We start from the raw sequence: 72,089 nt of genomic DNA on the forward strand, positions 1-72,089 counted from the left end.
GCTTTGCTCCAACTCGCTTCTCCCGCGCTCCTCGAGTCACGCTACCCCGTCGCATACCGATGTGCCTTTCCCGCTCGACATGCGGTCTATGTCCCTCCCCATCTTTTTTATGTTGGCGTTTATTTGCTCCCGATATCCCTCCGGGTTGTCCCTTGCTTCGTTCCTCCTTTTTTTCATGTCGATCCCCTGGGTAGCCATCATTGCATCCAATCCCTTACTGTCACCCTTCATAGATGCACTGAAATGCATCATAAAAAGGCCCCAGTCCATTGGCACTGCGGGTCCGGCTATCGCCGTCACCTACGGGAGGCCGCCATTTCGTGTGCCTGCAACCCCTGCTACCACACCTTCTTTGCCCTCCTCCCACATTACTCCCACTGCCTCCCTTGGGTCCTAGGTTGCCTCTACCCCCTCTTCTATCTCCCCCACCGGCATCCGACCGCCTTGACCATCCATGGCACGATTTAAGTTTTGGATCTTAATACTAGATTTCGGCCGCTCCAAAATTTTGACCAAATTTTTAGATGTTTTAAAAATTTGGTTCGGGTCCAAATCCCAACTCCTCGACACCAATTGTTTCGGATCTCAGAGACGGCACTCCCCTTAGCAAGGGGGGGTTAATCCCCTTGGCCTGTTAAGCTGGCCGTCTCTAGTCCTGGTACTTATAACGCTCCTTTGCGGGGTGACATTGGTCAGGGTTATTGGTCAAGGTGTTCTCCCGAATACCTTTACCAATCCCTCCGCAAAGCAGGGAGACAAGTACCGCTCGAACCACGGACAAGATGGTATTTGCCGAGCGGTTTAGCAATCCGCGATTTGAGCCATTAGCAATCGACTAACCCGATTCTGAGTGTTGGCCAAATCATGCCACAGGTACCAATGGGGAAAAGACTAAAGCGACCGGATGAGAGGAAGCCAAAGAACCAAAAAGGGTAAAGGAAGAACACAGGTTTATTTCTATACCAAAAGAGGAAACGATAGAAGGGCATTTACAAGTAGGAAAAAGCAGATACACAGGGCAAACCTTAAAACAGTCTTAATTATCAACGCCCAGGACAAACACACAGACTTACACGAAAGGGGAATAGCAGGCAGGAATGACTGGAAGGCATGAGAAGGCCCAGGCAGACGGTAGGCGTCGAGGTCCGGCTCCAGGAGTCGACTCGCGTCATGGTGGGAAAACCCTGACAGGCAGCGAGCGCGTATCGTTGACCGCGAGCGGATGTTGCATATAGCGGTGGGACTGGGATGCTCCGTATGTAATAAATGGGTCGTGCCAACGCTCTCTCTCTTGAACAAGATGGGGGAGATGCCAGTTCATAGCGCACTCCAGCTCCTTCTCTGCTCATCTGTACCTTCTCACTCGTCTCCCTCAAGCAGTCCCTCGCAGCCGCTTTTATTGCCCGTGTAGGAATCAAGCCGCCGGCTCTGATGACACGCCTACCGGTTCGCTCACCGCGGCGCTGGTTGGCCGGCAAAGGGCTCGCTGACTCCACCTCTGATGATGCGTCGACGTGCCACACGCTGTTCTTGTAGCTCCGCCCCCTTCTTCCTCCGCTTGACCGCATGGCTTATGGCGGCGTGGTGGCAACAAAAATAGCCCAATGCAACGGCGGCGAACGCGCTGGCAAGCGAAGTATCACAATTTGGAGAGGGAGAGCAAAATGGACGGAATGGGGCCTATCTTATTTGATTAATGCAACACAGATTCAACTATTGGGAACAGATCCTTAACTGAACCACACAACAATGAAATAACTACGGAGAGGTCCTATGGTTCGCTACGTGTTGTACATGGAATAAATAGGGTGCGATCTTTAACAAGCCAATTGATGGGGATATTTACAGGGGAACATTTATAAGGGAAACATTCACTAAAATTTACTAGTGAAGGTTCTAAAAACCGTAACAATATATATATATCTTGGAGATCGGTTTCTGAGATTTGGGACATGGAATGTAGGGACAATAACAGGGAGATCAGGAGAAGTGGTGGAAGTATTGGTCAGAAGAAGAGTGGACATATGTTGTGTGCAAGAGACGAGATGGAAGAGAAGTGTTGTGAGAATGGTGAAGGGTAGGCAGGGACAGAAATACAAGTCTGTGTGGCAAGGGTGCCCGGAGGGCATGAATGGTGTTGGTGTCCTGTTTTCTGAGGAGTTTGTAGACAGTGTGGTGAGTGTGACCAGAGTTAGGGATAGGTTGATGATGGTGAAATTGATGATTGGAAAGCTCTTGGTGAACGTCATCTCGGGATATGCTCCGCAGGTTGGTCGGAGCGATGAAGAGAAGGACAAGTTCTGGTGTGCGATAGAGAAGCTGATGGCAAACGTGAAAGATGAGGAAGTTGTTGTGGTAGGAGGAGACCTAAATGGACATGTGGGAAGGAGTATGGACGGTTTTGAGGGTGTTCATTGGGGTTACGGATATGGTGTGAGAAATGTAGAAGGTGAAAGGATTTTGGAGTTTGCTGATGGAGCTGAGTTGTTGATTTGTAACACTCAGTTCCAGAAAGGGGATAATAAGCTTGTTACATTCACGTCAGGTGGGTCGACGACAACCGTTGACAACCTGATGATGCGTAGGCAAGATAGGGGGCACCTCCGGGACACAAAGGTGATCCCGGGGGAGGAGGCTGTTTCACAGCACCACTTGGTTGTCTGCGATATAAGGGTGAAAGGTGCGAGGAGAGCTCGGCGGGTGAAGTACCAACCGAGAATGAAGGTGTGGAGGTTGAAAGAGGTGACCGTAAGGGAGGCAATAAAAGAGAGTCTGAGTAGGGTAGAGGCTGATGTGGTTGAGCTTGAACGTGGTTGGATGTCAATGAAAGATAGTCTGTTGGGAGCCGTTGGTGAGGTATGTGGATGGACAAAAGGACTACCGAGGCACTCAGAAACATGGTGTTGGGATGATGAAGTTGGAAAGAGGATTGACGAGAGGAGGAAGAAGTTCAAGGAGTGGCAGAAGGCGAGGGTACGGGAGCAGAAAAAGCAGAGCATGAAAGTTGTAAGGCAGCCAAGAACGCTGCACAGAAAGAGGTAGCAAAGGCGCAGGAGGCATGTAGGAAAATGTTCGGAGAACGCTTGGATTAGGAAGACGGTCAGAGAGCGGTATTCAGGATTGCAAAGCAGATAGCGAAAGAGAGGTGTGATGTGATGGGGGTGAGTTGCTTGAAGGATGAAGTGGGACAAATCGTTGTGGACCCAGATGGAATTAAAGGAAGATGGAAAATATATTTGGAAATGCTGTTGAATACAGAGAATGAATGGGATGGCAACATAGAGAGTAACCCAGTTTTAGGACCGGCAGAGAAGATAACTGAGGAGGAAGTTGAGGAAGCGATAAAATCAATGAAGAGTAGAAAAGCGGGAGGGCCGACGGGAGTTGTGGGAGATATGTTGAAGGCAGCAGGAAGTTGGGGTGTGAAGAGAATGACAGAGATCTGTAATCTGGTGGTGAAAGAAGGCCGCATTCCGGTGGTTTGGGAACTGAGTACCCTCGTCCCTCTATACAAGGGGAAAGATGACCCTCTGGAGAGTGGCTCGTACCGAGCGATAAAGTTATTGGAGCATGGATTGAAGGTATTGGAAAGGGTGTTGGAGAGGAGGATAAGGAAGAAGGTGAAGATCGACGAAATGCAGTGTGGATTTATGCCAGGAAGAGGAACGACAGACGCGTTCTTTATTGTGAGGCAGTTGCAGGAGAAGTACATGGAGAAGAGGAAGAAATTGTTTCTTGGTTTGTTGATCTGGAGAAAGCATTCGATAAGGTTCCACGCGAAGTATTGACATGGGCATTGAGGAAGTTATAAGTGGAGGAATGGTTAATCAGAGTGGTGAAGGCAATGTAAAAAAGAGCGTGCACAGCTGTAAGGACGAAGGACGGGAACAGTGGTGAGTTTGAGGTGAAGGTGGGAGTGCATCAGGGGTCGGTACTAAGTCCACTACTATTTGTAGCTGTGATGGAGGTGCTGGCTCAGAACGCAAAGGAGGGTTTACCATGGGAGTTGTTGTATGCAGATGATCTGGTGTTGATTGCGGAAAGTATGGATGGACTGAAGGAAAAGATGAACAAGTGGAAGGAATGTATGGAGACAAAAGGTCTGAAGATTAATATAGGAAAGACGAAGGTGATGGCAAGTGGTAAAGCATGTGGTGAGGTGGAAAGAACTGGGAAGTGGCCATGTGCTGTGTGCAGGAAGGGTGTCGGAGTGTACTCCATTCAATGTACAATGTGCGCTGAGTGGGTTCATCAAAAATGTAGTGGTCTGAGAGGGTCAATAACCAGTGTGGCAGATACATTCAAATGTAAGGTGTGCACAGAGGGAGCTGCAGATGGAGGAAATGTTGAGTTGGATCTTGGAGACGACGTGAAGCTGGAAGGTGTGAAAACATTTTGCTACCTCGGAGACATGCTGAATGGAGAAGGTGGATCAGACATGGCAACGGTTGCTCGAGTGAGATGTGCATGGAAGAAGTTTCGGGAACTGAGTGGCGTGCTGATGCGGAGGGGAGTGTCGTTGAAGTTGAAGGGAAAGGTGTATGCTGCATGTGTGAGAAGTGTTATGATTTATGGGAGCGAGACATGGGTCATGAATGTAGAGCTGCAACGAAGGCTGGAAAGGGTGGAAATGCGAATTGTTCGGTGGATGTGCGGAGTATCGTTGAGAGAGAGAGGAAGACAAATGATGAATTGCGAAAGATGATGGGAATAGAGCCTGTTAATTGATGCTGTGAAGAGGAACAGGTTGAGATGGTTTGGTCATGTGTTGAGGAAGGATGAAAGTGACTGGTTGAGAAGAGTGATGGAAATGAATGTAGAAGGAAGTAGAGGACGGGGAAGACCGAGAAAGACTTGGCTAAAGATGGTGGAAGAAGAAATGCGGGCAAGGGGGTTAACAAGGAGAGATGCAGAATATAGGGCAAAATCGAGAAGATTGTCATGGGGACCGCAAGGCTAACCCCCGCTCTAGCAGGGAAAATGGCCTTAAAATGCATGTTGTTGTTGTTGTATATGTATATATATATATATATATATATATTTTTGGTGACTAAATCAGACAGAGAATAATATTTGTTACAATGCACCAACCAAATGTCTACATGCATGCTCTAATTATATGTTCTAATTACAACAAAGAACAAGAAAGACCAATCAGAGATTGCAGACCCTCACGACTACGTGTTTTAGTGGTTTTTGAGGCTTTTGTGTTAAAACAGTTATGGCAGCCAAACCACTTAACCAATGACGTCATTATTATTATTTTCTCCACCAATTTATCCATAGATGACGCAATAAATTTCATCTTGATCGGATGAAGTTTTGTAGCTGTCGATTATGATGTCATAATGGAGGAACCTATGACATCATAATTAACATATATTATTCCCTATGGAGAGTTCTTTACAATGAGCCATGTCTCTATTTTTCCTACAGAGCACTTTCGGAGATATAGAGGTGCAAATGTCTTCGGGTTTTCCAAGATGGCGCCAGTACCACGTGACCTATGACGTCATAATTATCTTACTATAATTCACCAAATGTCCGTCCATCTGTCTGTCTGTCCATCCGTTTGAAGGTACCGCAGAAATGGCTGAACCGATTGCAAAAATATTTTGGGTGGGTAATTCTGGGATCTCCTGGAGTAAAATGAGCTGTATTGTTTTTCCAATTTCAGCTTTGGCCTCCAGCATTTTCAGGTTTGGACTCCCGCATAATGTTATTTTCCCGGGTGCCACACAAACGGCTGCACTGATCGCTGCACGGCTGCGCCGATCGGCTGCACCGATCAGACTCTGTGACCTCAGACAAAGACCTTTTATAAAGACTTAGGTTGAATCCCTGCTTGAGAGAATGCCAACCCCCTCCCCGCCATCACGGTCGTCTCTCCAACTCACATTCCCACGAGATATGCGGAAAGGACGACCCAAAATCAATTATCTTCTTTTTGATTTGTATATAAACATCGTTAAAATTAAATAACGACCTCGGCCAAAGTTTAAACGACGTGGGTTTAATCTCTACATGAGAGATATAGCTATTTGGTATCTCACTAGTCATTAAAAATTATACAGGACCTGTGTTGAAAATTTCCTGTCAATCGGACCAACGGTTGCAATAGCATGATGCTATTGAAGACCTTCCATGCACTGCAAATATGTTTGGGTGGATTTCAATTATTGCCACAAATCGAACAGTTAATCTTGAGTTCCTGCTTACATATCCATACGCTAACAGTATACGCTAACAGATCGCTGTCTCCATCGATCTTGCCAAAGCCGTAACACCTATCGGCTCAAAATTCTTTTAACTGTTGACTTGGTAGTTTTTACAATGAAGGAAACATTAACAATGTTCTTAAAAGTTTATTTTGTGATTAATTTGTGATTGGAGTTATGTTGTTTGGAATGAAAAAAGAGATATCGAGTTCAAGTGAATGACGACATGCCGTGATGGTTTCTACTTTCTAAACGTGAACTTCACGGATCGCCATATGCAGATTTGCCACGAACCCACAGATGTTTCTATATGTGATAAACAAACGGGTACGTTTTTCATGGAAGTCCTTCACGAACCTGCTGTCCATGTCTGACGTGCGACTGGGGGTGCTACAGGAATGTGGAATTTATTGGTTTCATGCTTTAGTACTTGCCGTATCTGCATTGCCTGTTTGCTTCTGTCCTCCAACCCGTGCGTAGCACGGGTATCTCACTAGTCATTAAAAATTCTACAGGAGGAGGTGCACCTGTGTTGAAAATTTCCTGTCAATCGGACCAACGGTTGCAATAGCATGATGCTATTGAAGACCTTCCATGCACTGCAAATATGTTTGGGCAGATTTCAATTATTGCCACAAATCGAACTTGATCTTGAGTTCCTGCTTACATATCCATTGACATCTGTGCTATCGACAATGTGTCAAACCGATGGTGCAAGCAGACAAAAGTGTGTTCTTCCTGCTTGAAGAAAAGGGGAAAAAGCACAGGAAACCGAAGGAAATCGGCACGCATCTGATTGATGGGAATTTCCTGCCACCAAGTCTGCCACCAAAACGGGTAGACATTGTTTTTGACACCTACCAGGAACCTTTGATAAAAGACTGTGAGCGAGAGCGTCTTGGAGCTGAAGAAACAATCTACTTGATATCTGGTCCTGAGCAAGCGCGACCAAAAGGCATTGCAAAAGTGCTCAAATCGTCATCCTTCAAACAGCAGCTACCTGGTTTTCTCATGAAGCACTGGTCTGCATAACATCATGCATCAGTCTTATCTGGCAAGGACGTTTACCTCGGTGTTGATGGAGAACGTGCTAAGTTCGCTGTGGTGAATGGTAGAGGGGAGAGACGAGCCATTGCACACTTGGATTTTAACCATCCTGAAGTGGATACAAGATTGTGTATTCATATGAACGATGTAGATCATGGCATGCCCTTTGGAGACATTGTTGTGAGGGCGACTGTCACGAACATTCTTTTGGTACTGTTATATCACTTGCATCGAGTCACATCGAATATCTGGATGGACGTGGGCACATTGGGATGTGAAAATAGACATTATGTGAATGTCTCTGCCATCGCTTCCAAGATTGGGCCTCAATACTGTTCAGCACTACCTGAATTGCATGCATACACCGGGTGTGACTACACTGCTGCCTTCGTTCGAAACGGCAAAAAACGTCCATGCGCTACAGTATACTCGAGCGAGATGACACGTTCCTTCACGCATTCTCTGCGATAGCATAAGAACCAGTGGATGTCACTTGCAAAGCGATTGAGGATTACTAGTGTCTGCTGTATGGTGTTCGTAAAACGATTCCCATCAACAAACATCGATTCAGAGTATTCGAGAAGGCACACGGACCAAAAGATGACGCAAAGCCTCTTGCAAGATTAAAGGAGGTAGGTGCAAGTGGCATCCCACCTTGTGAAGCTGTTGTGAGACAAAAAAAATTGCAAGAACCTACTTTGTTGGATGGATGACTTGTGACAAAACTTGGTGGATGAGTTGGTTAGGCGAGAACAAGCCGATTAGGTTTTGGTTAAGGTCTGAATCCAGATCTGGGCTATAAGTGGCATACAAAACATAACCTGTTCAGCCTAGCAGAGGTATGCTCTCTATCAAGTGCCCTTCTAGTTAATTATGCACTTGTTAAGTAAACAATAAGTGTTTGATATTGTTACATTTGTAGGGGGTAGGCAGTAATTACCTTAGTCCAGGTAGAATTGCATCTAGGTAGTGTGCTCCGACGGTCGTGAAGAAGAAGAAACCCCATGTATCATAAGTAGGGATCCGGTAGACAGTATGTCGTGTAAGCGTGTATCTTCGTTCCCATCACGAGGGGTGGGGTTATGTTAATTAGTTAGGGAGTATGGGTAATTAATCCCCCGCATATAATGGCCTCTGTTATCTTTCCTCTGTTCCTTATGACAAAGCAGCACACACACATAGCAAGAAATCGCGCAATTATAACACTAAATAAAAGCGACCGGAACAAGACATTGAACAATACCGCTGGCACTGCCAGACGCGACATCGCCACATCAAGCAGGCAGGGCCGTAAGGCCACGCCCGAAGAAGAGTGATTGGTCCGGGATTGATTGGAGCAAGGACTGCTAAGATGGGACTATGGGATTGGTTGAGCAGGCACGGATAACGTCAGAGCATTGAGTATAAAATAACGCTCTCCTCGACATTTTCTCTTCTCGCCTCTTGGCTGTCCCTCTTGACTTCCTCGCATCTTCTTGCTTTGACGGTGAACGGTCACGATTTGATATCTCGCTCTGCTTTGGGAGTTCACGGCGAGTGGTCAGAGTTCATCGCGCTCCTGCGCGAGGGGAATTCATTGACAAGCGGGGGCGAGTGGAACGGGCGTGGCCTGCTGACTTCGTTCTCGGTGGCGAGAGACGCGGACTCCACAGGAGGCCGCCTGGTTCCCGCTCGCGGCAGTGCAGCGTGTGGTTCCCGCGCAAGGATGTGGGGGCCTGGACGATTCCTGACGAGGTTCAAGAGCCACTTGGAGCTAAGTGCCCACAAACTAACGCATTTATTTTCACAGTTATTTTTTCCCTTTGTCTGTATTTGAGTATGTATGGGGATGTCCCGTTTAGGATCTTATTTTGCCGTGTTTTATTTTGTTTCCGGCATTCTTCAATAAAGCCGGTATTTTTGTACATTTTAATTCCATGTCAGTTTGAGTTGATCATCGCAGGTTCGAAGACGTCGGGTGGAAGCCGTCCAGGTAAGTTCATCATTCTCCTTTCCCTCGCGTGTAAAGAATACCATCCCCTTTGGATTGAACGAACGCCTTGGAGTTAAAGCTCGTTTGGTCATCCGTGTTGCCCTACGGTGTTCACTACAGGGCAGAAACACAACAATATGTATGGTTGATGGGACATCAGCCCACAAGCAGGGAAGCATGTGACAGAGCAGTGTTTACTGCTGCATTGAGTCAATGGTAGTTGCAGTTTGTTTTCCCTAAACTTGGACCAGTAAATCCCTCCTCTCCCCGCACACTAAGTGGAATGGAAGAGTCCATAAGAGAGAATTAATAGTTTTGGTGTGAAAGTTTGACCGGATGCTCCTGCATAATCCTCTTCCGTGAACAGGACGTCACAGAGCAAATCTCACAACATAAGTTTTAGTCTTGAGGCTGTGGTGTGTGATATACTTGGCTGAGGGGGGGGGGGGGGGGGGGGAGTCTGGTCTGAGGCCTAGTCCTCCGTGCTTGGTGGCTGGGGTTTTCTTTGATGTTGCAACTGGAAATAAAAAGAATGGACTGCATTTCCACCATGTGCTGAGGTCCTTTTTCTCTGTGTAGCACTAGAGACAGACTTAACAAAGGTACCACCAGTTTTTAGAGGAGGACAAGTTTGAAAGTTCAATCTTGAGGTTGGTTAGATGTTCTTTTATTGCACTCGTGAGAGGTAACACTTTTTGTGGGCTTTGTGGAGTGATGTGAGATTGCCTTCGATCAGGTTTGCCTTCCAGGAAGATAAGGCAAGTTGTTTCAGAGCAACGACCTCACCATAGGATTCAGTGTACCAAACCATGGGCGGGAAGAAGGGTATGATAAATTAATTGAAGACGAGATGGGATGAATCTGTGCATGAGAAAGAGCAGGCTTCTGTGGAGGAATTCTCAGGCTCAGTTACCATCAGGAAAGGTAGATACGAGAGACCAGCCCTGAAGTGAGATAGCTGGTTACAGTCTATAACAATCTTCTTCAGTGAAATGCCAGACTCGCCTGCATTGAGGCAGCTCCCTGAGAATAGCCAGAGAGTTGTTAACTTTCACAAGCACATAATCAGATTAACCAATAGGAGCAGAGGAGAGCAGGAGACATTTATGGGGGAATTTGTCTTCACCAGGTCCAGAAGGGAGGATTTGCCATTGGGAGAAATCAGGATCAGAAAGTTCACATATTGAGCCAGTCCAATGGAGTCACAAAAGTATTTTACTGAAGTGCCAGGACTGGTGAGAGAGGTCCCACAGCCAATTATATTATTGGCATTGTGACAATATTGTACACAATTGCTTGATGGAGGCAAGTGACTGTAGACCCCTCCTGCCGTGATTTTGTGTTTCACCACAAACAATTAAATCCAAAATGTTTTTATGCGGTGAAGCCACTTCAATCTTTGGCTGTGTCTGTCCATCAGGATAAAATAAAGAAGAAGAATCTTTCTACCCCACCATGTTAAATTCAAGATGGTTGTAAAGGGTAATTGTGAAGGGTTATGAAGAGAAACTCTAAAGTTTAATTCTAATGGTTTTGAAAGATTAATTTTGATGGGTTCTAAAGGGTATTTCTAATGGGTTCTAAAGGGTATTTGTAAAGGGTTCAAAGTGTATTTCTAATGGGTTCTAAACGATCATTATAATGGCTTATAAAGGGTGATTCTAAATGGTAATTCTAATGGGTTCTGAAGAGTAATTCTAAAGGGTAATTGTAATGGGTTCTAAAGGGTAATTGTAATGGGTTCTAAAGGGTATTTCTAATGGGTTCTAAAGGATAATTATAATGGATTCTAAAGGACAATTTTAAGAAGTTCTAGTGGGTTCTAAAGGGTAATTATAAAGCGTAATTCTAGTGGGTTCTAAAGGGTAATTATAGGCGGTTTTAAAGGGTAATTCTAATGGGTTCTAAAGGGTAATTCGAATGGATTCTAAAGGGTAATTCTAAGAAGTTCGAATGGGTTATAAAGGTTAATTCTAAAGGCCAGTTCTAATGGGTTCAAAAGGAAAATATAATGGGTTCTAAAGGGTAATTATAATGGGTTATAAAGGATAATTATAATGGGTTCTAAAGGGTGATTCGAAAGGGTAATGTTAATCGGTTCTAAAGGTTAATTCTAATGGGTTCTAAAGGATAATTATAATGGGTTCTAAAGGATCATTATAATGGGTTCTAAAGGATGATTCTAGAGGGTAATGATTAATCGGTTCCAAAGGTTAATTCTAATGGGTTCTAAAGGATCATTTTAATGGGTTCTACAGGTGAATTCTAATGGGTTCTAAAGGATAATTATAATGGTTTCTAAAGGGTGATTATAACAGGTAATGCTAATCTGTTCTACAGGTTAATTGTAATGGGTTATACAGGTTAATTCTAATGGGTTCTAAAGGATAATTATAATGGGTTTTAAAGGGTGATTCTAAAGGGTAATGCTAATCGGTTAAAAAGGTTAATTCTAAAGGATAATTATAATGGGTTCTAAAGGGTGATTCTAAAGGGTAATGCCAATCGGTTAAAAAGGTTAATTCTAAAGGATAATTATAATGGGTTCTAAAGGGTGATTCTAAAGGGTAATGCTAATCGGTTATAAAGGTTAATTCTAAAGGCTAATTCTAATGGGTTCTAAAGGGTTATTCTAAAGGGTAATTCTCGTGGGTTCTAATGTGTTCTAAAGGTAATTCTAAAGGGTAATTCTAGTGGGTTCTAATGTGTTCTAAAGTGTAATTCTAGTGGGTTCTCATGTGTTCTAAAGGGTTATTCTAAAGGGTAATTCTAGTGGGTTCTAATATGTTCTTAAGGGTAATCCTAGTGGGTTCTAATGTGTTCTAAAGGGTAATTCTAGTGGGTTCTAATGGGTTATAAAGGGTGATTCTAAAGGGTGATTCCAAAGGGTAATTCTAGTGGGTTCTAAAGGGTAATTCTAGTGGGTTCTAATATGTTCTAAAGGGTAATCCTAGTGGGTTCTAATGTGTTCTAAAGGGTAATTCTAGTGGGTTATAATGAGTTATAAAGGGTGATTCTAAAGGGTGATTCTAAAGGGTAATTCTAGTGGGTTTTAAAGGGTAATTCGAGTGGGTTCTAATATGTTCTAAAGGGTAATCCTAGTGGGTTATAATGTGTTCTAAAGGGTAATTCTAGTGGGTTCTAATGGGTTATAAAGGGTGATTCTAAAGGGTGATTCTAAAGGGTAATTGTAGTGGGTTCTAAAGGGTGATTCTAAAGGGTAATGCTAATCGGTTATAAAGGTTAATTCTAAAGGCTAATTCTAATGTGTTCTAAAGCGTAATTCTAGTGGGTTCTCATGTGTTCTAAAGGGTAATTCTAGTGGGTTCTAATATGTTCTTAAGGGTAATCCTAGTGGGTTCTAATGTGTTCTAAAGGGTAATTCTAGTGGGTTCTAATGGGTTATAAAGGGTGATTCTAAAGGGTAATTATAGTGGGTTCTAAAGGGTAATTCTAAAGGTTTTCATTCGTTTCTAGGCTTTTCCTATTTCATATTTAAAATGCTAAACTGAACCGCTTCCTTCGGACACAGGTGCGATTTTAAAAAAGATTTCTGAACTGTGAAAATCCAAAGAAGCACCACGACTGAAGGAAACAATCTCCCGTCCAAGGCTCATAATTTAGGTTCCATGTGTGTCGTCAGTGGTTTGTGTGTTGTTTAAATACCATACCAAGCATGTGACGAGGAGGGAAATTCCCCCCTGTGACGTCGCATAAAGAACGAAACACAATTTTGGGATATGAAGGATTAGGGAATGAAATATACATACAGGAACCAGTCGGAAGAACGATAGTTCGAAGGGCAGAGGAAAAAAAAACAAAACAGTGAAGAAACAACAAGGAAATCGTTTACTTCAAAAAAGGTATGGGGAGATCTTCTTCCTCTTTGTAAGATACAGTTTCGGTGTTCCCCTGTGTGATGGTTCTCTTCCGGATGTGAGGGCCGTGCTCCCGAAGGCTGTGTTGTGGAACGTCATTGTGAGAGTTTCTTGGGGGCGCCATCGGTCACCAAGGTAAGCACATTGGACCGAGCCCCGAAAACGGTGCAATGAGCGTTTTAAATTGAATGGTCGCGCTGTTTACCTGAGTTTAGACTTAAGAGTCGTCTCGTGATAAACCCAGCCCAGGTGAAGCTCGTTACCTCACTTCCTGAATCAAAGTTTGTTTTTGGTTTGGGCAGAATTTTCTGAAACCTCGATGTGTCTGCGTACACGAGGCTTGTTGTGGGTCACGTGCGACGTCGGTTGTTGCCGGTTGCGGTGTTGGCCGCGTTTGCTTCGCGTGGCCGTCCTGATTCTTCCTCTGCCTCTTCCTCTTGTTCTTCTTCCTGAGTCGGCTATTAGTCTTATCTTAGGCCAAACTTTCTGACACGACCGCATTGTCATCGTGATGTTCAAAACAAACCGTCACAGGTTGATTTTACTCCATGTTAGTTAAACAAACTGAGCATTTAATAGGCTTTTTATTTATTCGTATTCAGCCTGTAGTTGCTTGGCTGCATCATTTTCTGAGGATGCGGCTGTGCTGCTGATGCAGTGCCCCCTTCCCAGCTAGCTGGTACCCATAATATATGCTGACCTCGCAAGGATGACAGGCTGAGTCGACCCACCCGGTCTTAATTCGACGGCCCAACAGGGGCTCCAACTCAAGACCCTGGGATCTTAAGCCAGCCACCTTAACCGTTAAGCCAACACCAGGCCTATTTTTTTTTTTTTTTTTTTTGGTATACAAGATCGAGGCTCGTGAAAGAGCGAACATTAATCACACAGACAAACAGACAAACCGACACATAAAACAAATAACATCGGGAGCGGTAGACAAGATGGGGAGAGAGGGGGAAGGACACAAACACAACATTTGAGAGCAGGGACCGAGAGACATGGAGACATCGAGAGATCTGTGGGAGGGAGAGGGCTTTGGGGGGTGGGGGCATGGGAAGGGGGGGTGGGAGAGGTATAGTGGGAGAGGTATTTCTATTGTATTAGGTTAATCCAGCATGATGTCTTTTCCTGATTATAATGATGTATGATGATGTATTTTCCTCCGTGACAGAGAATTACTGTACTCTAATGTGAATTACTGTACTCTAATGTAAACCCTCCATTTGGAACATTTTCTCCCGTCATCATATTCAGGTATGGCTGGCGCAATGCACGAGAGTTCAGCTAGCTCTGATGATGACATCTCCATCCTGAGTCGGGCTGAGCTTGAGATGGAGCAGCAGGTTGAGCAGCCACCCCTGGCTCAACCCTCTTTTGAAGACATCCAGGCACCGCACAGTGCCCTCCTCGTGGCATACCATGTACTGAAAGAACGGCTAAAGCTTGTGGAGCGCGAAAACTCGACGCTCCGCCTCGCCGTGTCCTCTTTGAGGAGGTCATGGTGTTCCTCGGAGATCCAGGTGAGTCTCTCATCATCCAGACCGTGAGTCTCAGCATATAACGTTGTGCTCTTTCTGAAGCGAATAATTTCAAATCTGCCGCATTCGTTGCCAATTATTTGTTTCTTGGTAAACATATAACTGCAACTGGACCACTCTTCATCCTGTCAGAAAAATATGCAAACTCTTGACGATCAACTTTTTGTGACTTTCTGCATCGATTCAAAATTTCAAAGCATTTTCCAAACAGGGAAGAGAGGAGGACTAAAAGCGATTGTGAAATTGAGGTTTAGGTGGAGGTTTGTGAACTGTAGTTGAGGGTGTGCAAGTTTTAAGAGGTGCTGACTCTGACGAATGCTAGATCACCAGAGGGTCGTTTACAACACCCCATCAGAGCAGAGAGGTGGGACCGCTTGGGGTGAGAGGGTTGACCACAAAGAAGGTGTATTGGTGTTCACATCGCACATCCTCACTTGGAGATTGTATTTATACGTGCACTTTTGCGCGATGTCAACAATTGTATCTACATTTTCCCATCGAGAGCAAATTCTGGTGTCGGAGAAATACTTTGCACAATCTCCTGTGTGCAGCCCCTTTCCCTTACAAAAATTGGGGTTGCTCTTCCCTTCTGAAAATTATGTCCCATCCCCTCCCCCCTAACCCGCATTTATTGAAAGTTCACGCAACTATTAATATGTGCTGCTTCAAATTTGACCTGGTCTAATATGCACCATTAGGCCTTTTGATTGGGTCATCACTCCCACCCTCTAGGTGGCAATTTCTTTCTGTGCCATGACCAGCTATGACCAGGTACCCCCAACACGTATGTTAGCCTTAGATCATAAAAAACATAGGGGCAATACCCCTGGTGCTCACCTGGTAGAATAAACAGTATACTGCACTGACTAAAGGTATTTTAAACCAATTTAACAAAAAAACAAAAAAATACCTATTTTGGGGGGCAACCCCCTTCCCCCCCCCCCCAACCTCGTATACCTCCTCAGACCCCAATGTTTCGAATGCCTTGAACAAGCATTAGTACATCAATGGTGATGAAGGTTGAGGTAAAGTTTCATCTAATTTGCATGTGCAGCTTCTGAGAAGAAAGCAAATTCATATTTTTGGGGGCAACCCTCCCGTAGACACCCAAAGGGGCATATTTTTTAATGTCGTGAACAAATTTCATCGAAATTGTGTGTAGTTTCTGAGTAGAAAGCAAATACCTATTTTGGGGGGCAACCCCCCCCCCCCCGCACCCGCTTCCACCCCCCGTAGATGCCCAAAGGGCAGATTTTTATTATGCCATGAATAAAATTTGGTAGGTATATCACGGGTGATGAAGGTTGTGGTCAAGTTTCATCGAAATATTGTGTGTAGTTTCAGAGAAAGCAAATTCATATTCATATTTTGGGTGGTCAAACCTGGATCCACTTTCACCGCCGGTAGACCCCCTTAGACCCCGATTTTATTTTTATAATGCCGTGAACAAACTTTAGTCCCAACATAACAAATATGATTTGTACAAAGTTTGGTGACGATCCCTTCAGCGCTTTCGGAGAAGAAGTTGCAAGTGTTGACGGACGGACGGACGGACGGACGGACGGACGACGTGCCATCGCATAAGCTCCCCTGAACTTTGCTCCAGGTGAGTTAAAAATAATAATAAAGAAATAAATTGGCTGCCAGGATATATGGAGGTTTGAGTAGCGGTGGTAAACTGGCCGCTAGGGGTTCAAAGGGTCAAGGTGTTTTTTATGTTTGTTTGTGGTATGCATAGTCTAGGGTCTTGGAGGAGCTAGAATGCAGAACGGACCAAGACGTAACAGAACAAAAGGACATTGAAAATAAGAATCTGGTGGGGTAGGGATGGGACATGACAGGACACACCAACAGCAGTGTATGGGGAGCCTTGGAGGAAGGATGGACATTTTGGGGTGGGGGGTGGTACCATGTGAACATGGTAGACGCACCTTCAGAGTCTCAATCACAGACATGGAAGGAAAAACTGGGGAAGATGCGGAAATGGAACAAAAACGAAAGGATTGTGATTGAGCAGGTGGATTGGGGTGTGTGGGAAGGGGGGTGGAGCGGATGCAATAATTTAGAAACCCAGAATGGGGTTGGTTTGCGGGGGATTGAGGGTCATTTTTGCTCCATTTTTGATGGTTGCTTAATTACCTGTGTTCCTGTTTTTGCTTTCTCTCCTAGAAATGAACCGCTGGATTAGTAATCCCTTTTGACTTTAATTATTGCAACAATTTTTCAAAAAACAACCTCATCATGTCTGCTCGACCATAATCGCCACTGCATGGATCCATGAGACCACAATGTAACAAAACATCAAGGGTGATGACGCCAGCCAGTTTGTCTCCTAGACACCGACTTTGTCCTGGTCTTTCAGCTGGTGTAATGAGCTCCCTTTTGGCCTGCTCAGCCTTACTTACTCTAAATAGGTAGTGTAAACAAGCCTCAGAATTTTTAGTTTAGCTGTAAGGAACTACCAAGAGATTTCCCCGTATGTGACCCTGGTTTTCTTTCAGCAGTTTAACAAATGTATGCAGGAACTAATTTCTTTGTCTTTAAATGTTATGAGGAAGATGTTTAAAATATTTGACATACCGAGTGCCAGAATAAGACAGTGTTCTGAGCGATGTGATCAAACTCACAAATTTTAACCATGAGCCACACTGCCCTCTGCTGAATAATTAACTTTGCTCTGTATACAGGTGAATGGCATGCACGGAAGCCAGTGTGACATTGGTGTGCAGCATGACTTCTCCTGCGAGGCCTTCAATGAAGCATGTGAACACAGAGAAGCTTTAACCAAAATTACTGCTGAGAAGGTAACCCAAATGTTGTGTAAAGGTGATGCCAATTTTCCGTTTGTATTTTGAGTGTCCAGTACTGTCCATCTCGGGACAACAAGTTTAATTAACATCGGGCTCTCTCTCCTATATGATTTGCATCACTCCTTCTTTCATAGGCAACACAAGGCTGCGCGGGCTGGCATCATTGGCTGAGGGCTTGGCTGTGCCACTGATGCAGTGCCCTCCGTAGCTTAGGGCAGGTATTTGTAATTTGTTCAGTGTCCCGGCGATAGCTTGCCTACTCTTCATGAAAGACACAAATCTTTAACGTCCACCCATTAATGCTGGCAGATGGCGTGCTCAGTTGAACTTCCATCCTAGGGACGGCACACACTTTGATGAATCACCCTGCCTATGGAACAATTTATAGCTGGGTCGGGATTAAACCCAGCTACTCGTATAAACGTCCATGTTGAATGTGCATCCCTCTATGGTCTAGGCCAGTGGTTCTCAAACTTTTTTGGACTACCGCCCCCTTCTGCCCTCTTGGACCGGCCCAATGCCCCCCTTGTCCTATCGTTCGTGGTCGGACACCCATAATTTATGTAGATAGGAAGCAAAAATAACAGAAGCCAAATATTTTCTGAATAATATTTTACTTTATTTTACTTTACTTTTTATTTTATTTTGCACGACCTACAATGTTTCAGCAGAACAGGCCCAGGTGAGGCAAACTGGGAATCTGTTATCACAGGCCCAAATACCGTTAGTGTGAAGGGTGGGCCTGGTGACTCGCTGCGAGATTACGAACGTCTGGCTCCATCTCAGTGAGGTGGAGACGCAGATCGCCCCTCTTGGTAATGTCAAGGCGGTTTCGATACTTGGTCAGCAGCACCATCACGGTGCTGCACCCTCTTTCAACGAGGTATGATGTGGGGAACGCCATCAGCAGCAGTTCTGCCTCTGTCCACATTGCGGGGTATTCGCCCCGCTCCAAATTTGCCGTATTCATGCTGCGAGAATCTTGCCTTCGCCTCATCATCATTGTGGAGGTTGAAAATTTCGTCCTGTAATTCGCGCTTCACATCTTGAATGTCACATTTGAATGGGTTGATCACCCATGCTGGCACCGACAGTTCTAGCATGTCTCTGAAACGCTGCTCCATATCTCTAAGAATCTTCTCAAGGTGATTGCAATAAACGAGCAGCTCTTCATCAGAAACAGCAGTTTCCTTTGCCAACCGGGGAAAGTGGTACATATCTCTGCGGCTGAGGGTTTCCCTGTGCAGAGTCGCCTTGGTTACGAACGCGCCGATCACTTTCTTTGCTTTAATCAGCGTCATATGGTCACCCTGGAGTTGTTTGTTGACATCATTCAGTATACTGAATATGTCCGTGAGGTAGGCCACATCATGCTCAATCGCATTCACTTTCTCCGATGGCTCCGTATCAATTTCCGACAGAAACTCGACCACTGTTGAGGAAACGGGTCAAACAAGTGCCTTTGGACAACCATCAAGCTTCGGTATGCAACAGGAGCCGCTTGAATGCCTCATCGTTCTCCTGGCAAAGCTGACGAAACAGCCGATCATGCAAAGACGACACCTTGATTTTATTCACTGCTTTGATTACTGTTTGGAGTGATGTATGAAGTCTGGTGCTGAGAGCTTTTGCCACAAGATGCTGGCGGTACACGACGCAGTGAATGGCGAACACGGACGGTACCTGGTTCTTCAGAAGCGCAATAAAACCACGCTGGCGGCCAACCATCGCTGGTGCCCCGTCCGTCGCGCAAGCGAGAATGTTCTCCATCGGTATGTTCTTATCAGTAAAGTACTTCTCCAACGTTTGGAAGATGGAAGAACCCTTCGTATCGATCTGGAGAGAGCGGGCAAACAACATTTCTTCCACCATTTCCTGATCACGGATGAAGCGAACGTAGCAGAGTAACAGAACTTCACTGTCACGCCAAGTGGACTCATCCAGCTGGATGGCGAAGTGTGTGCTTCGCAGCTCACTACACAGCTTATCTTCTACATCTGATGACATTTCATCAATCTGCCTGGCCACGGAATCATTGCTGAGCGCAATCGACGAGAGAACTGGATTCGGATCCTGGCCCATAACGGTTTTTATCACTTCCCCAACAGCTGGTTTGATCAACTGTTCGCCGATTGAATACGGTTTTCCAGATCTGGCAATGAGCAATGACAGCTTATACGACGCTTCCAGTCCTTTATCCACGAGCTTTTGGCTGGCTTTGAACATCGTCGTTACCGTGGATCGCTTCTCAAATTTCTCTTTCAGCGATTGGAAATAGCTGACCTCTGCGCGAGCCTTATCACTGTGCTTTTTACTCAGGTGCTCGCTCAGTAGAGATGGTTTCATTGCTTCATTGGACAGCGTGATACCACACAACAAACGCATCGGTAACTGTTTGTTCGTCGGAGATGGAATGAATCCATACTTGATGTATTCGACGGAATACTGACGACACTTTTTCTTTGAGGCCGACATCTTGAAGCCGACCGGACGTGAAGCTTTTTTGAATAACGAAATCAACACGCCAAAATGTCGAAAGACTAACACCAGCGCTAACACTGACTGTTCATACCTTGCCCAATGTCTGTACTGGCAAGGCCAGGCTGTAAAGTTGAACCAGGCACGTTGAATAGTCCAGCACGAATAGAGTGTATTATATCCCGCATAAAAAGATTCTTGCCAGCCGATTGGTTGAAATGGCACCACGTGACAAAAATTAGTGTTGTACTATTGGCCGCATTGGCGGCCAATAGTATTTCGCTGGTGTCATACACTATCATGTTTGTTGCATGAGCATGTATGGACAAGAAAATACCTACACGACATCAGCGAATATGTGATCATAAAAACCATGCCAAGGGGGAAAGAATGTGGTCGTTGATTGGATGGCCAATTTGCCGAATGGCGCCAGGTAACCTGTTCAGACTGCAGGAAGCCCAATGAGCGCTCCAAATCGCCGCTGCTCCTCTAAATCGCCAGTGCCCCCCAAATCATTGTCAGCGCCCCCCTACCGCCCGTGGACTCTCGAGCGCCCCCCTGAAAGTTCCCAGCACCCACTGGGGGGTGGTAGGGACCACTTTGAGAACCTATAGTCTAGGCTCTAGGGTCTCGGCCATCTTGCCAGCCTGATTTGCATCAATGGCCGATCCATATTTCTGTAAAAAGATAAAACCACTATTTTGGTTACAATTGGATTTATGTCATGTCCTCACAATCAGAAAACCACTCGGTCCTCCAAAACCCTGCAGATCTTCTAAATTTCTTATAAGGTCCTACTAATTTCTTGCCACAGACAGGTTCACCTTTGATGTTCCAGTGCTCTTGCCAAGGCCCCGACAGGTCGCAGGTTAAAACTAGCGACTTCATAGAACACCTTACCCCATGCTGTCTTGAGAAGCAATGACACTGCCGGCGTCTGCGAGTGGCAAATTTGATTGGTTGTGATGACGTACAATGCCGTAATATTTCGTCCAAGTACTGCTGAACACAAGGGTTTTGAAAATGTCAAAAAGGCGATTTGTCTTGTACACTGTTCAATTATATAATTCAACAAAAATATAATGGGGATTTTTAAAGGTTGTAGAAAAAACATTCGGAAGTTTACCGCCGTTGATGCATCTTTTACACCACCTTATTTAACTAACACATTACATTAGTTCTTCGTGTCTGTTGTTTGTGTCCTTTATGGCGTCCTTAAAAACAGTAAGTTTCCTGTTTGGAGTGATTTTCAATTTGGTTTGACTGCCAGACAGACAGACAGAATAAAAATACATTTCTCACTCCTCTCTACGCACGTGCGATCGGGATGAATTCAGAGCCAAAGTACAATACTGCTAAAACTGCAGGTGAATACTAAAACCCACTGTACATGCCCCAGCAGGTGGGGGAATTAGACCCGAGTCACAGAGGTAAAACAGAAGTTTTTGTTAACTCAAAAATTTTAGATTGGGTCATACCTGGTGGAATTTTTTGCCATCTTTCAACTTTGCTCCAGCTGGGAAGTATGGGGATTTGTAATGGTGTGCCATCAACTTCACTCTCGTGTTAGTATTGTTGTGAGAATTTATGTAGTTTTGTGATATTTTGCTTTCATTGGGTGGAACGGGATTGATGATGTTGTGGCGGACACAAAAGCCCACTGGCGTGGTGACATCATTCCGCGCACCAAGTGGGCGGTGGCCACGCCCGAGGGGTAGGCGTGGCCTCATGATATACACCGGGCGCCAGTGTTAGTGAGCTCCTGAAATAAAGACGCTTATAAGTTACCGCTTGTCCGCTTCCTCCTTGCTCGCAAGCAGCGCGCGTAATGCCGCGCTTTACTGGTGACCCCCTTGACGTTGGATCTGCCGGAGCGATCCTTCCACACGCGACGCCATTGCCATGGCCAACTTCATCAAACTTCCCGAATTTTGGGAGGCTCAGGCCGAAGTCTGGTTCGTCCAGGCCAAAGCCCAATTTCAGCTTCGGCGCCTCACCGGCGATGACACGCGCTATTGCCACGTCGTCGCCTCCCTTGGGCCCGGCACGGCCGCTCGAGTTGTGTCCGTCCTTCGCCACCCACCGGACGGCCACAAGTACGAGGCACTCAAGCGGCTACTCCTAGCCGCGTTCGGCCTCACGGACGACGCACGGGCCGACCGCCTCCTGGATCTCCCCGAGCTCGGTGACACGCGCCCGTCGGTCCGAATGGACCATATGCTGTCACTGTTGGGCGACGAAGCCCCCGGTTCTCTATTCAGGGCGCTTTTCCGTCGCCAACTTCCAGCGCAGGTTCGCCTCGCGTTGGCCGGGACCGGGCTAACGGAACCCCGAGCATTGGCAGCCGAGGCGGACAAGTACTTCGCCGCTTCGGACACGCGGGCGAGAGTCGGCGTGGCCGTCACGGCCCTCGTGGCTGATGCTGCTGATGCTGCTGATCCACAGCATCAGCTTATACAGCATACGCAGCATGCTGATACGCACCTCGTGACCGCCGCCACGCCCCGCCCACCGCCGCGGCGAAAACCGCCACCGCGGGGAAACCCGCCAACTCCACCGGCCTGGCGGAGCCAGCCGCGCTCCTCCAGCTCCACCACCTGGTGCTGGTTCCACGCCAAGTTCGGCCACGAAGCTCGGCAGTGTCATCCGCCATGCTCCTTCAACAGGTCGGGAAACGCCTGGGCCGGCGCTCAATAGTGGCGATGAGCGCCGGCCGTTCGAGCAGCCTGCTGTTCATAACGGACACCTTCTCCGGGCGCCGTTACCTGTGCGACACGGGAGCGCAGGTGAGTGTCGTTCCCGCCGGCACGTCAGACAAGCACGCCGCGGGTGGGGGCCCCGCGCTGCTTGCCGCGAACGGGACGCCCATCCGTACGTACGGAAAACGCTGCCTCTCTCTGCGGTTCGGAGGGCAGGTTTTCCGATGGACGTTCGTCACCGCCGACGTGCCCATGGCACTGCTTGGCGCGGACTTCCTGTGCGCTAATGGGCTCCTGGTCGACGTCAAGCGCAGACGTCTTGTCCAGGCCGAGACGTTCAGCTCGCTCGCTTGTGCGTTGCCCAGCTCAACGAGCGGCTTGCCAAGCGGCTTGCCGAACGGTTCGGTTCCGGCCACGTTGGTCTGTACGCTTCCGGCAGCGGACGCATTCACCCGCCTCCTCGCCGGCTTCCCGGCCCTCACGCGGCCCACCTTCTCGGCGGGGGCCGTCAAGCACGGGGTGGCCCATCACATCCCCACCGTCGGGCCACCGGTCTACGCCCGGGCACACCGCCTCGGGCCGACGAAGCTGGCGGTGGCAAAAGCGGAGTTCGCTACCCTGGAGCGACTCGGCATCGTTCGGCGCTCAGAGAGCGCTTGGGCGTCGCCGCTGCACATCGTGCCGAAGCCCGGCGGGGGATGGCGACCGTGCGGGGACTATCGCCGTCTCAATGACGCCACGACTCCCGACCGCTACCGCGTCCCCCACATTCAGGACTTTTCCGCCCGTTTGGCGGGCATGTCCTTCTTCTCGAAGGTGGACCTCATACGCGGCTACCATCAGGTCCCCGTCAGGCCGGAGGACGTCCCTAAGACGGCGGTCATCACGCCATTCGGACTCTTCGAGTTCCTGCGCATGCCCTTCGGTCTGAAGAATGCGGCTCAGGCGTTCCAGCGACTGATGGACAGCGTCCTGCGTGACTTGGATTTTGTCTACGTCTACCTGGACGATATCCTCGTCGCCAGCGCGTCCCGCGAAGAGCACCTACGCCACCTCCGCACGCTCTTCGAACGCCTGGGCCAGCATGGCCTGATTGTGAACCCCGCAAAGTGCCGGTTTGGCGCCACCATAATCGATTTTCTGGGGCACCGTGTCACCAGGCACGGAGCCGTCCCCCTGCCGGCCAAGGTGGAGGCGGTGAAGGGGTTTCTGCGCCCCCGCACGATCAGAGGGCTGCAGGAGTTCCTGGGCATGGTGAACTTTTACCATCGGTTCCTGCCCCGTATCGCCCAGCTCCTGCGCCCCCTGCACGAAGCTCTCCGAGGTAAGCCGGGCAAAAGCGACGTTACCTGGACCGAGCAGATGGACACGGCGTTCACGGGCGCGAAGCTCGCCTTGGCTAACGCCACCATGCTCGCGCACCCGGCGCCCGATGCACCGATCGCCCTCACCACCGATGCCTCGGACTACGCGGTGGGCGCGGTGCACGAGCAATGGGTGCGTGGAATTTGGCAACCGCTGGCGTTCTTTAGCCGGCAGCTTCGCCCGCCCGAACGCCTTTACAGTACCTTCGACCGCGAGTTGCTCGGGCTTCACTTGGCGGTCAGGCACTTCCGCCATCTGCTCGAGGGCCGTGCGTTCACTGCCTTCGTCGACCACAAGCCGCTGATCTTCGCGATGGGCAAGGTCACCGAGCCGTGGTCGGCCCGGCAGCAGCGTCACCTCTCGGCCGTGTCCGAGTACACGACGGACATCCAGCACGTCGCGGGGAAGGACAACCCGGTGGCGGATTGCCTTTCCCGGGCCGTCGCCCACGCAGTCCACCTCGGCATCGACTATGCCCGGATGGCAGTGGACCAGGCCGCTGACCCCGACGTCCAGGCCTTGCGGACTGCCGTCACGGGCCTCCGCGTCACCGAGGTGGCGTTCGACGGCGCGGGCGCGGCCCTCTTGTGCGACGTCTCCCTCGGGCGTCCTCGCCCCATCGTGCCCGCGGGCTGGCAGCGCCAGGTGTTTGACGCCATCCACGGCCTGTCCCACCCGGGCACGAGGGCCTCCCAAAGGCTGATCGCCGACAAGTTCGTCTGGCATGGCCTCCGGAAGGCCGTCCGTGGCTGGGCCAGGACGTGCCTCGTGTGCCAGCGCGCCAAGGTGCACCGGCACACCCAGGCCCCGTTGGCCCCGTTCACGGTGCCAGAACGCCGGTTTGACCACGTCCACGTGGACCTGGTGGGACCTCTGCCCCCCTCGCGGGGTTTCACCTACGTCCTCACCATGGTGGACCGCACCACCCGGTGGCCGGAGGCCGTGCCCTTGGCGTCGACAATGGTGGCCGATGTCGCGCAGGCTTTCATCGCCACCTGGGTCGCCCGGTTCGGCGCCCCCTCAGACATCTCGTCCGACCGCGGCCCCCAGTTCACCTCGGAGCTCTGGGGGGCGGTCGCGCAGGGGCTCGGGGTCCGGCTGCACCGAACCACGGCCTACCACCCCCAGGCTAACGGCCTGTGTGAGCGATTTCACCGCTCATTGAAGGCCGCGCTCCGGGCCACCCTCCACGACGGCGGCTGGGTCGACAGGCTCCCCTGGGTCCTGCTGGGCCTCCGGACGGCGCCCAAGGAGGACCTGCACGCATCCGCGGCGGAGTTGGTCTTCGGGCAACCGCTGCGGGTGCCGGGCGAGTTCCTCCCCGACTCCACGGCACCATGGTCTGCGGCACAGCAGCGCTCCGCTCTGCAAGAGACCGCCCAGAGGTTCGCCCCGGTGCCAACGGCATGCCACGGGCACCCACCGACGCACGTCGCCCCGGAGCTTCGCACGGCGGAGTACGTCTTCGTCCGCCACGATGCCCACCGGACACCACTGCGGCCCCCGTACGACGGGCCTTTCCGCGTGCTGGAGACCGGGGCGAAGCACTTCACCCTGGACATCGGCGGTACTCCTGACCGCGTTTCGGTAGACCGCCTCAAGCCGGCCCACCTCGACGTGGACCATCCACCGCCAGTGGCCCGACCCCCACGTCGGGGCCGCCCCCCTGCGGGCGGACCCCCGGCACCGCCCAGCCCCGCCGCCACGCCGCCCCCCGGTCCTGCACCCATCCCAGGGGCAGCCAGGGGCATCCCACCTGGCATCCCTGCAACCCCGGACGCCGCCGATCGCCAGGGGGCGCTTCGGCCGGGTCATTCGTCTGCCCCGCAAACTGGCCCTCCAGGTGCGCGGGAATTCTGGGGGGGCGCGTGTGGCGGACACAAAAGCCCACTGGCGTGGTGACATAATTCCGCGCACCAAGTGGGCGGTGGCCACGCCCGAGGGGTAGGCGTGGCCTCATGATATACACCGGGCGCGCAGCCCGGAGCGCGCCAGTGTTACAGTGAGCTCCTGAAATAAAGACGCTTATAAGTTACCGCTTGTCCGCTTCCTCCTTGCTCGCAAGCAGCGCGCGTAACGCTGCGCTTTAATGTAATTAATCTTGATAAAATACTTGAAATCTTGAACATAGATTTTTTTTTTTTTTTTTTTCCACCCATAGGTTTGTAGATACAGGTCTTAGATTCAGATAATTTTCCACTCCTATTGTAGGGTTTGGGTAAAGTTTTACAAAAATTACCCACAACAAAAGTTACTTGATACCACTCTATTGTGACGCCCAAAGTACAGTAGGACAAGTAGATTAAAAACGAAGCAGGAACGACGTGCAGATAAAAAAAAACAAAAAAAAACGTTTGATGGCGCCGGACAATTTAATGTATGTTAATTTACATTGATACCCTTCGCTTTACAATGGACTCATCCTGTTCCGGTCCCACCACAAAGCACATATGCTACCCCTTTAGACTTAGGATGCGTATTAGCGAAAATACGTTACCAGGAGTGACTGTATATGGTACAGCCAACACACTAACCCATCTTGTGGACAGCTGATTTTGTGTGTTTGCCAAGTTTAGGCTATGTTTACTTCCAGTTTCTCCATTTATTCCATTCTGCCAGTCGAATGTGGACTTTTTCTCGGTGTTCACCATGCCAGATGATTTCATGCCATTCTGGTGATCAGTGCTTCAAGGCCAACAGTCATGGGATTGTTGTTATGTGGCCCTCCCTTCCTATAAAATCCCAAAGCATCCCATCATTCATCCATGACTGGTATATTTGCTGGTTGTAAACAAAAAGTTAGTTTTCTGTCACCAACATTGTGGCTCGACTCTTGTTTTATTTGTACATTATTGGGTTGAACAGCCTGTTTTCTCCAAACACTTGGAATCCAGGCCACAACCAGCTCTGTGATGAGTGTGGTTACCGCCTTTTTGGGCGTGGTCGTTTTGGGCATGGTCGTCTTGAGTATGCCCTACTGGGAGTTTCAACATTTTCAGTCTCCTGGAGTGGTGAAATGGGTATCGTCTTTGTCTTCATGGCCTGCTTGTGTTGCTATGGGCTTGTCCATTCCTCAGGGTTTTGTTGATAAAAACCCTGATTTGTTTGTGTTTTGTGGGGTTTTTTTTTCTATGCACAGGTACATTTCAAAGTTTGATGAAATATACATTCATTTCCCCCATGTAGGTTTTGGAAATTCCCAGAAACTCTTGGAGCCATGATGCATTCATTGTTCTTACAGTCCTACTTTCTTGCCTTCCTTGCTGTTTTTTATATACCCTATATATTTTTTCTCTGCAATGGGTGTCTCATTTTTATTCTTTGGGTGGTTTTTTCTTTTCTTTTGTGACGTTTCTGCAATTTCTGCAATGTATTCTGCGTTTCTGCATATAAATCACAGTGCAATGCGTGCAGGCCGCTCCATGGAGCGACCTTGCGGGCTTGTCGGCGAGGCGAGGTGTGACACGCATGCGTCTCGGCATACCTCAGATCAGGTTTGGGAACCACCATTAACCGTGCATAAATTTGCATATTCGATCATTTTTGACAATCAGGTGGACTTGACTTCCGGTCCCTCGAGCGACGAGGCTTGCTTCGATCTCTCCACGGCATCAAAGTTTTAGTGTTTTCCCGTTCGTTTCTTTGTCAAATTTCCGCTGGGTATTTTGTTGTGTATGTGTTATTGTGTGTTTCTATTTGGTTTTGGTTTTGTAGTTGTTGCAAATTTGTGTGTAATTAGTCGTTTTTTTTGTTCGCGCCTCGTGCGGCCTGGTCTCTCCAGGCTCCCTCCCCCCCCGTCAGTGTTTTGTGAATATGGGTTCTTTCCTTCATAGTATTTGCTTGTTTCTTTGATTTTCTTTTCTCCCCCCCTACCTCTCACGAACATCTTACCCTTTGTCCAGCGTTTTGAAAACAGAACAAACAAATAAACAAACAATTTTTTTCTATATTAATTCTTTCTCTCCTCCCGGACACGTGCTTGTTCGCTCTCCTCCTCGTCTCGACTTGTGCCCCGCCCCCTATATCTCGTTTTACTTCCACCTCTGCTCCTGCTTTCTCAAATCCACGTTCTCACTTAGAGACTTTTCCCAGATTGTTTTTCATGGTTTTGTTTAACTATTATTTAAATATGTTTAAACCGCAGCCGTGATGCTGACCCCCCCCCCCCCCCCCCCCCCAGAATTTCCATGTTTTAAACGTTTCCCAGTGTGTACGTACACCGTATCCCTGCGTGTCGTAAGAGACGACTAAGAGGGTTGGCGTCAGGAAGGGCATCCGGCCATAAAAACATTGCCTCAAAAAGAGAACCATGACAATTACAACTACATATGGGCAGGGTACAGCCCGAAGTGGAGATCGGTTTCTGAGGTTTGGGACATGGAATGTAAGGACAATGACAGGGAGATCAGGAGAAGGGGTGGAAGTATTGGTCAGAAGAAGAGTGGACATATGTTGTGTGCAAGAGACGAGATGGAAGGGAAGTGGTGTGAGAATGGTGAAGGGTAGGCAGGGACATAAATACAAGTTTATGTGGCAAGGGTGCCTGGAGGGCGTGAATGGTATTGGTGTCCTGTTTTCTGAGGAGTTTGTAGACAGTGTGGTGAGTGTGACTAGAGTGAGTGATGGGTTGATGATGGTGAAAATGATGATTGGAAAGCTCTTGGTGAACGTCATCTCGGGATATGCTCCGCAGGTTGGTCGAAGCGATGAAGAGAAGAACAAGTTCTGGTGTGCGATAGAGAAGCTGATGGAAAACGTGAAAGATGAGGAAGTTGTTGTGGTAGGAGGAGACCTAAATGGACATGTGGGAAGGAGTATGGATGGTTTTGACGGAGTTCATGGGGGTTACGGATATGGTGTGAGAAATGGAGAAGGTGAAAGGATTTTGGAGTTTGCTGATGGAGCTGATTTGCTGATTTGTAATACTCAGTTCCAGAAAGAGGATAATAAGCTTGTTACATACACGTCAGGTGGGTCGACGACAACCGTTGACTACCTGATGGTGCGTAGGCGAGATAGGGGGCACTTCCGGGACACAAAGGTGATCCCGGGGGAGGAGGCTGTTTCACAGCACCACTTGGTTGTCTGCGACATAAGGGTGAAAGGTGCGAGGAGAGCTCGGCGGGTGAAGTACCAACCGAGAATGAAGGTGTGGAGGTTGAAAGAGGTGACAGTAAGGGAGGCATTAAAAGAGAGGCTGAGTAGGGTCGAGGATGATGTGGTTGAGCTTGAAAGTGGTTGGATGTCAATGAAAGCTAGTCTGTTGGGAGCCGTTGGTGAGGTATGTGGATGGACAAAAGGACCACCGAGGCACTCGGAAACATGGTGGTGGGATGATGAAGTTGGAAAGAGGATTGACGAGAAGAGGAAGAAGTTCAAGGAGTGGCAGAAGGCGAAGGATACGGGAGCAGAAACAGCAGAGCATGAAAGTTATAAGGCAGCCAGGAAGGCTGCAAAGAAAGAGGTAGCAAAGGCGCAGGAGGCATGTAGGAAAATGTTCGGAGAACGCTTGGATTCGGAAGAGGGTCTGAAAGCAGTATTCAGGATTGCAAAGCAGATACCGAAAGAGAGGTGTGATGTGATGGGGGTGAGTTGCTTTAAGGATGAAGTGGGACAAATCGTTGTCGACCCAGATGGAATTAAAGGAAGATGGAAAACATATATGGAAATGCTGTTGAATACAGAGAATGAATGGGATGGCAACATCGAGAGTAACCCAGTTTTAGGACCGGCAGCGAAGATAACTGAGAAGGAAGTTGAGGAAGCGATAAAAGCAATGAAGGGTAGAAAAGCGGGAGGGCCGACGGGAGTTGTGGGAGATATGTTGAAGGCAGCAGGAAGTTGGGGTGTGAAGAGAATGACAGAGATCTGTAATCTGGTGGTGAAAGAAGGCCGCATTCCAGTGGATTGGGAACTGAGTACCCTCGTCCCTCTATACAAGGGGAAAGGTGTCCCTCTGGAGTGTGGATCGTACCGAGCGATAAAGTTATTGGAGCATGGAATGAAGATATTGGAAAGGGTGTTGGAGAGGAGGATAAGGAATAAAGTGAAGATCGACGAAATGCAGTTTGGATTTATGCCAGGAAGAGGAACGACAGACGCGCTTTTCATTGTGAGGCAGTTGCAGGAGAAGTACATGGAGAAGAGGAAGAAGTTGTTTCTTGGGTTTGTTGATCTGGAGAAAGCATTCGATAGGGTTCCACGCAAAGTATTGACATGGGCATTGAGGAAGTTAGGAGTGGAGGAATGGTTGATCAGAGTAGTGATGGCAATGTACAAAAGAGCGCGCACAGCTGTAAGGACGAAGGACGGGAACAGTGGTGAGTTTGAGGTGAAGGTGGGAGTGCATCAGGGGTCGGTACTAAGTCCACTACTATTTGTAGCTGTGATGGAGGTGCTGGCTCAGAACGTAAAGGAGGGTTTACCGTGGGAGTTGTTGTATGCAGATGATCTGGTGTTGATTGTGGAAAGTATGGATGGACTGAAGGAAAAGATGAACAAGTGGAAGGAATGTATGAAGACAAAAGGTCTGAAGGTGAATATCGGAAAGACGAAGGTGATGGCAAGTGGTAAAGCATGTGGTGAGGTGGAAAGAACTGGGAAGTGGCCCTGTGCTGTGTGTAGGAAGGGTGTCGGAGTGAACTCCATTCAATGTACAATGTGCGCTGAGTGGGTTCATCAAAAATGTAGTGGTCTGAGAGGGTCATTAACCAGTGTGGCAGCTACATTCAAATGTAAGGTGTGCACAGAGGGAGCTGCAGATGGAGGAAATGTTGAGTTGGATCTTGGAGACGGCATGAAGCTGGAAGGTGTGAAAACATTTTGCTACCTCGGAGACATGCTGAATGGAGAAGGTGGATCAGACTCGGCAACGGTTGCTAGAGTGAGATGTGCATGGAAGTCGTTTCGGGAACTGAGTGGCGTGCTGATGATGAGGGGAGTGTCGTTGAAGCTGAAGGGAAAGGTGTATGCTGCATGTGTGAGAAGTGTTATAATTTATGGGAGCGAGACATGGGTAATGAACGTAGAGCAGCAACGAAGGTTGGAAAGGGTGGAAATGCGAATGGTTCGACGGATGTGCGGAGTATCGTTGAGAGAGAGGAAGACAAATGATGAATTGCGAAAGATGATGGGAATAGAGCCTGTGATTGATGCTGTGAAGAGGAACAGGTTGAGATGGTTTGGTCATGTGTTGAGGAAGGATGAAAGTGACTGGTTGAGAAGAGTGATGGAAATGAATGTAGAAGGAAGTAGAGGACGGGGAAGACCGAGAAAGACTTGGCTGAAGATGGTGGAAGACGAAATGCGGGCAAGGGGGTTAACAAGGAGAGATGCAGAAAATAGGGCAAAATGGAGAAGATTGTCATGGGGACCGCAAGGCTAACCCCCGCTCTAGTAGGGAAAATGGCCTTTAAAATGCATGTTGTTGTTGTTGACGTTTCTGCACCTATATGTAAATCAGGACGGTGTCTTTCATAGCAAGTAAGATTGGCTTAAATTGACCAACCCTATCTGCCTAATTGACCAATGCTTGGAACAACCAACTATCTTGTATCAGCTGTAGCATCTCATCAACGCGGAACATAAACATGCCGTCGACTGAAAACGGAAATGTGACTCGATGTGGTCAATTCTGGGAATTCTTGTGAATGCGAGATGTTTCATCTTTGGAATGGACCGGAAGACCAGGAGATTTTGCCAAGGAGTGCAGAAAACTGGAAGATATTTAGTTTCTGGTTGTACATTGAAAAGTAAAAAAAACAAACTTTGTTTGCAGTGCAGCTTAACTTTGTGAGCTTTTTTGTGGAGGAGACGTCCTTGATGCTGTTGGAAACTTCGTGTTTACAGTTGTTGTTTTGTTTGTTGGGTTTTCTTTTTTCGTAAACCTTCTGTTTGGAGAGGGTTTGAGGCAAGGGTGAATTTAGAATATTAATTTTAGTTTTCACAAAAATAGATGAATGGTATGCTGTTTGCCTGCATATTTAATGGTCCCTCTGTAGAGTGTCCATAAATCATGGGGTTGGGTGTGGCGGGGGAGCCACGTTAGTTGCATACTTTGTCCAGGGTGTTGTGGCTTGTGTGTGCCGCTCATGATTATCAATGTTATGTTTCTGACTTGTTCATTATTTCCCCAACGTTGGCCTTTGCAGACATTTTTAAGCCACAAGATTGTTGTGCCTGTGTAAACATATAAAACAGCACAAACATGGAGGGTGGCTGGTGTTCTTGATTGGGATTCATCACCGCACTGAAACATTCAACTGAAATACTGCGTAACGAATTTGAGTTTCAACTTCAAGTTTATTTCGTTTGTATAGGGACATTAAGGGAGGTGTGACGATTTTCAGAAAACTCGTACACAGTTATTTTTAGTCGAATTTCAATTTTTTTTTTTTTAAAGACTACATATATAATGCCATGTAATACACTGTAACAAAGACATTTAAAAAATGTAATTCATGTTTGAAAAATGACATCATCTAAATGGCGGCCGTTCTTGAACCACCATGATTTTGTACGCGTGATAATGAAGGTCCAAGTGCAAAATTCGATGAACTGATCTGTCTGACATCCGTAGAGCGCGAGCGTGCCGTACCGCTGACCGACGAGGGCTGGTCTCCACAGCTTGTCGAACCCTTTCGATGTTTTCCGGGGTCCTAACGGTTCGATCACCTCCCCGAGCTGCTCCCGGCCTCACAGATCCAGTTGTCCTGAAGTTTTTTACCCACTTCAATATTGTGTTTCGAGACGGAACGGCGCCACGTCGACCAACATTGAAGTGAGTACGTAATCTGCGCTGTGTAAGCACCACCGAACTACCCGTTTGAATAAACGTCTCGACGACAAAGACGCGATGTTCAATCGTCCACAGCTCCATGGCTACTGAAATGGCGCCTAACGACGAGTAACCAACAGCCATCACGCATGTGCTAGACCCCCCACTTGCATTGTTATACCCAATTCAAACATGAATTACATTTTTAAAATGTCTTTGTTACAGTGTATTAAATGGCATTATATATGTAGTCTTTTAAATAAAAAAAAATTGAAATTCGACTAAAAATAACTGTACGAGTTTTCTGAAAATCGTCACACCTCCCAGCCGGACCCTGTACATGTATTTTAATTTTAAAATATAAATCACTCCTGGCCATTTTACACATTTTATTCTACAACCTCCCCACCTCCTCCTTCCTGTCATGTCTGAAACGTCCTATCTGAAAGGACTCTCAATGTCATTCATTATATGAGTATGGGCAGTGCAGTCTTTGCATCTTTATAATTTGTTTAGCCATAACACTGTGAGAGAGCAACCACAATTTTTTTTTGTTTGTTTGTTTCGCACATGTACGTAGACATGTGGAAGACAAGATTGTTAACATTGCAAAATAAGAATGTTGTTTATAAATGTCTTGAATCACCTTCCCAGTATTACGTAGTCTGTGTGTTAGGCAGCTGGGCTTGTTGGCATTCGATAACGATGCATGTATTGATTGTGTCCCTCCACGTCCGCTTTGAACTCAAACTAAACTTGACAAAAATAACTACTTTAAAAAAAAAGAAGAAGTAAAATTTATTAACAAGTTTTCTCCATATTCTCCGAATAAACGTTTGTTGAAAATTTGAGGACAAAAGCTCAAATGGTAAAATTGGTCTGGACACACACAAACACACACGTGCGTGATTGCAAAACCCCGTCTCCCCTTGCGTGGGCGGATGGGCTCTTGATTGTAAAATGTTGTCAACTGTGACGTGATTGTGCAAAACAATTTTTGTTTACGTGCCACGCTAAACCTCAAACTTCGGTAGAGCATGAGATCGGAACTCCTATGTTCAAAACCGACGACACTTCCTACTTGTAAGTATCTCTGCCGAGCAGGCAAAGCTCATGTCGGATGTTATTGATCACCAATTGGCGTTTAGCGGGGACTTCCATGGATCGTACTTTCTTCTCGAGAGGGACTGCATTATGCTGATGGTGAGACCTAACGTTTTCATCATCACTGTCCAAATGACACTTTGATGAAAAATATCATTGCTCTATGACACTCCCTGGCACTCAATAATGAACCTCTGAAAGTTTGATGAAGATCGGTTTGAACCTTCTTCGAAAAATGGCGGCACACAGACAGACAAACGGCTCTTTTATAGTATAGATCTTCCCAAATACTTTATTTATTTCTTTAGTTTGCGAACTTGATTTTGAATATTTTTTTGGCCGTTGCACTCCCAAGTACAGCTTTGTTCCTCACATCCCTGAAACATTGCAGTAAAGTTTTGTTTGTGGTGATTTGATCTGAAATAGCTTCTATACTCTTGCACAGGACAACATCATTTCAAATTTACAACAAATGCTGGGAATGGCGAAAGAGGAGAGTGAAAGAACAAGTGAAAGTTTGAAAGAGAAGGTAGGCGAATTGGAAAGTTTTAGTTTGTGCCGAAACTTGTAAAAGTTGAACTGTGATGACGTTAAAGCAAAGTTGAGAGCAACGAAAGTGGAGATATGATGGACATGTCATGTCTGTGCAAGTTACGCGCTCACAGCCGATTTAGATCAAATGAAATGGCCGGGATGTATTTATCAGGCCCATCCTTGACGTGTGCATCACCTGTGTGAAACGTTGTTGCTTTGAACTGCTAAAACGCAAGCCTGCTTCTGCAATGATCAGTTTCCTAATTGACTAAAGTTGGAGATTAACTGCTGCAAGAAGGGGAGATTGTTGGGGGTTGCGAGGGGATGGTGGATGGAGGCTGTTCCTAAAATAGAGTACAGGTGCCCACCTGACCTATGAGGGTTATGCAAGCAGGAATTTTTGTCATTCGACCAGTTTCACTTCTATATTTGTTGGTATTCTTTTGTTTAAGCATTTGAGAATTGAAACCACGCACTTCTACATCCAAACCCAAATTGAGTTCAGGGGACTTAAAGTAATCTTTCAAGGTCGGTACACCTTTGGTATCGATGTCAATTCTGAGCAAAATATTACAATCTAAGACTGATCTTTGTTCAGTGGGAGTTAATGTAATTCTAAATGGAAACCTGAACCTTTGATCCCTGTTTTTCAAAAGTTGTATTCCTGGTTTAGCCTGCTGTCCTTCTCAGGGGCTCATTTGAAGGTAGCCGTTGCTTGCCCTTTCACAACGAGCAGGTATTACGACGAAAAAGTGTGAAAAGCCATCCGGCACCAGCCATTTTAATGTCTCTGCACATCTCCTTCGATCAAATAAAGTGTGCCAGCCATTTTTCGTCCACCTGTTGGGTCTGACCTCGGTAGTGATATTTCGTGTCCACAGTGGGTTATCAGGGCACCACGTTTGCCTTGTAACAAGGCCAGCGTGCTAATAAAAAGCATTCGATGAGAAAGAAAACAAAGTGTTCATAAGGCCTTTTTAAATCGATGTTTTGCTCCTGTTTTCTCTGGAGACTTCGGTGCGCGTCATTTAGGGTTTAGTAGTTATTAAACAGACCCAGAACTATGATCCAAGATAAGTCTGACACCATTTTATTAGTAATGAAACACCCTTAGAAAGATTGTTTGTGGATGATGATGTCATCGTGTGTCAAATCGACCATGTAACTGCCATTGCAGACCACTAATGATGTTTTCATGACTAAATAGTTTTTCTTTTTATGTCTTTCCAGTTGATCATTATAAGAGAATCCAAGTTTTCAATGTTAAAATTCCCTTCTTTAATATTTAATATCCCCATTAACAATGAATATACCAACAACCTGATTTTAATGTTCATAAGAAGCAATATTTTATCTTTTAGACAATACTAGCAGGTGTGCCTGGTGTTGCCCTGTGCTCTTCTAGCCCGGTTAACATTTTGAAGAAATCAAATGTTTTTATACCTCCGCCCCCAAAGGTGGCCAGAGGCATTATTATCTATTTTTTGTGGTGGCCTAAAACACTTCTATACACCCACTAAGGAATGGGGTAGGAGATCATTTAATATCACCTTTCACATAACTACAAAGGCTTCGGCACTAGAACATCCATTCGGCCATCTGAGAAAATGGCGACGCACACAGACAGACAGACATCTCTTGTAGTATATATATATGCAAGAAAATCAGAGGGAGTTTGGTTTAAATGGAGGGGGAGGTGATGTGTTCTTCTTCAGAGGTTAAAGGCCCACCAAAAAACAGCCGGGACACCTGCCAGGGAAAGTGGACTACTTCATGTAACATTTCCATGGAGCGAAGGTGACATGAAAGGACCACCGTAAAACTACCAGGCAGGCTCTGGGGATTCCGCAGGTTCCGCAGTTCCATGTTTGTCAATTCCAGCTTTTTCATTTATCATCTTTCTCCAAAGTGTTTAATGCATGTGTCGTGTTTGTTTATTTGTGGGCTGTACCAGGAAGAGGTCATTCTAAGACTTCAGATGGAGATGAAAAACGTGAAGGAGGAGAAAGAGGAAGTTTGCAAGTCCAACGAGAGTCTTGTGGAGCAACTTCAGGCTGGGGAAATCGAACTATACCAACTACAGACAGAGACCGAGACTATGAAGGGTGAAGTAGACATGCTCCGTCCTGTTTTGCATTGCGATATAAAATTGCCGTGAAAACGAATTGCCAATTTGCATTAATGTGGTGCGGCAGTCGATAATTGTTACTGTCCCTCCTGCAGTGCGCGACCAGCTGTACAGCCCCGTCTGCACGGAACGAGATACTCCGGTAATGGCCGTAGTGGGCACCTCGACACTGGAGCGTGAGTTTGAGCGGGGCCCGGAGGAGCGGGAACGTTTGCCCTTTGGGAGGGAAAAGCAGCAGCAGCAGCAGCAGCAGCAGCAGCAGCAGCAGACAAATGCCAAGGTGATTGTCTGACATTACATTGTTGGGTTAAAGAATAACCATTTCTTTCTGATCTTTCACTGACATTCTGGACGAAAGAAAATAGTTCAATACAGCATATGATCTACCTTTGAATGTCTCACTGTTTGTGGAGCCTTGTGTCGCTACCATGATAATTTTGTATCAGGAAGTGTCCCAATAAGTCCAACTCGACGCCCAAACCACAATTCATTTTTTGTGATGAATAGGATGTTTAATTTGAGCATAATGTTTTTTTCCACAATTTCCGGCAATGCAGGCTTGCCCCTTCATACATCCCCACCCTTCCTGTCAAGGATGACACGCGTCCAGTGATAACAATCAGTAATTCCACACTTTTAAAGGCCTAAACTAGAGGAAGGTGTGTAATGGTGGGGTAGGTGTGGGTGGTGGTTTGGGGTTTGGGGTGGGGGTGGGGGTGGGGGGGGGGGGTTGAGGCGAGAGATGCAAACATGTTGTATGAGCAGCATTGCTGTGTACGAATTGCAAGTTTATAAAAGAAAAGTTTGGTCTCTGTGTGTCAAACTACGGTGTCAACTGTCACTGGGATCTACTCATAAAAGGAGTCCAGTTTCTGTGTCAGTAACGCTTTATTCTAAATAATTTCTGTTGCCGTATGATAGATAATACAAATGGTACCATTGGAAAAGTAATAATCCATTTACTTGGTTGGAAGGATAATCAATTTGCTCGGAACATTAATTAGTTCATTTAATCATAAATCACTTACCCATTTTCAAAGCTCGTGTTTCCGGAATTAAAGAAGAGGAAGCGTGACCTCGAGCTTTAATGTAGCAGTTACAATGGCAACCTTTATTATTCTACAACAGCAGGAACCCTTTACAAGGACATGGGAGGGGCACACAAAAGGAAGTAATACTTCTCGAAGCGATACAAAAAAATATAAAAGAACATGGAAGGACAACAACAACAACAACCTTTTCATGTGTTTTACTTCATTTGACATCATCATTAACACTCACAGATGGACTTGCAATATGTTTGTCAGCTACATATAACATGCTGTGTTTTGATGAAACCACCAGCGAAGCAACGTGAGGCACACCTGTTGCCCCTTAAATGGTTTCTCACCATGCCACACCCATGGTTTCTACACACACACACACACACACACACACACACACACACACACACACACACACACACACACACACACACACACACACACACACGGTGGTTGGCTCAAATAACAGCGAATATGAACCAGCCATGGTAAACAGATATGCAGATCCATGTTGAAATATCCAGCCAACCTCAGGTGGGGGCAGTTACCGCAAGGTGATGGGAAAAGTCAGGAATATATTTATAACGGACAAGAAGAAACACCCAAGGTTATATATATATATATATATAATATATATATCTCTATAAAGCTCAGTTGACTTTTTGCTCCACCAAATAACAGCGAAACGGAGTTGAGTAAAAGGGTGAAAATTCTACAGATGCTGTGATAAATAACTACCTCTGTCGGTTTGAATGTTTGAAAGAGAATAGACGTCTGGATCAATTTTTGAATTATATTTAAATCCCGATTTATATATCTTACTATAATTCACCAAATGTCCGTCTGTCTGCTCGAAGGTACCGTAAAAACTGCTGAACCGATCGCAAAGATATTTTGGGTGGGTAATCCTGGGATCTCCAGGAGTAAAATAGGCTATTTAGTTTTCCCAATTTCAGCTTTGGTCTCCAGCATTCTCAGGTTTGGACTCCCGCATAACATTCGCGTTCGCATAACGTTCATTGTGACGATGTTCTCATTGTGACGATGTTGTGATGAAGTATGTGTTCACGGTAGTGTTTGACGTGATGGTGTGAACGTAATTTCGTGATGTTTTTCGTTTCGTAATCCTTTAATGAACGTTTAATGTTTAATGAACGTTTAATGCCCTTCGATGTCCGGGGCTGCACGCGCGCTACACTGGACGGGCTAGCGTGTACCTTGCCCTTCGCCGTCAGGCTCGGGTAAACCGCTGAGCCCCAGCCGTGATGGGGACTGGGGCTTGAGACAGTGTCCCACGAACGAGGAATTCCCAGTAAGCGCGAGTCATCAGCTCGTGTTTATTAAGTCCCTGCCCTTTGTACACACCGCCCGTCGCTACTATCAGCACGTCGGACGGTTTGATGAGATCCTCGGATCAGCCCCTGCACGGGCCGTTCTCGGGTCGTGCCGGTGCACCAAAAAGATGAGCGAACTTGACTGTCTAGAGGAAGTAAAAGTCGCAACAAGGTTTCCGTAGGTGAACCTGCGGAAGGATCATTATCGGGACAACATGAGAGCGAGCGAGACGCGAGACGTACGTGGTACGTGATCGTCCATGTACTGTTTAGATTTTGATGATTTGCATGTGATATGATTTAACAAACCATAACATCTTACTATAATTCACCATATGTCCGTCTGTCTGTTCGAAGGTACCGCAAAAACGGCTGAACCGATCGCAACGATATTTTGGGTGGGTATTCCTGGGACCCCTTGGAGTAAAATAGGCTATATTGTTTTTCAATTTTTTCCAAGTTTTTCAATTTTCCAGTTTTTCCAAACACGATGGAATAATATGTACCGATATGAACAGTGATGTGGCTTTTGTTGAAATTCTACAAATACCGTTTATTCTACGTACCAGGAGAGAGTCGATCGACTCCTGACGAACTCTTCCTATATAAACGTGCGGCACCGAAGTAACATGGCAGCGTGTGCAAAGCGACTGAGAAACAGGTGTAGAGGCCGCTTCCATGTTACAGATTTGGCGCGCACTCTTCACACATAAACGTGCGACTGGGAAAGACGTGTAGCGGCCGCTTCTGTTTTGCAGAATTCAATCTTTTTTCAAAATGTGCGCCATGTACTGTTTAGATTTTGATGATTTGCGTGTGATATGATTCAACGGATGTTTATATGAATCATTTAAAATAAAAAAACCTTCAACTTCTGATATTTTACCTTTTCATTTGGGCCTCCCAATTAGGCTATCAGCTAGGGGGGTCAACCGGTACCAAATTGAGGGAGTAAGGCTAATAATGATTTTTGACAAGGTTTTTACCTCTAGAATAAGAAAATATGTGATAGCAAATTCAACGATGTAGCTAAATGTGTGTTATCACCCATTGATACATTTCAATGGGTGAAATGTATCAATTCATTGATACATTTCCACTATGTCGAAAATACGTGGTGGTGCGATACTTTTTTCCATGTGTATACTTGCAAATCTACTGAATGCCAGTTATTTTCGTGCATATTTTGTGCATAATGTTGTTGCTATGATGGCAGCCATTTTGTGAAATTGGGCGCCATATTGGATTCTATCTTCTTGGATTAAAGTTCAGATGATGTATTTCATACTTTAAGAGAGTTGTAAAGTCTTAAACATCTCAAAACGCAATGCTATTTGTTACAAATTCCTACAAGAATATGAAACATGGTGTTTTTAATAGAAAAACATGCATTTTGGCGGCCATTTTGAAAATGAGGTGATAACACCCATTTAGCTACATGGTTGAATTTGCTATCACATATTTTCATATTCTAGGGGTAAAGACCTATCCAAAAATCAATATTAGGCTTACTCCCTCATTTTGGTACCAATGGACCCTATTTTGGGGGTCTGGCTGATGGCCTAAATTGAAGCCCCGCCCGTAGGGCGGGTACCGTTGCTAGTATATATAAACGCGAGTTGTCTGTATGTGTGTCCACGTTTTATTCAGAGATGGCTGAACGGATCTTCATCAAACTTTCAGAGGTTCATCAGTGAGTGCCTGGGAGTGTTTTAGGCAAAAAAAAAAATTGAAAAAAAAGAAGTTCGTTTTTTTGGAGTTTTAATAAAATAAAATAAAATAAAAATCGCTCGATAGTGCCGAAGCCTTTTTAAATGAATGACAGTTATATACAAGTACATATTCGCATAAATAAATACAAAACAATTACCCGACATTTGAATACAAATAAAGCAAACAATTCCGGAAGTGTACGAATTTGGTAGTATGGCTTCTTCTTCGTCTTCCTGATCGGCATCACACTTAACTCAAACGTGAGCCACATTCACTCAGAAATGTGAGCCACTCCCCTTCCTCTCCTGCCTCCCCCTTCCTTCCCCTTCCCCCCTCCCTCTCCTTCCCCCCTCCCCACCCCCTCTGCCTCCTCCTCCCCCTCCCCTCCTCCTCCCCTTTCCCTCCTCCTCCGCTTCCTCCCCTCCCCTTCCCTCCCTTCCTTCCTTCCTCCCTTCCCTTCCCTTTAAGATATAAATTCTCTGTAAAAGAGCTCCACTTCTGACTGCTCACCTTCCCCCTCTCCCCACCCTTCCCCTCCCCCTTCCCCCCTCCCCCCCTGCCCTTCCCCCCCTCCCCTCCCCTCCATTCTCCGTCAAAGAGCTTCCACTTCTGACTGCTCCCCTTTCCTCCCCTCCCCTCCACTTCTCCCCCTCCAGTCCCACCCCCTCCCTTCCCCTTCCCCTTCTGCCCCCCCTCCCCTCTCCTCCCCTCCCCCCCCCCCCCCGTCCCCCTGCCCGGAAACGCCGGGTACTTCTGCTAGTATATATATATAAAGCTGAGTTTGTATCTGGGGGTGGGACATAAGCACCACTCATTACCCTGCGCCCACGAAGCGAAATGCGGGGTTAAGCATTCATTGTGCGTACGTGTGCCGTGTGCCGTACCTGTCTGCATTTTAAAAATTCATTTTCTCGGCATCCGTTGGTCCGATTGACATGAAATTTTACCATAGAAGCGCCTCCACATGTAGAATTTTTTTATTCATAATTATGACGTCATAGGTCACATGGTATGGATGCCATCTTGGAAAAACTTTACACCTCTATATCTCCCAAACCGCTCAATGGAAAAAATTGAAACATGGCTCATTGTCAAGTACGAACCATGGGGAATAAGATATGTTGATGGTGATGTCATCGGTGCCTTAATTATGATGTCATAATTCGACAAGTACAACGCTTGATCTGATCAGTATGAATAAAACAAAAATTGCTCTGCAACTGTTAGATCAATGGACACAAAATTTTCAGAAAATGTGCGGCTCCTGTGGAATTTTTAAAAATGATAATTATAACGTCATAGGTCACGTGGTACAGACACCATCTTGGAAAAAGTCAAAAAAAGCTGCACCTATATATCTCCGAAACTGCTCCATGGTAAAAATTGAAACATGGCTCATTGTAAAGAACTCCATATGTAGAATAGGTGTTGTTAACGATGACGTCATTGGTGCCATAATTATGGCGTCATAATTTGACAGGGACAACGCTTAGTCTGATCAATTTGAAATGTATTGAGTGTGATCTATGCAACAATTATATTAGAGAATATAAATTTATGATGTCATCGCTCACGTGGTCTGGCAGCCATTTTGGATCAAAGAAAAAAAAAATGTTCAAAAACAGAAGAGTTGGCTCGCAACAAGTTGACTGCGCAGGGTAAGTATTCTATGAATACCATCTAGTTATACCGGCCACGCCTTCCCCATTTAACCCTCCTCTCCCACCCCACCTGCGTCTTCCTTTTGCTTCTGTAGCACTGCCCATTAGCCAGGTGACGCCAGCGGATCAGAAATCGCCACCATTTTTTTCGCTCCACATAGTTCTTTGATTTCATTGGCCTCTAGCATATATTGAAGTGCCATGAGGGTCGTTTACTCTGCTTGATGGGGCTATATAAGACTCCTTTATTATTATTATTATTATTATTATTATTATTATTATTATTATTTCAAGAGAAAGACATAAAATGTCATTGCCCCCGTGGTTTTAGTAATATTGCTGTATGGAGTAAAAGGCCGTCAGTCGGCCATCTTTGATTGGATTACAAAACAAAATATTCTGCATTTATATCCTCTCATGTATGGTCTTTATGCCAAGTTTGAACAAAATTGGTCCATGCATGTCCGCGAAATGGTTGGGGACATGTTTAAGTATTGAGACGTGTTCAATATTGGGTTTTTTTTTTTTACAACTAAAATGGCCACCAGTCTACCAGTCCGCCTTCGTTGATCAGATCGCAAAATAAAGTGAGGTGCACATGCTTGCCATCATGTACCATGCTTGTGCCAAGTCTGAACAGAATTGGACCATGTATGTGTAAGAAATGGTTGGGGACACTTTTAAAGTAACAAAATGGCCGCCAGTCGGCCATCTTGGATCTGATCTTGAAAGAAAATGACGTGCATATGTAAACCGTCATTCATTATCTACGTGCCAAGTTTGAACAACACTAGTAAATGTAACGCCGGGTACCTTTGCTCATGATGTAATATTTATGTTCTTAACGGAATTATTATTACGAAAATAATACACAATGCCATTTTACTGAGTACAATTTGTACTTTTACTGAATATTGAAAACGAGAAAAGAAAATGTTTGCATTTTGGGACTATTCTGAGAACATTTTGAACACCTGCCGTACGATCATAGCAAATGCATAATGCAAGTTCAAAATGGTTGCCCCCTAACACGTATTGGGTGTACTGGAAATTGTGATGTCGGATAATGGGACCAAGTTATCATGAAGCTTGTGTTTATTATTAGCTCACCTGGAACGAAGTTCAGGGGAGCTTATGCGATGGCGCGTCCGTTCTTCCGTCCGCCCGTTAACACTTGAAACTTCTCCTCTGAAACCGCTGATAGGATTGCGACCAAATTTGGCACAAATTATATTTGTTGTGTTGTGACTGAAGTTTGTTCACGGCATTAAAAAAAATCTGGGTCTAAGGGGATTTACCGGGGTCAAAGTGGATCCAGGTTTGACTCCCTCCCCCCCTCCCCCCCGATTCTCCCCCAAAATAGGAATTTGCTTTTTCATCTGAAACTACACACACTATTTAGATTAAACTTAACCACAACCTTCAGCACCCGTGATGTACCAATGTTTGTTCAAGGCATTGGAAGAAATGTGGTCTGAGGAGGTACATGGTGTTCGAGGTGGGGGGGAGGGTTTGCCCGCCAAAATAGGTATTTTTTTGTTTGTTTGTTTAAAGTCTTATGATTATGTTGGTATGGTTCTACATGCTGCCCTGTCTTCGAGCAACCATTGAAATTGGTTTAAAATACCTTTCGTCAGTGCAGTATACTGTTTATTCTACCAGGTGAGCACCCGGGGTATTGCCCCTGTGCTTATTATTTATTGGAAGTATTTTGCTGTTTATAGAAACTTTATTTTCACTTTGCAGGATTTCTGGAGTTCAGAATCAAAGACAGAAACAGCAAGGTCAGAATTTGCTTAAATATAATAATATACTGTTCCTTGAAGCGTCTATTGAGGACCACCCGTTTATTATATATGCAAATTAGGTGGAAAATTGCCCCCCCCCCCCTCTCTACCCTCCCTGCAATCTGTATGAATGATGACACCCCCCTCCACCCCCAATCGACATGTCAATGTAATAGTCGGATGGCCCCCTTACTCTATAATCTTGAGGTGTGCACATGTTTCTGGTTATATTGTTTATCTTCCTGGTATATCCTGCAGTCCTGAACTAGTCATCGCTTATGAGGCCCTGCGGGGACACTTTGATGAACTGCTGAAGATGACAAAACAGCAGACTCATCTCTTACACCATCTCAAATCACAGAAACCTGTTTATCCTGGTACGACGATCTCACTTCAACGAGTTTAACTTTGCCCGTTGTAATCTTATTTTGTCCATCTTTATGATATATTTATTTTATTTATTTATTTCCATATCTGCATTCATTTACAGCTTCATACTCCGTGCAATGCACAGACACTTTGGATGGCAAAAATCCAGAGCAGCGAAGCAAAGGCCAGCTGCATATCATACCCACCAATGGGCGCATCTTTAATCCCCGTGATAGGTTGTCCGTCTCCAGGACCAGCAAGACCTCAGAAAGCTCCCATAGTACAAAATCTGACATGGAGAGCGACAGATTGGTGTTGCCACAGAGACCAATGCTGATCAGTAGGGGCTGCGGTGAAGCTCCTCCTAGGAAGATCTCAAGCAGCAAGGTAGAGCCCACGTTTATTTTATCTGGTGTTTAATCATCCCCTTGCTCTGCTTTTATTTCCTGAGTTGGGACTCGAGTTTGTCTATGTTGGGCTTACAAACGTCAAACGTTTGCATTTTGAACCAGCAGAGGGCAGCAGATGTTCATTAGTTAAACTGCTGGTCCTCATCCAAGCATCCTGCAGTTTATCTGCATGACATGTTTGGAATCACAAAACGCATCGAGTCTGAAATTTTGCTTAATTTCAAAATGAAACCAAATGGAGCTTTTAGAAATATTGTCTTCTCCAATGGTGGTAGGGTGGTTTGGTTGAGGATGTAGCGTACCTACTATCAAGCTGCCTCGTCTGCATTCAAACAAAAACCGAATCTATTTTGACGACAAACTGCATTTTCAGCAGGGAGTGCTGCATCTCGAAGCACTCCTCCTTTCATATGGGGATGTAAATCCGGCTTTCCTATTTGCATTACATCTTTTGAAAACACGAGGCCATTGCGAGCCGGTGTCCTCGGCAAGCTCCTTGCTTGGAGTTCTCAATAATTCGTAGTGCGTTTATGGATATGGCATAAATGATGGGCCTAAGGGCCTCTTCCTGCACCTATGTTTTTCTTTTGACTATTAGAGGAGAATGGATAAGGTGCAATGTAATTTTCGATGCATTTTCTCTGAGCCTGAACTGTACCCACGACGTGTCTTTCTAGGACGTTGTCACACCTACGGACTTGTACAAGTGTGACTACTGTGAAGAACACTTCCCCAGAGATATGAACAGCGAGTATTATAGTCACCTGCTCACCCATTCTTGCTTCGCCTGAGCACTTGCATGGCACACTGGGAGAATGAGGGGGCAGAGTGTTGAAATAATTTCCACTCGCAGAATCTGAGGGAGCATAAATATAATTTTGCATTTCCACTCGCAGGCTGCTTCGATGTATCCACTCGGTGAGTGTGCCGAGACAGTGCTGCACTTTGGCCAAAGAGCGAAGCTGTATTCACCATTGCGTTTGCATAATCACGCGGGTGTACATGTTGTGCCGGCAATTTAAGATGGGCTTTCTTTATATTCGTCCCTCCCCCCTCCCCCCCACCCCCCAATCGGGTGGAACAACATTGTGGATATGGATGAGAAGGTTCCACTCTGTACACCAAGGGGCAATTTATTACAAAGGAAAATATGGTGGTATTTTTCTTTCCCCCCCCTCCCCCACCCCCCTAGCTCCCCACATCTATTCCATACTTATTCCTTTCCTTCCTTTTATATTCTACCAAACTTCTTATCATAATCTTCTCAACCATCCAAAACATCCTTACCTTATTCTTCTTCTTTCTCTCCTATCATCCTTCCTTCACTTCCTCTCGTTTTTAGTTCTCCCAATTGCATCCTTTACAACCTCACCTCTGTATGTAATAAATGGATGTCATCCAATCACCACTCTAAATGCCTCGTAATCACAGGATTTGCAAATGAAAATGTCACATGATGTGTAGGGGAGAAGGTTTTGAACAATTCCCAAAACCCCCTCAAACCCATCATGTTCATCCTAAATTTCCCTTTTTCACTCTTTGAAGGTTATACTGATTGGCAGTCAATCGTAAAATCCTTTTATTTTGGCACCATTGACAAATTTCACGTGTGAAAGGGGTGGAAGTGAGCCAGGGATGGGGAGTAAATTGAGATTTAACAATAACATAAAAAAAGAAATATTTTTCATACACAATATGTAAATAGCTTACTGGTGATTGGAGTCTCTCTCCAAGGCCAAAGAGTTGATTGGGTTGCATAAACCGAGCAATACTTTTAACAGCACATGTGCTTCATTCCATTCATTCTCTCCATTCAGCGTTACTTCTTTTAGCTATAAACGTGACTTTTTTTTATTTTATTCGATTTTCATTCGACAAGGTGTCTGTCTGTCTCATACTAACCTGCCAATTGGGTTTACCTTCCTGCCAGCCTGGTTCAAAATCGATTATCCACAACCTTGAATGTTTGTGAGAACTGCTCAGAGGTTCTCAGTCGTATTTAACCAATAGTTACAGATCTCTCGTCCAATTGCCTGCATCGTACCCCTTCCTCCCTTGCATCCCGTCTCCCTCCCCCACACGCAAATCCCACCTTCCACCCAAACCAACACCGATTTGCTAACCTTCCCGACTTGCACTGATGCTTAACATGGTTCCCTTATGAATGCCTATGCGCACGCACCGCGTTGTGACACATGATGGCCGTGTGCACCTTGCACCTTCTGCTTCTCAAAATACTTTACGGTGAAAGATCGCTAAATGTAGTGCAGAAGAATGTGCACCATTTGCCGCACCATGCTTCCGTCAATGTAACGACAAATCGATATTTTGGTTTGAAAGCCTGAACAACTCGTTGCTTTTTTGGTTTGCATTGATTGGTGGCGACGATTGTCGGTCATATGCATTTACCATTACCTCGCATATAAATATTTGCTTCAACATGAGTGGAACTATGCCTCATTGGTGTGAAAAAGGGGTTGGATTACTTGTTTACCCAATACGTTTGATATTATTTCACGATTTTAAATACCGAACCTTGGTTTCTGATAATCATATGATGTTTTCACCCAAATTTGTAGCTCGATGTCTACTGCCAATGACCGGTTTGATTAGCATCTTCTGTTTTCTCTTTTGAAAGCAGGTTCTTGTCTCGAATGCATGGCCTTGTTCAGCTTGGGGAGCCATATACCTTTATGTACATGAAAATGGTGGATTTTTGTATTTGCTTTTTTCCCCCCCCCATATCGAAGGCCCGCCCACTCACTGTGTGAGACTCGAACTGAGTTCTTGAGTTTATGACAGTTTTAGGTTAAAATGGTCTTTGGGAAATATGATGCCATCATGCTTGGGGCTAGGATACAAGCATTACATGGACTGATAGTGACACATCTGCTGTCCACAAAGGAATACAGACAGAATGTCTGAAGTCTTGGCTTGGAAAAATTGCCTCCATGTGGCCTTCTTGCACCTCCACAATTGGAGGGGGTTGGGGGGGGGGGGGGGAGTGAGGGGGTCAGAATAAGAGTTTATTAAGCAAATCGGTAAAGACTCCAAATCGATCTCGACAATTCGTTGTGTGATTCTCTTCTAAAACCTGGAAATGAAGAATAGATTTGGGAAGGCCACCCTTGGCCAACCCCATTTACAACTCTGCAAGAGGAAACCTGCTTGAGAATATATATATATATATATATATATATATATATATATACATATATATATATATACGTATATATATATATATATATGATGTAATATTAATCATCACACTTTTAAATGAGCATCGGCAGCGGACCAGCTGCAAAATGTTGTGATCAAAATTCAATGCATTAAAATTTATCGACCATTTTGCTGCTTCGTCGTCTTTGTGCGTAATCATTTGTGGAGCCATCGGAGCTGCTTATCTGTGTTCACCCATCACCGCTTTCGAACCAATCCATTCCAAAGCAGCACATCACCACAAACATATGCATGGGGACGTCACTACAGAAGTGTGCGGTGCATGCTGGGAATTTAGGAGATGCATCCAGCCTTTACAGGATGCCCCACTGCACCAAAATCTCTATACAGTGGGGATATTCTGGGCTGTTATAACAGTGGTGAAGAAGCCATGAGGGCTTTGGTTGCATGTTTTACCAAAAAATCAAAATTAAATGTTTGCCCCCATAGTTAGTCCACAAGCAACACGTAGGCCCCTTAGAACATTAGTTATGTCATAGTATGTGTGAGGATAAGGCCATTTCCACTAGTGATACCTGCGTTGTGCAAAAGAAATAAGCTTAGGTCCCGTTCATTTTGCCTCCACCCTCCAAATCTACCTCGTTGGGCAGCATCCATCCCGCGCCCCGATTCGGCTAATCCACCTCGTTTGCCAGCAGCGTTCGCTGCCCTTTGATTTCACTCGAAACCAGTCAAATGCCACGAGGTAGGCCTAGAAAGAGGGAGGAGCGTGAGGACGAGGTGTGGCCGCATCAAGCAGCACGTCAGAAGGCGGTGACGGTAAGGGCAACAACCAACCAGGGCTCGGTGGGCATGGCTTGAGAGGGCGTGGTAAGGGCGCATCTAGCAAGTGCTGGAAGGTTTGCTGAAAAGGCTATATAAGCGCACGCACAAAGCCCTTGAAAGGACTGGCACGATTCGCGCATGTATAAGGACTGATGAGCGAGGGGCTTTGTGAGAGGACTGCAAGAAATCGCGCTTTGTGAAGAGAACTTGCAGAGGATACGCGCACTGTAAAAGGACTTGGCCGATTTGCGCTTTGTGAGAGGACTTCTGCAGGAGAGGCGCTTTGCCATATGAACTGTATTGGGAGCGCATATAGTGCCGGTTCATTTATTACGTACGCGGCTGAGCCGTGAAGTAACCACCCAGCCCGCCTTACCTTTCGCCCCGCATGTAACCCCGTAATTGTCCGATCCGCGTCAACGACTCGCAGGGAGCTTCTGCCGCCCTGACCATCTGCTTCGCGGTGCAAGTCAAGGACCGGAGCGAACTGCCTGGACACCATCATCCCTGGACCATCAACCTGACCATCTACATCCCCGTGTGAGTGTGTCTGAGTGTGAAATGGCCCGTGTCCTGGGATAAGTTAAGACTAATAAGGCTGCACTGTGTGTTCTTCTTCTCCTTCCTGTACAAATTGTGAATAAACCAATCTGTTCTTCCTGTCTTTCCCGATTCGACCGTATCAGTGTTTTCCTCCATTGGGTAAGCGTGGCACGATTCGGAACCGCTCAGATCGGGTTTAGTCCTTGTTAACGGCTCGGATCACGGTTCGCTATCGCTCGGCATTTCCAGCTACAACCATGATTCGAGTGGAGTTTATTTCCTTGCTTCCTGGGCAGCGTTGGTAATTAGGTATTAGTGATTAGTCCTACGACCCTACTCAACGCTGTTCGGAAGTGACGGCATAGCCCCGGATCCCGTCGGCTAGTAAAAGACAAGGGGACTAATCCCCCCTTGGTAAGGGGAAAGGCCGACGCTGAGATTCGCAACAATATATATATTATATATAATATATATATAATATATATATATATACACACACACAGACTTGGCATTTAATATGGAATATATATTTTTTCTTGACTTGGGTTTACTTTCTTAACTCAGTATATCAATCTGGTGTGTTTCTTTTACACTTTGGTGATTTATTTGTTAAAAGAACCATGTCACTGATTGTGTGTCGCAGCAAGAAGTCAACAACAGGATTATATCACAGGTGGTGTGGCAAAATGTACGGACAGGTGCATTTGATGATTGGCTTCACAGTTGGGTATACAAGGGTTGTTGCGTTCTGTATTAGTGGAAAACAACTGCTGCACGTCTCCAAAAGTTATTTCCGCTTCCTCTGGAGATGGTCCGTCAACTCGACAATGCTGTTTGTCATGGAGTGGTGGCTTTACGAAATTACCGTATGAAACAGCGTGCTATTGCTCGGCAGTATGGCATCACTCAAGGTCAGGTGTCAAAGATCCTGAAACGAAATGCTCAGAGGGGTGTCCCCTACTCCAATACCGAGGCCAGGACGTCCCCGCAGAACCACAAGGAGGGATGACCGCCAGCTGCACCGGTTAGTCCGCAATGGCCGTACCAAGTCAGCTAATCGGCTTAGGGCTGAGTGGCAGCAACTGACAAATGTGCCTGTATCCAGAAGGCTAGTCAACCAACGACTGGTTCAAGCAGGCTATCGTGCCAGGCGTCCCATGAGAAAGCCACGCCTGACCAGACAACACCGCCAGCGCCGATTGCAGTGGGCCAGAGAGCACCGTCAATGGCAGCCAGGACACTGGAATCACGTGATCTTCAGTGACGAGTCTAGATTTCTGATCTATCGTCAAGATGGCCACGTCCGAGTGCGCAGACAAGTGCATGAAGCCTACAACAAAGATCGTATAGTGCCAAGAGTCCAAGCTGGTGGTGGTGGGGTGACCGTTTGGGCTGCTTTTCATGCAGGGGGAAAAACTGACCTGGTTGTTCTGAATGGAAACCTGAACCAGTTCAAGTACAGGGCCATTCTGGAAGAAACATTGCTTCCATTTGCTCGTGCAGCCTTTCTAGGAAATTTTGTCTTCCAAGATGACAATGCACGGCCTCATCGTGCTCGCATGATCCAACACTTTCTTGCTGACCGTGCTGAGCATATAGAGTGGCCTGCCATGTCCCCGGATATGAATCCGATAGAGAACTTGTGGGCAGAATTAACGTGTCAAATCGACCACTTGGACCAGCAGCCGACCTCTGTGCGTGAATTGCAGCAGGCTATTGTCACTGCATGGCAAGCGATTCCTGTCCAAACTTTGGCAAATCTCGTGAACAGCATGCCTCAACGTGTACGTGCTCTCCTGAATGCTCGTGGGGGTTACACGAAGTACTGAACTGTAATTTTACTGTCCGTAATCCCTGTAGTAATTTAGCTTTTGTTTTTGTTTAAAAAAAATTTGGCCAATGTGCAAAATAAAGAGATACTTCTGGTAAACGTACAGAAGTTTAACACAGTACTGTCCATGAATTGAGTTCGATATCGGTTTACATCACTTTCAAGGATCAATTTATTTGTTTCGAAATGTCAAATGTGGTTTTTGTTTCTTTTAAAGGTCACATTAACAAAATCTAGAATACTTTCAATATAATTCCAATGAACTTTTGGTTCTAAGACATCTTGAAAAGTAAGTTCACTCCCACAAAAAAATATTCCATATTAAATGCCAAGTCTGTATATTGTTGTGGATTTGAGAATTGTTGTGGTTTTGTATTGTTGTAAGTGTAATGAATTCTTGTAAAATATCACCGTCCGTGTTGTGTGTAAAGGTCAAAGGTCGTCCTCCTAGTTAAGCCATATACAATGACGTAGCAAATCATAGATTTCCCTTTTCAGTAGTTATATCCTTATTATGTGGATTAGTTTAAGGCTCTGTTCCCACTTGTTGACACTGCATTGCACCAGATGACATAAGGTAGCTCCCTTCCATTCCCAAAGCCCCCATTCCCAAAGCCTCCGTTTCCAACTGCATCGGGCGGTTTTCAGCATTTGCCGCCATTGGCCATGTGCTCTCCGTCTCGGGGAAGAAGGGCGTTGCCCTCCACTCGTCATGAGAAGGTGGAGCCCAGCGAGCCCCCACCAGCCAATCAGGGTTGGTGAGACACCATCACGGGCGTGGCGCGGCTTGATCGCGACGGGCCTTATAAAAGTGTGTGGGGAAGGATTGCGAGAGGAGATGCGTCAGGGAGCGAACCCGTGACGCCACGCCCCCCCCCCCCCTCACGAGCGAGAGACGATTTTGAGAGGAGTCCTTGGAGAGCACGCGAAGCACCAGCACACAGGAGCTTTGGAACCATCGCAGCTTTGAACGATCGCCGCTTGAACCACCACAGCTTCGGGGCTTTGACGGCAGTTTCGAGCGTGGCCGCGAAGGAACGGCGGCTGCTGAACGCACCGATCGAGAAGGAACGGCGGCTGCTGAACGCGCCGATCGAGAAAGGGCGGCGGCTGCTCATTCCCGGCCTGACCGTGCTACGGTTCCAGCGGAACCTTCCTCTCCCTCCAGCCATCCACCTCCTGCCATTCCTGTCATCATCCCCCGTGTAAGTGTGCTTGTAGTCTGTCTTTTGTCTCGTCCCTGGGTTTAAGTAAGACTGCAGTAGTTAAGTTAATATTTGCACTGTGTCCTTTTGGCTCTTCCATCCTTCTGTATTTATTTTATTATCCTTCCTTCTCCTTGGTTTCTTTAATTGTGTACATATTAGTAATAAATCATATTTGTATTTCCTACCTTTGTTCTTCTTTCCTTTACATCCGTTTCGTCCTTGTCTTTTTCCAATTGAATACCTGTGGCACGATTTGGCCAACGTTAAGGATCGGGTCAGTGCTTGCTAATAGTTCGTGCCGCGGTTGCTAAACCGCTCGGCAATTACCACCTGTCCGCGGATGCGAACGGGGTTGTGCACCTGCCTTCCCGGAGGTAGCTGTGCAGCGTCAGGGACCACGTCGGCCAGTCATAGACGAGGGGATTAATCCCCCCTTGATAAGGGGAACAGAGGCCGACGTTGGGTTCCGTAACAATATATAATATTGTTATGAATTTGAGAATGGTGGTTTTTTTGTGTTGAAAATATCACCCTCCTTCCTCCAGTTGTTGTGTATAAAGGTCAAAGGGTGTCCCTTCGTTAGGTAATACACAATCACGTAGCCAAATCATAGATCTCCCTGTTCAGTAGTTATATCCTGATTGTGTGTATTAGATTAAGGCTGTGTCTTCCATTCATTGACACTCCATTGCACCGAATTCAAATAGAGTAGATTCCTTTTACATTCCCCTTTCACCAATTGCCAACTGCATTGAGCGGTTCGCTGCATTCTGCTGCAGCTGTGGGTTGTGGTTGTTTTCGCTGCAAGACTCCATTAGCCACGAGGTCATCTCGGAGCCGAAGGTGGGAGGAGTCGGCCCAGCGCCGGGAACAAGGCGTGGCCTTGCCAACGCCTCCTCTAAGGGCGGGATCGGTGAGCCCTCGCGACCAATCAGGGCCGAGGCGACCTCACCGATGGGTGTGTCCTGGAGGCCGGCGGCTCGATCGCCCAAGGGAGATATAAGCGCGCGCGGAAGCCTTTAAAGAGAGTTGCGTCAGAGATGTGGCAGATGAGTTCAGATGCGTCAGAGAGTCGGCAGCCACCGGGAGAGAGTTGAGTGGAGTTGTTCAGTTCAGTGGAGTAGGAGCAGTGAGGTCGAGCGCAGTAGGCGGAGGACGCGTGAGACAGCTGCCGGTGTGAAACCGAATACGTGGAGCTGCCGGCTCCTCGCTGCCAGCCCGAAGCGGAGCTGTGTTTGCCGGGTTTTCGCCTCGACCCCAAAGCGTGGATCGGAGCGCGTGCTCGAAGCTGGACCTCGACGCCTACCATCTGCCGGGACCCTCCTTCCAGTCCTTCATCCCTGCCATTCCATCCTTCTTGTGTACGTGTTTGTTTTGTTTGTTCTGTCCTGGGGTTGTAAGTAAGACTGCCATAGGTAAGCTAGAGTTTCACTGTGTCCTTCTGGTCCGTCCCTCTTTCTGCATTATTTTATTATCCTTCCTTCTTCCTTGGTTTCTTTCGTTGTGTAAATAGATACAAATAAATCAGTCGTATTTCCAACCTTTTGCCTTCGTCTTCCTCTTCTTCACATCCGGCGTCTTTGTCTTTTCCCCATTGAAAACCTGTGGCACGATTTGGCCAACGTTCAAGGATCGGGTCTAGTTTCTGTTAATAGTTCGTGCCGCGGTTGCTAAAACCGCTCGGCAATTAACATCTGTCCGCGGTACGAACGGGGCTGTGCCACCGGCCTTTCCGGAGGTCGCTGGGCAGCGTCAGGGACCACGTCGGTCAGTTATAGAAGAGGGGATGAATCCCCCCTCGGTAAGGGGAGAGAGGCCGACGTTGGGTTCCGCAACATTTGGTGTCTGGAGCGAGATTCGGACCTGAAGCGCTTCGCGCGCTCAAATTACGAGTGGCCCAATGTGTTTTATAACATCCGAAATTTAAAATCGTGCCATGGATGGTCAAGGCGACGGGATGCCGGTGGGGGAATTAGAGGGTTTAGAGTCGACCCAGGACCTCAGGGAAATGTATGTGGGAGAAATGGAGGAGGAGAGAAATGAGGAGGTGGTTGAGGGGGTATCAAGCGCACAAGATGGCGCCCTTGCGCACGAGGTTTCAGGCGCACAAAATGGCGCTTCGCACGAGTGCGCGCTGGCCGCGCCCGCTGCGCAGATGGGGGTGGGCGACATGCAGGCCTTCATGGCGCAAATCAGGGCATGCTTCGTGGTGCAAAGTAAAGAAATAGATGAAAAGATGGACAAATCAAGGGCAGAAATGGGAAACCAAATTGAAGGGATGGAAAGCAGAATGAGGGACGAAGCGAGGGGTACCAGTGAGCAATTGAGAGACGGGTTAAGTAATATGGGAAATAAATTTGAGGGTTTAGACAATAAATTTGAGAGGCTCGGAAGCAAAATGGAGCGAATCGGCAAAATTGGGGACAGAATGGTTGACCGCATGCAAAAATGTGGGGAGACCATGGATCGGATGGTGAGCGAGAGGGTCCCGAGGGTGCACGACGAGGTAAAGCGGGTCGAGAAGCGCTGGTTGGGCGAAGTGGAGAAAAGCGCGGGTAAAATGACGGGTATAGAGATCGCCACCCGGGGTATGGGGCAGCCAGCGACCGCTGAGGTAGAGGGAATTTTAATAAAGCCAGCGGTCGTCAAAGGAAAAGTAGTGGGTAAAGTTGAAATTGTAGAAACGACCGATGTAGAACAGCAACAGTTGGAGGAAGGAATGGAAATTGCTCAAAGTCTGAATACACATCCTGATGCCGTACTTGCTAATCCTTATAAAGATTTGCAGGTGCGCGTGGAGAAGAGGATCCCAAAGGTGAGACAGGCTGTATATGGTGCTAAGAGGTTTTCCAGCAGGAGGATGTTTGGCGCGAAGAGAATGGTCGTGCGATTGAGATCGATATGGCACCCGGGCGTTGGTGAAGGGTCCCGTGTGAGTGGAAATGGCACGCGTGTGAGGAAAAAGTGTGCATCGGGGAATGAGCGTGTTACGAAGCGCGAGTGTGAAACCGAGTGCGAGCGAGAATGCACGTCGGGGTGTATGGAGTGTGACACAGAGAGTGACAGCGATACGGAGTGTACGTGCGAGGGCGAGAGTGACACGGAGAGTGAGTTGGTGGTGGAGCGGGTGCGAGAATGCACACCTGGAATGGACGGCGAGAGTGTGCGAGGGAGCACACCTGAGTTGGTTGTGGCACGTGTGCGGCAGGGCACATCGGAGCGTGTGAGTGGGTGGATGCGAGAGCGCACGCCCATGGTGAGTGGTACGGAGTACGTACCGAGGGAGAGTGCGCAAGACGGTGCGCGAGGTGTGTTAAGGAAGTGTGCGATTGGCGAGTGTGCGCAAGAGGTGTGGTGTGTAACAGGGAGTGCGGTGGTGGAATGGACGGAGTGTGCGGGATGTATGAGCAACAAACGGAACGAGTGGTGTGAGCATGCACAGGAGGCATCGACGTTGACCGGGGTAGTGTTTAGGGCAACGGTTAGCCGACGCGAGCACTCGGGGCGTGGTGCGCTTTGTTGGATGCAAGGCCGTGCGCGGATCGGTGCTGCATCGCTTCTCTTCGAAGCGTCGTTGCCGATTCGGGCCTGGCCCGGCCGGGCAAGGTGACCGGTCCGGTTCAAGGGCAAGTAGGAGGAAGCGGAACGGTGCCCCCTGGCGGGGGCGGGGTTCCGACCGGGCGAGATTGAGCCATCGGGCCGGGGACCGCAAGGTGCCGCGCCGAGATGGTGCGTGGAATCTCAGCCCGACCAAGCCCCCCCCCCCCCCTGAACCGAATGCCGGACGGACTCAACCTGCAGGCGACCAAACCACCCGAATTCATTGCTCGGCTGTGCGAAGCCGAGCTTTGAAAATATAACGACGCACCAAGGCTCATGTATAGCGGACTGTGATGATGATAGTGTTTTGGACCCGAAATTGAGGATAGGTAATTTGATGATTGGCAAAGGATTGGTAGAAGGATTGGCAGTGATTGGAAAATTTTTGATTGGCTGGAATTTGGTGAGCAAAATTTTTAGTGAGGGATGCCCGATGTGGTGGGATGGCAACTCTGCCATCCCTCACAGAGGGGGAAAAGGAGCTATAGGTTTATGGGATTTATGGCAGTGAAACACTAGCCCGGGAGGGTTAGGAGATAATGATAGGGATCTAGAGAAGATGACCATAGGTAACTGTAAGGTTAAGTAGCAACAGTGGACAGGTAGTGGGGACATAGAGAGGGTAGTTGGATTATAATGACGAGGGAGCGCAATAATGTAAGGGGCGACTGGGAAGCGCGAGTTTCAGAGGGGAGTAGTTAGATCAGATGATGCCGAGTGTTTGAGGATCGAACAGGTGTATGGAGCAGTGTATGACTGAGTAGTGGTGATTGTGTGTTGTGTTGACCAAATGGTCCAGGGAGGAAGGAGGGTGCAGGAAGCACCAGGAGTGATTGCACAGGTGTGCAACTGCAGGTGTATGGAGAATGGTTGTGTGGAATACATGGAGTATGGAATATATGGAGTATGGAATGGATGGTCGTGGAGTGAGTATGGTGGAAACTGTGGAGGGGAGTGGGTGGTGCGAAGGCAGTGGATGGGGAGGATGGACCCCATCACGAATACCCGGGGACGGTAGTTTAAGTGTTAGGTAGAGGGTACAGGTAAATTGTGGTTGGATATTGGCATCTGTGGTGCGTGGTGGAAGAATGGTGTTTGGATGGGTGCATTAGTGACGTGGAAATGGCTGGGCGTGTGGCCTGTTAGTATGTGTAGTTCAATGGGCACTCCACCACTGTGAAGATGTCGGCCAGGTGAGGCCGCAGGTGGGCTCTGGGAGCCGTTAGAGTTGTGAATGGGGCCAGAGGATCCAGAGGACGGACCCGGGTAGCCCAGTGCCAGAGAGGGCACCGAGTGGGGAGAGCGCCAGAGGGCCTTCCCCAGGTAGATAGGTTAGGTTAAGGAGCAGGTAAGCTCGGAGGCAACTACAGTGGTGGAGGTGTGCAGGTGGGTAGACCTGCTGGGAGAGCTACACGACTCAGCCCGGAAATTGTGCAAAGGCACAGGGAGTTGAATCGGGGGAGTGAGACCCCAAATTGATGAAGCACCACAGTTTGGTCAATGGGAATTTGGTTCTTAAAACCGCATAGAGTAAGATGGCCAATGGATTGGCAGGGAAGACCCCGGGTAGTGTAAAGTGTATTAAAGTCATTTAGAGGATAGTTAGGATTGAAATCTCCTTGCACCATCTACATCCACTCACCTGAGGCGATGACGTAGCTCCACACCATGCCATGTTGTACACCGCTCCTTTCCTATGCCATCTCCAGGCATTGCAAATCGTCATTGCTGGGCACCGAAGGGGGCTCGGCAGTGACGCACGCTGAAAGAGAGTACTCAGTTTTCACTCTGGTTTCTTGTTTGTTGTACACCGCTCCTTTCCTATGCCATCTCCAGGCATTGCAAATCGTCATTGCCGGGCACCAAAGGGGGCTCGGCAGTGACGCACGCTGAAAGAGAGTACTCAGTTTTCACTCTGGTTTCTTGTTTGTTGTACACCGCTCCTTTCCTATGCCATCTCCAGGCATTGCAAATCGTCATTGCCGGGCACCAAAGGGGGCTCGGCAGTGACGCACGCTGAAAGAGAGTACTCAGTTTTCACTCTGGTTTCTTGTTTGTTGTACACCGCTCCTTTCCTATGCCATCTCCAGGCATTGCAAATCGTCATTGCCGGGCACCAAAGGGGGCTCGGCAGTGACGCACGCTGAAAGAGAGTACTCAGTTTTCACTCTGGTTTCTTGTTTGTTTTCTTGTTGTACACCGCTCCTTTCCTATGCCATCTCCAGGCATTGCAAATCGTCATTGCCGGGCACCAAAGGGGGCTCGGCAGTGACGCACGCTGAAAGAGAGTACTCAGTTTTCACTCTGGTTTCTTGTTTGTTTTCTTGTTTGTTTTCTTGTTTGTTTTCTTTCTTGTTTTTTTTCTTGGTTGTCCGGACGATATCTCAGCCATCCTTTGAGCTAGGAAGCTGAAATTTCGGCACAATAGTGAGCAAGTCCTTTGTCAAAAACGGTATTTTTTTTTTGATTAATCAATAAATTGAGGAGTTATTTAATTATTAGCGATTAATTAAGTACTTATTTAATTAATCAAATTTCCTTTCTCTTCTGACCATTAACTCAGGCATCTTTTGAGTTAGGAAGCTGATATTTGGACATGCCAATGACCAGGTGATTTGGCTGCAAAGGATATTTTTGATTTATTAATTAATCAATTAATCGATTAATTATTTAATTATTCGATTAATGACAAAAAATTTTTTTTTTTTAAAGTTACAGATTCTGATGAAATAGTGGTAGTTTATGTGTTCTCTGACCAAATTGATTAATAATTTAATTTTTTTATGATTATTATTTATTTATTTTCATTATTAATCATTTATTTATTTTCTTTCTCATTTGGCCAATATCTCAGGCACCTTTTGAGCTGGGAAGCTAATATTTGGACATGAGTGACCAAGTGATGTGGCTATCAAGGATATTTTTGATTTATTGATTAATCATTTCATCTATTAATTATTTATTGATTAATCGATTAATTATTTATTGAGTAATCAATTAATTATTTAATTTTTTATAAATGACTTATTTAATTAAATTTCTAAAAGACACATCTTCGGATGAAGCACTAGTGGTTTAGTTATGCGATTAGCCAATTGATTATGAAAATATTTTGTGATAATCTTTTATTGATTTTAATTATACAATTAATCAATCAATTAGTGTACATCTCTCCCTCCCAATGCAGCCTCAATGAGCTGCACTGCGGTATTGCCGGGCGCCAGAGGCGGTATTGCCGGGCACCGTATTTAATTATTTGGCATGGGGCGGTGTACTTTGAATGTATGTGTACTTGTTTTGTTATTTTTCTGTGCAAATGTTTGGAATGTGAGACGCATCATGACGTGGGTGTGACATTGTGCTTGTTCCATCTCTCCCTCCTTATGAGGATTGATGATGAATTGGGGATGGCAAATTTTGGTTAGAGGGATTGTGGGGACGAATTTGGTATAGGGGAGGTATGGGGAAGACGTGACGGTAGCGACGAATTTGTAAATGGGTAGATTGGTTTTGTGTACATATGGGGTAAGGGCAAGGGTAGAGTAGGTAACAGGGGGGGTGACGTACGGTAGGGACGAGCTTTCTCATTTCGCTCTCCGTACGCACCTCGTCTTGCATTGCCTTGTTTTGATGTGGACCCTTGTGACCTTACCCCTCGCTCACCTGTCTTCTGTTCCCCTGTCTCCCACCCGAGGACTGTGCTCTCTGGGCACCGAGGGGAGCGTGCGGGAGTCTGCCATTGTGTGCCCGAACTCTCGCAACCACAGCTGCCTGCATCGATGCACCACTCATGGACCCCACGGGTTGGGGCATGGCCCCTCTGCTGGAACCGGCCACGATGGCCCAGGATCTTGCTTGCGGACCTCGGTGACGTGGCACCTATGCCATTCAGGTGAACCACCCCGAGTCGGCCCTCATGGGCCATAAATAAAAAGTGGATACGTTTTGTGCTTTTTATGTCCAAATAGGCCGCAACCAAGATGATAAGAATGACAACATCAGAAAGAACATTGGCCAGCAGAGGGAGCCGAAGAGGAAGACCAGCACCAGGGTTTTTATTTATTTATCATGAACTGTGATGACTGTGCACTGGTTGGTGCTTTTGGTGCTTTATGGTGATTTGGTGCGTTTTTGGTGCTTTATGGTGCGTCGATGCAGCGCAGGCTGTCTTCCCCCCCCCCACCCCCCCCAGAAAGAACAATCATAGGTCCTGGGTTAGTTTTCTAAATACCAGCGTCAATTGTAAATAATGCTCCCCACCGTAAATGTGTAGTTTGAAAACCATTCCGCAATTCGGTTAGCTGTGGGCGTAAGTCTGTTAGGCAGGGTGCAATGCAGCAGAGGGACATACTCATTTGTGTTTTAAAACTGTCACACTCAGGGTCAGGTTAAATGTAGAGGGAACGACACCTACGTGCCACACTAAAGTTAAGTTTTATAGGCCCGATTACGTGCCTGGAGGATGAGGGTGCAGTGTTGTGGATTTGAGAATTGTTGTGGTTTTGTATTGTTGTAAGTGTAATGAATTGTTGTAAAATATCACCCTCCGTGTTGTGTGTAAAGGTCAAAGGTCGTCCTCCTAGTTAAGCCATATACAATCACGGAGCAAATCATAGCTTTCCCTTTTCAGTAGTTATATCCTTATTATGTGTATTAGTTTAAGGCTCTGTTCCCACTAGTTGACACTGCATTGCACCAGATGACATAAGGTTGCTCCCTTCCATTCCCAAAGCCCCCATTCCCAAATCTCCGTTGCCAACTACATCGGGCGGTTTTCAGCATTTGCCGCCATTGGCCATGTGCGGTGGAAGAAGGGTCTCGGGGAAGAAGGGCGTTGCCCTCCACTCGTCATGAGAAGGTGGAGCCCAGCGAGCCCCCACCAGCAAATCAGGGTTGGTGAGACACCATCACGGGCGTGGTGTGGCTTGATCGCGACGGGCCTTATAAAAGTGTGTGGGGAAGGATTGCGAGAGGAGATGCGTCAGAGAGCGAACCCGTGATGCCACGCCCCCCCCCCCCCCACGAGCGAGAGACGATTTTGAGAGGAGTCCTTGGAGAGCACGCGAAGCACCAGCACGCAGGAGCTTTGGAACCATCGCAGCTTTGAACGATCGCCGCTTGAACCACCACAGCTTCGGGGCTTTGACGGCAGTTTCGAGCGTGGCCGCGAAGGAACGGCGGCTGCTGAACGCACCGATCGAGAAGGAACGGCGGCTGCTGAACGCGCCGATCGAGAAAGGGCGGCGGCTGCTCATTCCCGGCCCGACCGTGCTCCGGTTCCAGCAGAACCTTCCTCTCCCTCCAGCCATCCACCTCCTGCCATTCCTGTCATCATCCCCCGTGTAAGTGTGCTTGTAGTCTGTCTTTTGTCTCGTCCCTGGGTTTAAGTAAGACTGCAGTAGTTAAGTTAATATTTGCACTGTGTCCTTCTGGCTCTTCCATCCTTCTGTATTTATTTTATTATCCTTCCTTCTCCTTGGTTTCTTTAATTGTGTACATATTAGTAATAAATCATATTTGTATTTCCTACCTTTGTTCTTCTTTCCTTTACATCCGTTTCGTCCTTGTCTTTTTCCAATTGAATACCTGTGGCACGATTTGGCCAACGTTGAGGATCGGGTCAGTGCTTGCTAATAGTTCGTGCCGCGGTTGCTAAACCGCTCGGCAATTACCACCTGTCCGCGCATGCGAACGGGGTTGCGCACCTGCCTTCCCGGAGGTAGCTGTGCAGCGTCAGGGACCACGTCGGCCAGTCATAGATGAGGGGATTAATCCCCCCTTGATAAGGGGAACAGAGGCCGACGTTGGGTTCCGTAACAATATATAATATTGTTATGAATTTGAGAATGGTGGTTTTTTGTGTTGTAAAATATCACCCTCCTTCCTCCAGTTGTTGTGTATAAAGGTCAAAGGGTGTCCCTTCGTTAGGTAATACACAATCACGTAGCCAAATCATAGATCTCCCTGTTCAGTAGTTATATCCTTATTGTGTGTATTAGATTAAGGCTGTGTCTTCCATTAATTGACACTCCATTGCACCGAATTCAAATAGAGTAGATGCCTTTTACATTCCCCTTTCACCAATTGCCAACTGCATTGAGCGGTTCGCTGCATTCTGCTGCAGCTGTGGGTTGTGGTTGTTTTCGCTGCAAGACTCCATTAGCCACGAGGTCATCTCGGAGCCGAAGGTGGGAGGAGTCGGCCCAGCGCCTGGAACAAGGCGTGGCCTTGCCAACGCCTCCTCTAAGGGCGGGATCGGTGAGCCCTCGCGACCAATCAGGGCCGAGGCGACCTCACCGATGGGTGTGTCCTGGAGGCCGGCGGCTCGATCGCCCGAGGGAGATATAAGCGCGTGCGGAAGCCTTTAAAGAGAGTTGCGTCAGAGATGCGGCAGATGAGTTCAGATGCGTCAGAGAGTCGGCAGCCACCGGGAGAGAGTTGAGTGGAGTTGTTCAGTTCAGTGGAGGAGGAGCAGTGAGGTCGAGCGCAGTAGGCGGAGGACGCGTGAGACAGCTGCCGGTGTGAAACCGAATACGTGGAGCTGCCGGCTCCTCGCTGCCAGCCTGAAGCGGGGCTGTGTTTGCCGGGTTTTCGCCTCGACCCCAAAGCGTGGATCGGAGCGCGTGCTCGAAGCTGGACCTCGACGCCTACCATCTGCCGGGACCCTCCTTCCAGTCCTTCATCCCTGCCATTCCATCCTTCTTGTGTACGTGAGTTTGTTTTGTTTGTTCTGTCCTGGGGTTGTAAATAAGACTGCCATAGGTAAGCTAGAGCTTCACTGTGTCCTTCTGGTCCATCCCTCTTTCTGCATTATTTTATTATCCTTCCTTCTTCCTTGGTTTCTTTCGTTGTGTAAATAGATACAAATAAATCATAGTCGTATTTCCAACCTTTTGCCTTCGTCTTCCTCTTCTTCACATCCGTCATCTTTGTCTTTTCCCCATTGAAAACCTGTGGCACAATTTGGCCAACGTTCAAGGATCGGGTCTAGTTTCTGTTAATAGTTCGTGCCGCGGTTGCTAAAACCGCTCGGCAATTAACATCTGTCTGCGGTACGAACGGGGCTGTGCCACTGGCCTTTCCGGAGGTCGCTGGGCAGCGTCAGGGACCACGTCGGTCAGTTATAGAAGAGGGGATTAATCCCCCCTCGGTAAGGGGAGAGAGGTCGACGTTGGGTTCCGCAACATTTGGTGTCTGGAGCGAGATTCGGACCTGAAGCGCTTCGCGTGCTCAAATTACGAGTGGCCCAATGTATTTTATAACATCCGAAATTTAAAATCGTGCCATGGATGGTCAAGGCGACGGGATGCCGGTGGGGGAATTAGAGGGTGTCGAGTCGACCCAGGACCTCGGGGAAATGTATGTGGGAGAAATGGATGAGGAGAACAATGAGGAGGTGGTTGAGGAGGTATCGGGCGCACAAAATGGCGGCCTTGCACACGTGGTTGCAGTGGCACAAAATGGCGGCGCAAGTGGGAGGGATAGACATGCAAGCCCTCATTGCGCAGCTGCAGGCCGCCGTGCAAATGGGGATGGGGGAACAATTGGAACGAATGGGAAACCAACTTGTGGGATTGGGGGGCCAAATGGGGGCAATGAGGGACGAAGCAAGGGGTACCAGTGAACAGCTGGGAAATAAATTGGAGGGACTCGGAGGCAAATTGGAGGGACTCTGAGGTAAATTTGAGGGACTCGGAGGCAAATTGGAGGGACTCGGAAGCAAATTTGAGGGATTCGGAAGCAGATTAGGGGATAAACTGGGGGGCATGGTTGGCCAAGCCAAATAAATTAATGAGGGGTTGGAGAGGGACAGAGACCGCAGGTTGGGCGAGCAGGTCACACGGGTGCACGAGGAAGTAAAGCCGGTCAAGGAGCACTGGTTGGGCGAAGTGGAGAAAAGCGCGGGTAAAATGACTGGTATAGAGATCGTGACCCGGGGTTCGGGGCAGCCGGCGACCGCTGAGGTAGAGGGGATTTTATTAAAGCCAACGGTCGTCGAGGTGAACAAAGAAATTATGGGTACAGTTGAAATTTGAGAGATGACAGACGTAGAAGAGCAACAGTTGGAGGAAGGAATGGATAAGGTGCAAAGTCTGAATTCACACCACGATGCTGTGCTCATTAATCCTTATAAAGATTTGCAGGTGTTGGTACAGGGAGGAAGAAGAACCCCGAAGGTGAGACGGGCTGTATGTGGTGCCGGGAGATATTGTAAGAGGGGGTTTGGCGCGAAGAGAATTGTCGTGCGATTGGGATCGATATGGCACCCGGGCGTTGGTGAAGGGTCCCGGGTGAGTGGAAATGCCGCGCGTGTGGAAAAAAAGTGTGCGTCAAGGAGTGAGCGTGTTACGAAGCGCGAGTGTGAAACCGAGTGCGAGCGAGAATGCACGTCGGGGTGTACGGAGTGTGGAACGAAGTGTGCGAACGGTGAGTGTGCGCAAGAGGGTGCGCGAGAGGTGTGGTGTGTAACAGTGAGTGCGGTGGTGGAATGGACGGAGTGTGTGGGATGCACTGGAGGCGCCGAGACGCTGGGTGTTGTGAGTGTCAAAAGGGTCTCGTGTGCATGTGGGCATGCGAGTGAAGCATCGACGTTGACCGGGGCAGCGTTTAGGGCGACGGATAGCCGACGCGGGCGCTCGGTGCGCGGCGCGCTTTGTTGGATGCGAAGCTCCGCGTGGATTGCGCTTTGTTGGATGCGAAGCTCCGCGCGGATCGCGCTTTGCTGGATGCGAGGCCCGGCGCGGGTCGGTGTTGCGTCGCTTCTCTTCGAAGCGTCGTTGCCGATTTGGGCTTGGCCCCGCCCTGCACGGTCGAGTCCGGGCCTTGTCGGGCGAGGCGACCGGTCCGGTTCAAGGGCGAGTAGGAGGAAGAGGAGTGGTGCCCCCTGGTGGGGACTGGGTTCCGACCGGGCGAGATCGGGCCGGAGACCGCAAGGACCCACGCCGAGATGATGCGTGGAATCTCGGCCCGACCAACCCCCCCCCCGCCCCCCCAAACCGAATGCCGGACGGATTCAACCTGCAGGCGACCAAACCACCCGCGTTCATTGCTCGGCTGTGCGAAGCCGGGCTTTGAGAATGTAACGACGCACCGAGGCTCAAGTTTAATGGACAATGATGATGATAGTGTTCTTGGATTCGAAATTTTGGGATAGGGAATTTGTAATTGGAAATTTTTGATTGGTTGAAATTGGATGGGCCAAATTGGTAGTGCGAGATGCCCGATGTGGTGGGATGGCAACTCTGCCATCCCTCACACCAGGGGCAAAGGAGCAGTAGGTTTATGGGGTTGGCAGTGAAAACTAGCCCGGGAGGGTTAGGATATAGTGTGTAGGGATCTAGAGAAGATGACAATAGGTAACGGTAACGTTAGGTAGTGACAATGATACCTGTAGTGGGGACGCAGGTAGATTAGTTTGGATTATAATGACGAGGGAGCGCAATAGTTTAAAGGGGCGACTGGGAAGCGCAAGTTCCAGAGGGGAGTAGTTAGATAAGATGATGCCATGTGTTTGAGAATCGAAAGTGTATTGAGCGTGGAAGTGTATGGAGCAGTGAGTGAGGAACGATTGAGATTGCACAGGTGTGCAACTGAACAGGTGTATGGAACAGTGTATGAGTGACTAACTGGTGATTGAGTGGTGTGTTGACCAAATGGTCCAGGGAGGAAGGAGGGTGCAGGAAGCACCAGTAGGAGTGATTGCACAGGTGTGCAACTGCAGGTGTATGGAGAATGGTTGTGTGGAATACATGGAGTATGGAATATATGGATTATGGAATGGATGGGGCAGAGTGAGTATGGTGGAAACTGTGGAGCAGAGTGGATGTTGTGAATGGGGGAAGAGTGTACCCCTATCACGAATACCCGGGGAGGGTAGTTTAAGAGTTAGGTAGAGGGTACAGGTAAATTGTGGTTGGATATTGGCATCTGTGGTGCGTGGTGGAAGAATGGTGTTTGGATGGGTGCATTAGTGACGTGGAAATGGCTGGGCGTGTGGCCTGTTGGTGTGTGTAGTTGGTTGAGCACTCCACCACTGTGAGGATGTCGGCCAGGTGAGGCCGCAGGTGGGCTCTGGGAGGCGGTCGAGTTGTGGATGGGGCCCGAGGATCCGGAGGACGGACCCGGGTAGCCCAGTGCCAGAGAGGGCACCGAGTGGGGAGAGCGCCAGAGGGCCTTCCCCAGTTAGATAGGTTAGGGTGAGGAGCAGGTAAGCTCGGAGGCAACTACAGTGGTGGAGGTGTGCAGGTGGGTAGACCTGCTGGGAGAGCTGCACGACCCAGCCTGGAAATTGTGCGAAGGCACAGGGAGTTGAATCGGGGGAGTGAGACCCCAAATTGATGAAGCACCACAGTTTGGTCAATGGGAATTTGGTTCTTAAAACCGCATAGAGTAAGTTGGCCAATGGATTGGCAGGGAAAGACCCCGGGTAGTGTAAAGTGTATTAAAGTCATTTAGAGGATAGTTAGGATTAAGAATCTCCTTGCACCATCTACATCCACTCACCTGAGGTGACGCTACTCCACACCATGCCAGGTTGTTTTTATTATTTTGTGCCAATGTTTGGAATGTGAGACGCATCATGACGTGGGTGTGACATTGTGCTTTGTGTTCCATCTCTCCCTCCTTATGAGGATTGATGATGAGTTGGTGATGGCAAATTTTGGTTAGAGGGATTGTGGGGACGAATTTGGTATCGGGGAAATATGGGGAAGACGTGACGGTAGTGACGAATTTGTAAATGTGTAGAGTTTTGTAAATATGGGGTAAGGGCAAGGGTAGAGTAGGTAACAGGGGGGGTGACGTACGGTAGGCACGAGCTTTTCTCCGCTCAGTCTCCAAACGCACCTCACCTTGCATTGCCTTGTTGATGTGTACCCTTGTGACCTTACCCCTCGCTCACCTGTCTTCTTCCCCCCCCCCGCCCCCCCCCTTGTCTCCCACCCGAGGACTGTGCGCCACTGGGCGCCGAGGGGAGCGTGCGGGGGTCCGCCATTGTGTGCCAGAGCTCTCGCAACCACAGCTGTCTGCATCGATGCACCGCTTATGGACCACATGTCTGTGGCTGAGCACCACTCATGGACCCCGTGGGTTGGGGCATGGCCCCTCTGCTGGAACCGGCCATGATGGCCCAAGATCTTGCTGGCGGACCTTGGTCACAGGGCACCTATGCCATACAGGTGAACCACACATAGTCGGCCCTGCGGGCCATAAATAAAAAGAACGATGGGCACGTTTGGTGCAAGTTTTATTTCCACCAAATAGGCTGCCAGCAAGAAGACGAAGAAGACAACAACTGGAAGAACCATGGCCAGCAGAGGGGACCGAAGAGGAAGACCAGCACCAGGGGTTTGTTGGGTTTTTTTTATTGTTGAACTGTGGTGACTGTGCACCGATTGGTGCTTGATGGTGTTTTTGGTGTTTTGGTGCGTTTTTGGTGCTTTCTGGTGCGTCGATGCAGCACAGGCTATCTCCCCCCCCCCCCCCCCCCAAAAAGAACAATCGCAGGTCCTGGGTTGCGTTTTGTAAATACAAGTAGAGTAACTGTAAATAATGCTCCCCCATCGTACATATTGTAGTTTGAAGACCATTCCGCAATTCGGTTAGCTGTGGGCGTGAGTCTGTTAGGTAGGGTGCAATGGAGCAGCGGGACATATTTATTTATGTTTTAAACCTGTCACACTCAGGGTCAGGTTAAATGTAGAGGGAACTACACCTACGTGCCACACTAACAGTAAAAGTAATAGGCCCGGGACGTGCCTAAGAGGAGGAGGGTGCAGTGTTATGAATTTGAGAATGGTGTTTTTTTTGTGTTGTAAAATATTTCCCTCCTTCCTCCAGTTGTTGTGTATAAAGGTCAAAGGGCGTCCCTTAGTTAGGTCATACACAATCACGTAGCCAAATCATAGATCTCCCTGTTCAGTAGTTATATCCTTATTGTGTGTATTAGATTAAGGCTGTGTCTTCCATTAATTGACACTCCATTGCACCGAATTCAAATAGAGTAGATTCCTTTCACATTCCCCTTTCACCAATTGCCAACTGCATTGAGCGGTTCGCTGCATTCTGCTGCAGCTGTGGGTTGTGGTTGTTTTCGCTGCAAGACTCCATTAGCCACGAGGTCATCTCGGAGCCGAAGGTGGGAGGAGTCGGCCCAGCGCCGGGAACAAGGCGTGGCCTTGCCAACGCCTCCTCTAAGGGTGGGATCGGTGAGCCCTCGCTACCAATCAGGGCCGAGGCGACCTCACCGATGGGCGTGTCCTGGAGGCCGGCGGCTCGATCGCCCGAGGGAGATATAAGCGCGCGCGGAAGCCTTTAAAGAGAGTTGCGTCAGAGATGCAACAGATGAGTTCAGATGCGTCAGAGAGTCGGCAGTCCACCGGGAGAGAGTTGAGTGGAGTTGTTCAGTTCAGTGGAGGAGGAGCAGTGAGGTCGAGCGCAGGAGGCGGAGGACGCGTGAGACAGCTGCCGGTGTGAAACCGAATACGTGGAGCTGCCGGCTCCTCGCTGCCAGCCCGAAGCGGAGCTGTGTTTGCCGGGTTTTCGCCTCGACCCCAAAGCGTGAATCGGAGCGCGCGCTCGAAGCTGGACCTCGACGCCTACCATCTGCCGGGACCCTCCTTCCAGTCCTTCATCCCTGCCATTCCATCCTTCTTGTGTACTTGAGTTTGTTTTGTTTGTTCTGTCCTGGGGTTGTAAGTAAGACTGCCATAGGTAAGCTAGAGTTTCACTGTGTCCTTCTGGTCCGTCCCTCTTTCTGCATTATTTTATTATCCTTCCTTCTTCCTTGGTTTCTTTCGTTGTGTAAATAGATACAAATAAATCAGTCGTATTTCCAACCTTTTGCCCTCGTCTTCCTCTTCTTCACATCCGTCGTCTTTGTCTTTTCCCCATTGAAAACCTGTGGCACGATTTGGCCAACGTTCAAGGATCGGGTCTAGTTTCTGTTAATTGTTCGTGCCGCGGTTGCTAAAACCGCTCGGCAATTAACATCTGTCCGCGGTACGAACGGGGCTGTGCCACCGGCCTTTCCGGAGGTCGCTGGGCAGCGTCAGGGACCACGTCGGTCAGTTATAGAAGAGGGGATTAATCCCCCCTCGGTAAGGGGAGAGAAGCCGACGTTGGGTTCCGCAACAATATATATACAGTGCGTATCAAAAAAAAGGTAATCCGAATTCAAGGGGTTAATATGCAAAGGTTATTTAGTTTGACAATTTACATGTGGTTTACCAATTTTGAGGTGATCCTCAGTTTTCCATTGATGCCTTTCATGCATCATTGCTGTCACACATGACCGAGTACATGTTCATTGAAAATGACAAGTTCAAATCGCATTTTTACAAGTTTGGTTAATCGGTGCAAGACAGTTTGAAATGGACGCATTACTTGTCGACTGCCAAGTTGATTATGTAAAATTGTTAAGCTGGTCTGGTAATCGTCGGTTGCGCCATCCTTTGTTTAAGATGGGTATTTAAGATGGGCCTACAGTGTATGGGTTTAGAGACAGTACAAGTCATTGAAAAGATGGTTCAACTTACGACTGAATAGCGGACCTTCGTGGTTACAACCTTTCACCAAACTGGAAATTTGCAGCGAACTCGTGATGCGTTCAGGGAACGTTTCCCAGAACGGGAGCCTCCAGCAGGCAAAACCATCTGGGCGAATGTTAGAAAATACCAAGAGCATGGCACTCGCCTCAACCGCAACAAGGGGAATTCTGGTAGGAGGCGCACTGGGCGATCGGAAATGAACATTGCAGCAGTAAGGCAGCAAGTTTTGGAGCATCCTAGGGATACCAGCACAAGACAAAATGGGACGGGATTGCCTTCGGTAACATTCAACCGAATCACAAGACTGGACCTCTATCAACATCCATATCGGATTCACATCCGGCATCAACTTACGCCAGGGGATTTTGCCAGGAGGCTGGTGCTTGCCGGATGGTTGATAGCACGTTGCGAAGCAGATGTCAATTTCCTGCGGTATCTTGTTATCGGCGACGAAGCTGCTTTCGCCATGGATGGCAAGGTCAATACCCATAATGTTCTTGAATATGCACCGACAGGACAACCCCCAGAATTTAATTTTGACACCATCATGAATCGACAAAAGTGAACTGTTTGGTTGGGACTTTGTGGAAGTGGTCAGGTGATCGGACCATTTTTCTTTCAAAGGAATGTCAATGGTAACAGGTATCTGCAGATGATCAATGATGACGTTTTACCGCAGCTCGAGGAGAACTTTGAGCGACAGGTTCTTGGTGTCTTCAGATATCTCTGGTGGGCCCAAGACGGTGCCCCAGCACATCGTCTTATTGCTGTCCGAGATCGACTGAGGGAACTCTCTGGAGACCGAGTCATCGCCCTCAACCATGCAGTGGAATGGCCGCAAAGATCACCTGACCTCACACCATGTGATTATTTCCTTTGGGGACATTTAAAGAACAAGGTGTTTGTAACTCCTCCCCGTGATCTTGACGAATTGCAGGGCCATATTCGACATGAAGTGGATGCTTTGCGCAATGAACCGGCTATGGTGGGACGAGCAGTTCAGGGCATGCTCCGCCGCTGTGAGCTTTGTGTTGAAAGGGGGAGGTGGACATGTTGAAGGTGTGGGTGCATAAAGGCCAATCATTCCTGAGAAAAGTTCACATCTGACGTTCATTTTGCACCAAATATCCTGACTTGCATCGATTAGCCAAATTTGTTAAAATGCGATTTGAACTTGTCATTTTCAATGAACATGTACTCGGTCATGTGTCACAGCAATCATGCATGGAAGGTATCAATGGAAAGCTGAGCATCTCCTCTTAATTTGTAAACCACATGTAAATTGTCCAAATATATAACCTTTTCATATTAACCCCTTGAATTCGGATTACCTTTGTTTTTATACACACTGTATATAATATATATATATATAATATATATTGTTACGCAACTGTGATTAACACCACAGTTACGGATGGCCGATTTGCGGGACTTTAACTCCCGAGGCGAACACTCAATGGCGGATTCAAGTTCAACACAAACGCGCGGAATGGCGGGACACAGCGAAGGCTCCGCAACCTTTATCTATTAAAATCAAACACCCAGGAAAACTGCGTTCAGATATATATACAGAAAATAATATAAGGATTTATTATCGAATAGTAATACAGTGAAAAAGCCGCGCCGGTAAATCTAATAACTCTAAATCGGGACGTCCCCACACGACTGACAGCAAACACGATACGAGGGAGATTATGAATACAAAAATAACACGTCACGTCGTTCAAATGTACGCGGATGCGGCTTATCTGTCTTTTGGTTGTCTTGGTGGTGGCCGTCCACACCGCTCCTTTTGGCCCGATCGCACACCACCAGGTCCTTCGCTCCAAGCTCTACGAGGCCCCGCTCCAAGCACCACGCGTCCGACGCGTGGCCAGCAGCTTCACACGAGGACGATCTCCACCAGGCCCGTGCACCAATGGTTCAACGGAGGGCTCGACTTGCAACGAACTGCTGCGAACTGCCGCGTGCTCTGTGGGCTTGGTGTGCTCGGTGTGTGAACGAACTCTCCACCAACTGCCTTCGGGGAGCTTTTCCACCAACTGCCTTCGGGGAGCTTTTCCACCAACTGTGTCTCTGCGTCGACTGTGTGCTCCAACCAACTCCTACGAACTCTCTGGTGTCTGCCTGCGTCTGCCACGAACTCAACTCCCTGAAATGGCGTCCGACCGTCGCATATATTGGTGGCCGATGACGTCACATTGGCGCACTCCTCAGCCAATCATAGCCTCCCAACTCGCCCAGGTCACGCCCTCTGCGGCATGCGACTCCTGACATCTCCCGTCCGTGACCCCGCGGTCCTGGTGTAACACGTCCCAGGCGAGGTTGGTAGCCCTTTTAGGTGCGAACGGCGGCGGCCAACCGTGGCGGTGTTTTTGGCCTGGTTTCCTGTCTATTTATTACGAAGTCAATGTCAGGGAAAGGGAATTATTTAATGTTGCGCTAAGGACCTAACTAATGTTTATGTGGTTTGCAGTGCCATAATGGA

At 47.6% G+C, this 72,089-nt stretch overlaps 1 protein-coding gene across 5 annotated transcripts; it reads left to right on the forward strand.

Annotated features, from left to right (window-relative positions):
• The first annotated feature begins 12,962 nt into the window (after positions 1–12,962).
• LOC137429910 (5-azacytidine-induced protein 2) lies at positions 12,963–47,311 on the forward strand. Of its 5 annotated transcripts, none has more exons than XM_068120275.2 (10): positions 12,963–13,250; positions 14,373–14,638; positions 17,344–17,460; positions 34,334–34,417; positions 36,377–36,527; positions 36,646–36,830; positions 44,048–44,085; positions 44,347–44,465; positions 44,579–44,844; positions 45,545–47,311. In XM_068120275.2, the coding sequence occupies exons 2-10, from the start codon at positions 14,375–14,377 to the stop codon at positions 45,656–45,658; spliced, it is 1,338 nt and encodes a 445-aa protein (XP_067976376.2). In that variant the 5' UTR covers positions 12,963–13,250; positions 14,373–14,374; the 3' UTR covers positions 45,659–47,311. The 5 variants fall into 5 exon arrangements, with proteins under 5 accessions (XP_067976376.2, XP_067976378.2, XP_067976379.2 ...); XM_068120276.2 differs by lacking the exon at positions 12,963–13,250 and adding an exon at positions 13,546–13,649; XM_068120277.2 differs by lacking the exon at positions 34,334–34,417.
• Positions 47,312–72,089: the final 24,778 nt, after the last annotated feature.

Source organism: Myxine glutinosa, chromosome 6 (assembly GCF_964187855.1).
Source record: "Myxine glutinosa chromosome 6, kmMyxGlut1.1, whole genome shotgun sequence".
NCBI classification, from domain to species: domain Eukaryota; kingdom Metazoa; phylum Chordata; class Myxini; order Myxiniformes; family Myxinidae; genus Myxine; species Myxine glutinosa.

What these genes read in the sequence shown, in the direction of transcription:
- LOC137429910 (XM_068120275.2), top strand. Translation starts at nt 14,375, where the DNA reads ATGGCTGGCGCAATGCACGAGAGTTCAGCTAGCTCTGATGATGACATC. An exon ending in CCAAAATTACTGCTGAGAAG is followed by an intron (nt 17,461 to 34,333) that starts GTAACCCAAATG and finishes ACTCTTGCACAG; the next exon opens with GACAACATCATTTCAAATTT. An exon ending in AGCAGCAGACAAATGCCAAG is followed by an intron (nt 36,831 to 44,047) that starts GTGATTGTCTGA and finishes TTCACTTTGCAG; the next exon opens with GATTTCTGGAGTTCAGAATC.